The sequence below is a fragment of the Mixophyes fleayi genome, chromosome 3 (genome assembly GCF_038048845.1).
Source record: "Mixophyes fleayi isolate aMixFle1 chromosome 3, aMixFle1.hap1, whole genome shotgun sequence".
Lineage (NCBI taxonomy): Eukaryota > Metazoa > Chordata > Amphibia > Anura > Limnodynastidae > Mixophyes > Mixophyes fleayi.
In genome coordinates this window covers 224293835-224365923 of record NC_134404.1, presented here as the reverse complement: position 1 = coordinate 224365923, position 72089 = coordinate 224293835, and the positions used below count along the sequence as shown (strand labels likewise).

At 39.4% G+C, this 72089-nt stretch overlaps 2 long non-coding RNA genes across 2 annotated transcripts; one reads left to right on the top strand and one right to left on the bottom strand.

Moving 5' to 3' along the window:
- Window positions 1-24509: 24509 nt before the first annotated feature.
- On the bottom strand, window positions 24510-51045 carry LOC142142892 (uncharacterized). Its single transcript, XR_012689380.1, has 4 exons — window positions 50947-51045; window positions 48823-48865; window positions 33826-33927; window positions 24510-24611 (listed from the first exon to the last, which is right to left on the bottom strand). It is a non-coding gene; the product is annotated as an uncharacterized LOC142142892 (long non-coding RNA).
- Window positions 50969-51459, top strand: LOC142142893 (uncharacterized). The gene is made up of 2 exons (XR_012689381.1): window positions 50969-51062; window positions 51151-51459. It is a non-coding gene; the product is annotated as an uncharacterized LOC142142893 (long non-coding RNA).
- The last annotated feature ends 20630 nt before the right edge of the window (window positions 51460-72089 follow it).

Here is a 72089-nt window from a genome sequence, read left to right as displayed (position 1 = left end):
GAGAGGAGAGGAAAGGTGAGCAGGAGGCCTAAATAGGCCATAACCCTCAGAGAGGAGAGCCCCTGATAGGGCTATCAAAGAAATAACACAAAAAGAAAACGCATTGCCATTTTAAAGGTATAAATCTAAGTGTCGGGCTGTTAAGTGACGTCAATAAGAGAGGAGGCATTATGGCAGGTACTAATCATATGTTCTAACCCTAACCAACTGGAGAATTGCAGGTGCTATGAGCAAAGGCTAAGCAATGCGAACTACTAATGCGAAAAGCGTGAATACCAAACCTAAAGTAAAACAATAAGGAAAAAAGACAATACTGTTATTATTAAAATAATGAATTGTTAATCCTGATTTCCCTTTAGTTGATCTAGTTTGGGCTCCTCGGGAATGGAGACCGCAAGCCCAAACAATCCTGCTCTCACCAGGGACGCCTTGATAGTCTGGGACCGATTGTGTGAAGGCCCTGAGGGTTTTTCTCGACCCACGGAAAATGTCTCAATACAAGCAGCATCAAAACAGATTCCTGACTTAAACCTGTCGGGATGGGTATCTAGGGGGATTCTGACTTTAGGCCAATTGTTTAATTCAGGTATACTTTCCTCCTTTTCTCAGTTGAGTGAACAATATCATTTGCCGAAGAGCGACTTTTATAAATTTCTTCAGCTTAGACACTGGCTGTCAGAGCCCTCATTCAGAGGTATAGTCATAGGTTCCCCCCATGGCTATATATCAAATAAACCTGACAAAGAGTAACAACAAAGCTAGCATAACTACCTGGTATAATATTTTAACTATGCAAGTCGTTATCACCAAATCAAAAATTCAACTCCAATGCGAGGTAGATCTCCAGGTAGTATTCACGGAGGAGGAATGGGAACGTATTTTTCGAAACTCTTTCACAATGTCTAAATGCCTTAATCATACTGAAATGTTGGTGAAGCTTCTGAATAGATTGTACGTGACCCTTGAGAAACTGCACAAAATTTGGCCCTCAGTACCCCCGACATGTTGGCGTAATTGCACTGAGAGAGGGGATATATTCCATATTTTTTGGGCATGCCCAGTCCTACAACCCCTGTGGTTAGAGGTTTTCCAGTTGTTGGTAAGGGTTTTTAGATATCCTACAACTCCTTCCACAGAGCTTGCTTTGTTGCATCATTATCCCCCCTCCGTTCCCTCCTGGGACAGGTACGTGATGGGCCAAGTGCTCATTGCAACCAGAGCTGCTATAGCTCAGGCCTGGAAACAACCGTCCCCCCTGTCTTTTGCTAAGGTGATATCTAAAGTGAACTTCAGCTTTGAGATGGAGACCCTAGGAGTTCCGTATTCCACGGCAGCTACTTCCCCATTAGTGAAATGGCGTAGCTGGCATAATTACATCACAGACAGAGGTGGGGCCCCATCCCAGTCCCCCCATAGGCTGGTTATCTCCGACTCAGTGTCTCGTTCATTGATCTAAGAAATATTTGCTTTTGGGCCTAGGTACAAGGATGGAATGAACTAGTCTCCATATTGTAAAGTTAAAGTGACTTATGTTTAGAGTGCAAATCTTTAGTTTTACTAGTCAACTGACTATAATTATATTTAAATACTACAAAGTGATAAATGTCTAGATTGCTGGTGTTTTATGACATATTGTTGTGTTTCGTCCCCACTATGTACCCCTTTCCCCTTTTATGTCCTACCCTTTCCCTATTTCTTTTTTTTGTATCCTTTGCAATTATCTTAGAAAATTCAATAAACTTTACTTCAGTTAAAAAAATAAAAAAAATAATAATGAATTGTACTATTAAAAAAAGGGACAGACAACTATTAAGACAGAAAACCAGAAATTGGTAAATATTTAGTTATCGCTCTCAATTTAAAAACACATATGTATGGCCCAATATATGGGACTCTCATTGTTTAGAGTAGGACCACCCTATTAGCAAGATCCCTGTGGAGTGGTGGGTGGCTTCAACATACATTAGCAAATGTGTACAACTAAGACTTTTGCATTTTTATCTACAGTAGAAATAGCAGATCTGTTGCTGGCTATAGCAGTGCGCTGGGGGTATTTGTCTGTGTTTATTCCGTTTAGGATAACACCACCCTTTCATGCACCTGATATAGCCTATAAATTGATTTGAGCAACTTCCATTTTCTTTAAATATTTAGTTATGCTTAAGAGGCTGTTGGTAGAAGACTGAAAAGTCCCTAGCTCTGCCTCTGAGAAGTTGCTTGGTCAGGTCATTGATAACAAGTGTCCCTTGATCTAGACATAAAGGATGTTAGAAAATGTATAGTTTGCTTAATATCAGAGTGTCGATAAACTGTTTGCAATGTTCCAGGTGAAGTACTGGTATTTTTTGTTTATTGTTCTGTACTGTTTTACCCTGTATGGTCCACTGTCTGTTTTTGTACGGCGCTGTGGAAATCTTGTGGCACTTTATAAATAATGAATAATAATAATAATAATAATAATAATAATAATAATAATAACAGTGCCAGTATTCATTTAGTATTTTCCTTGGGAATGGACCATGGTCCACCAGTATAATAAATTAAAAGTACCCTCTGTTTTAGAAAAATACACGCTCCCATGTTTTCCTTGTATCAAACATAATTCTGGAGCCTGCTGATGGAAAGCCTAGTAAATTTAAAGAACAACTTAAGGCAAAACTTAAAATGGGTGGAGTTCACTTTGTTAACAGTACATTCTGTACCTCACCTGCCAGTTCCTTGAAGCTTCCAATGGTTTCAAACTGGACCCACTTTCTTCATTCAAACAAGCATTGGAAGCATTGGAGACCCAGTAATTTGGGCACATTGTAAATTCAATGGTAAGTAAAACAGAGGATTTATTGGTAACATTGTGAAATCCATATAAAACTAAAGAGTTTTTGGGACTGGAATTTGGAATTTGAGTTTACTCCTACTGAAGTCTCTCTTCCACATTACTTTATTAAGCAGCTACAGCTAAAAAGAACTCATTTGATGCTTTATAAATACTGATATCTTTAAGAACAATTATTCTTCATGCTTATAAATCAAACGGGAATAATATGTTAAATTCAAACCTCTGTGGCATTTTATGTTGAATTCAAGTCATTGTGTACATTATTTGTAAGGTCAGAAATAGATCTTTCTACCCGTTTGAGACAATATTATTTTTATTTTGAAGGCATTTGACACATATCAGTGTCATCTGAATTAGGCCTGTTTAGTATCATCCTAAACCATTCTCCAGTATGAGTCAATTATTGAAAGGGTACCACCTCCCTTTTCACACAAGTATAAACATTTGCATTAGTATGCATTAGTATTTGTAAAGAATTCCCTGCAGATATTCTATCCTGGGTGTCTGGGCCAAATGCTTTATCCCCATTTTACATCCAGCATATATATTGTTTTACATATATCTTATATTCTTCAGGTGCTATAACTGATTGAAGTGTTGAAGTGTTGGAGCAATAATTTAATTTTAATGTGTGGCTTAGATGTTAAAAATTCACATTAAAAAAATGTGACTTAGTTGGCAGTAAAAATAAACTCCTATCTCTAAAATATTTTTCCTAATTTGACCAATTATTTCATTCACTAAAGAAAAATTCCAATATATTTGTGTATTTAAAATAGAAGTTATAGATATTCGTGCACTGAAATTGCAATGAACGATAGAGAAAAAATATTCATAAAAGTACATTTTACATAGCGTTTTTTGCAGCAGATTTCCTTTATTTGGTCATTTTATTCTATTCATGCTAGACTCTCTGGGACTAGATGACTTCCAAATTCCCCCTGCCTATTCTGAATTAGATGGAATTCCACCCATAGGAGCCAGTCAGTCCCTGGAACAATTACTCATTCTTAGGAGGCATAACTGGAATACTGTTTCTGATGCAAAGGAAGGTCTGATAACATCTAGCAGCCCCAGCAGTTCTTTTGTGTCAGAGACCCAAGTGGGATGTTCCTTCCTCAGCATCAAAGACCAGAAGGGAAGTGGGCTTTGGAACACAATGCTGCTCACGTTGGTTTTCATCTACTTACTTACAACGTGTGGCTGTTACTGTTTAGTGATGTATTTTATGTATGTAACTGCGAGTGTGTTATACCATAGATTTCCTCTATTTGTTTCAATAGGAAGACAAGACAACGGGCTGACTAGACTTTCAGTCTACTATCATTAAATGACATCAAACATACATCTCCCAACCCAATCTGAAAGGAATTACCTTGAATTACCTTTCTCGTGACATTTACTCATTTTATCATTTTGTAAGACAAAACCTGAAAAGTTTACCATCATCTAACTTGGAGATTAATTAAAGTCACAGAGTTTTGGGTACAAACATATGAAATTAATACATTTTTAGCTACTAATGTCTAAATGACAGCTTTCTAATTTGTTAATGGATCCAATAATGTTGAAAATACTAGTATGTGTCTTTAACACTATGGAAGAAGTTATATTATTATCCCATCAGTAGGGAATAAGCAATTAATAAATCTTCTGGGTGCCTGTAATTTTTATTTCCTCTGATATGATTTTGGGATTTGAATGTCCTATATTCCATTGAACAGCTGGGACTGTTTGACAAGAAATCTCAGATATCGGGTTATACATAATGGGCCTGTCATTAAGGAGAGCAAAGCAAAAAAAGTACTAAATATTCTTATGGACAAATCATGTTACAATAAAGGGGTGCAAATTAGTTCATTATTTTGCACATAAGTTTAATATTGGCTGATTTTTCATGTAGCACACAAATACTTGATACCTTTAGTTTTACACTGAAAGTTAAAGTTGATCTGGGATATGCCCTATCCCAAATATAAATCTGTCCCCACATTTTAAATTTACCTCCCCCTCCAATGGAACATGCTTTTTCCCAGGTGAAAAGTTACTCCTTTTTTATGCTTTGCTCTCCTTAATAACTCAGGTCCAATGTTTCCTTTGTACAGATTACTGCATTACCACAAATCCCAGGGGCACGAATTAAAGCATATTATAAAAGGGAATATGTAGTTTGTCTTAAAAGTGCCAACCCAAATAATCCTGTAGAGGGTATCGTCTAAAAATACATAGTTCTTTATTTGCCTAACTGACAAAGATTGTTTCTTTACTAATTAACTTGAGTTCTATAAACCCTTATCTTGTTTCAAGCACCATTTAAAAAAGGCAAAGTAAAAATGAGAAAATCTATGTTGATAACAACTGCAGCTTCCCCATGTTTAATGAAGCAACTGTGCAAACTGATAACAAATATACCTTCTTAAATCTGTGCTTTCAAGTTAAAAATTCATTTTCATGATAACATTTTTTTAAATAACTTTTGTTGTGTAATAAAATGTAGCAAAACACTTTATTAAGCTGATACATGTGAACCTGCTGCAGGCAGTATAAAACACATGGGCAATATTTATATTTATATGGATACAGATGATGCAGTTAGAAAACATTACTTACACCAGGATTTATTGAGCTCAAAATCCAGATGAAATGTTTCATCCCTATTGTTTGGGAAAAGGAGATCAAATGAAAACATTTTGTACTGTAGACATTTTAATATACTGTATTATTGCTACATAACATGTTTGCCCTTAAGGCTTCACTGTGTACACATAAGGCTGCTTTGTTCCAGCATTGTATTAATACCTGGCGAATAAAAGAAATACTTTCCACTGATACATGACTAGACATCATTGGGAAATATCAAGCATTAACTCCTTACCACCAAGGATGTCCTGAAAGAGTAGGTGACCGAATAATTATTAATAATAGTCTGCTGTTGAAAGATTAAAGTGCCCACAAGCTCCATATATATTTCATAGTAGTAAAATAAAATTTCTACGTTAATATCTCTGTATTTAAAGAGTTATCCAGAACATAATCATGAGATATGTATCAGACCTGACAACCTGTGTAAACTGTGTGACTAGCTGTCTGGTGCATGCTGAGAAAATATAGGGTTAAATTACTGTGCCACATTCTGCAGAAGGTATAGGTAAGAGTGTGCACATAGCACAACACATGGTACGGGGAAAAATATATACTTGTGTGCTATGATGAAAAGATTATACAGGTATGCAATCTTTACCCAAAAGTGAATTTTTAGAGAGTCTAAAAAGCAGAAAGAATATAAGGTCAATAATTGCTGCTGCCATACAGACAGACATGATCACTAAGCTTTTCCTCCTACAGTCAATGTGACATGCACCAATAAACCATTAATGAGGAGGGGGATGCCAGAGGCAGTGATAGGAAAATACCGCACAATCAATAATATATTCAAAACACAAATGTTTATTAAGTGTGGCACGAACAAAAAGTAAATACTGTGCATATAAGACAAAACTGTCATATACAGCCCAATGTCCTGGCCATAAGTTACATCCCCATTCCCTACTACATAACCTCATGGTGCCATCAGTGGCATCATAATGCCATATGTATGCTAATAAAGCCCCCATGTGCCCTTAAAATGCAGTATATGCCCACCATATGGCCTCATAGGCCCCCATGTAAACTCATAATGCCACCATATAATCCTTTGAAGGGTTCCATAGGCCCAGTGCTTAAGATAGTCACCCTTTTCAATGCTGCTCTTGATGCTTGGCTCCTCATCACATGTGCTGCCATAGAACATCACTGACATTGGTTAGAGGCTGAAGCAGTGGTTTACAAAGTTCCATGATCGTGCAGTAATGCGATGTGTCATATGTTGGGACGTTGTCAATGGAATGACATGTATATAGTTACAGTGTTCTTTGTACCTCTCATGTGCTCTCCACATGGGAAACTATTGCAACTGACTACAGACAGGATGATACATTTTCTCAACACAGAAGAGATACAGGGGACCAAGGACAGACTTTTATGCAATCCATACCTAAAACAATTATTATTTATATTATACAAGGAATTAAAAATATTACAATTACATTAGGCTCCTTCTTCAAATATTATGTTGAATTATGATGTTGCATTTAGCAAGCTAACAATTAAAAAAGCTAATTCATGGTTGCAGTTGTTTAAAAAAAAAATAATCTTAAATTCATAGATTCATGTAATATTTATAGTTTAATTTTACAACCATGCCTTCTTCAAGTATAGCTCACGTTTGAAAACTTTTTTTCCTTTTAGATTCTCATGTTTCTCCATTTTTACTATTTTACTTGTTAATTAACAAGAACAGCTTTTATACATATCTATGCTAATGTGTATATTTTTGTGTTATTTTTGAGTTTTGATGCACCAATTGCTATCAACTCAAATATTTATTAGGATTATCAGTGTATAGAGATTTATGGAATATAACCTTTTTTAGCAATTTCAAAAATGTTCTACAACTGCCGGAAAAGGTATTAATATACACTGGAGCCAGAGCTGTCTTAGCTTGGTGCATGATGAGGCCTGTCTAGGACTGACTACCATTTACTATCAACAATGATTGTTTCCTGTGCAGAAGTCAGCTGTTTCCACACAATGGCCACGGTTTCAAGACTCCTGGCGCCTAACCAAGGTCAGAGCTCTTCTATTGTGTTCCCTGTCTTATGGAAATGTTCACGGAATTAACAAACTTTTACAATAGTATTTGCCTTCTATGGCTCCACCAAATGGTTTTTATGAGACAGTGAAAAGACTGCACCACTGGCTAAACAATATTATTCTGACAAGTTGAAATATAGAAAAATATTAGATTGCAAATAGTTTTGTGTCACAATGCGTCCTGTCTGTTTGACTACATAACTCATGTAGGAGGCTCCATGTGACTTATTTCAGAAGTAAAAGTTAGAAACGTCTGTTTAATTCTTGACTTTTAATGCTTATAAACAAAGAACATTAATGACTAGAGTGGACTAGCAAAACATATTGTTTGTAGTTACAGCAGAAGTCTGCTGTATATTTTCAACACTTAAAATTAATTGTTTTTTGAATAGTGGTTATTTTATATATGTATACATTTATATATACAAAGATGATTTAGGCTACATACAAACTTTAGTTAAAATTCTAGTGGTAAGATATGTTTCTTAGACAAGTTAAGCACATGGAAACAGTTATGAAATAAAAATCATTGCACAAAGTGAGACAGTACATATTTGGAAGATAGGCGTAAATATGGGACCTTTTACACCTGCATTTAAAATGATTTGCACTACAGTGCATTTTTTGGAATGCTTTTTGTACCGTTTCATTGCGTCTAATGTCTGCCATTGCAGTTGTAAACTTACAATCATCTCACTTTGTAAACGGAATGATATCTGGTCAAGAAACTTTTACATATGGGTTTCTACATTCGTTAGGCTTGAACAAGGTAACAAATTAATGATTTACTACAGACGTATGTTTAAAAAAATGCAGATTGAACACGTTTATAAACACATCTAATCGCATATGGAACACATAAAACGCATAAACGTGGTTTGTATGCATTTTACTTGTGTTTTAATATGGAATAAAATGCATTGCAAATGGCAGTCTTTTATATAGCTTTAGTTACTTATACTTTGAAAGTACAAACCATGGTTTATTTTTAAAAAATTAGATGATCTTGTTAGCAAGAGGAAATGCGTAGGAAAGTTAGAGTACTTTATCTACATTTGTAGTTCACATGTCAGAATTTCCAGGAATACACCTTCCACTGAATATTGGAGATGGTTACAGCCTACATCAGCTCATTTACTCCATTAGATAAGCCTCTTGGAAATCTGTGAGGGGTATGAAACAATGGTGTAGTGATAAGCTGACAACACAAATTTAGCTAGTTTATCTATAATGGACAGATGACGGACAGGCTGGGCTTTAAGTAGGGGGATTGCACATGGATCACAACACAGGTGCAGAAACATACACATACACATATGACTATGGGGGATTAGATGCCCAAGTATAAGCCTGCGTAAACCTGAGGTTACGCTAGCTTTTGAGAAATCATAGGGTCTTTAGTGGCTCTACAGTGTTGGTTTCAGTGTAACTAAGTCTGAGAGAACATATAAGTAACTGTTAATAGATGCACACTCCTTCTCTTTTTCCTTCTTATAATGGTGATACACATTGCCATTCATTTGTTTGTCTTGTTATATAAGAAAGGTCAGTTTAGCATATTGGCGGACACAGAAAGCCAAGGTGCATAAGATGAAGCTGTATTATATCCTAATGAATTAAATAGGATGGGGCGACATGGTGTGCAATGGTCGAACAAATAGCTCAGAAATACCCAGGATGGCTGACCAAATCTGCTCATGGGAAACCAGCATGAGCTAAACGTAGCACATTGTGCTTAACATAGAGATATACTGTACTATGTGTGCAGAAGACTACAGAAGCATTTTTGCATATAAGGAGTCATGAATAGTTTTAAGTACATGTACACGGTGTAATTTCACATTTCACTTAGAATCAGTCACACTGCACAAATACAAAACTTGTGCTGGTGTTTTGAGATGCATGTATATGACAGTGGCACTTGGATAGGAGGATCAGGGGCATGCATATGCAGGTACACTAGAGTAAAAGCATACATGTACAGGTGCAGTACTGCCTTTTGAGATACATTTTACTTTGGGTTAGATGTATATTTAAAATACATTTCTTACCAAACATAAATTCTGTACCTACACAAGACGGGGCAGTCTCCAGTTGATGATGACACATATTTGATCAGAACACATCTATACACAATGGGAGGAGTAGGGGGGAGAGGCATAATAAGGTCATTTTATTGTTTACCAATAAACATTGTCTAATGTGATTATTGTGGTTCCAACGTACAAAGATATTTAATTGCAAAATATAGCAGGATTTACAGCAAGCCATCGCAACGCATACAATTTATTACAATAAAGCAGGACAGTATAATCACAATTATGCACAGATAACACTATGAGAGGTCTTCATTGGTCCAGGGTTCAGGTCAGGCCAGTATAATGCAAATCATAGGTCAGTCCAAAGGATTCCTCTGATATGGTGTGGCTAGCTCACTCCAACAGCTGAGCACATTTTGTGCCTAAGGGAACTGACCTATTCAAGTTTGTACCAACCTATTTGCATTCCAAACACAATATCATTTTGAGCATTAATCGTTCATCTTCCATAACTAGCGATTGCAGGAAACGATCGCTTCGCCGACAGTAGCGTATTCCTCATGGTAATGTGTAGATGAAAATGACACTAAACATGATTCACTTCCTATATCCTGAGCCTTAGATACCTTTAATATATTATCATTTATGTATAAATAATCTCTACTGCATTTTACTAATAAATAAATGTGGATTGGAACCTTAATAAATGTATATTATTTACAAGTTTCAGTGCAAATGTAAATGTGTGTGTTATTATTCCGTTCGATTGCATCATAACAAGTGGCATACTAATCACAATCGCACGGTAAAGCAATATTAATTAATTTGGTTTATTTCATCCAATTATTTCACTTTCACAGGCACATTTGCGCAACTAGGGCCTGATTCATTAAGGATCTTAAATTAAGAAGTTTCTTATTTAAGTCTCCTGGACAAAACCATGTTACAATGCAAGGGGTAAAAAATTAGTTTTCTGTTTTGCACATAAGTTAAATACTGTCTGTTTTTTCATGTAGCACACAAATATCAATGATAAATTTCAGTGTACGAATAAGCTATCAAGTATTTGTCTGCTACATGGTTTATGACTGGCATATGCAGCGTCGGACTGGCCTGCCGGTGAGCCGGACAATCCACCGGTAGGCCCCGACGCTGGTTAGCTATCCCCCCCTACGCTGGGTCCGTTAGCCACGCCTCCCACTGGGTCCGTTGTTCCAAATAGGTGACAGCAGGGCCGCCAGCACCTCTCTGCGCATGCGCGCACCAGAAGATGAGACAGCGCGACTTCAAGCAAACACTCTCTATCACAGCTTACCCCAATTCAGAGAGAGCAAGGAAGGAATCGGAAGGCGACCATCTCCCCTCAAATGTAATTTCACATTGTATTCCTTGTTGTGGCCGTCTGGACTTGATACACTGCCTGCTGCCACGGACATTTATTGACTTTTTATCTCACACTTGTGGAGAACTTACATATGCTAAACATCTGGGACATTACTCACAGGCTATTTACTATTTCACCATTTGCTGGACATTTCTGGAAAATCCACTATGCCCATCTGGTTGTGTCAGTCCCTGCCCCACTAGTACTGGGACTATAAGGACATTGCCTACAATATTTGAGGTTTATCCTCTGCTATTACACCTGTGTATTTTATTTACCACCCATTTGTTTTGATATATACCCAATTAGGTTTGTTGTTTTTTGGTCTGGCCAGAACCATGTATGCTGACTGTATGTTAATAAACTGACTACATTGACACCAAACATTCACAGCGCCGAGGAATTCTTCATATTTACCCTTATTATTAGGGATAGGGGTTCCCTATTTCCCTCTGGCAGCTCCGCCTGCAATAGAAGTGCTGCACTACACTCTATCTCTATTTGGCCCGCTGTCTTCAGCCTGGCTGTCACTGTGACAGCCAGGCAGCAAAGAAGGGACTAGAGGACAGCGGGCAGAGTGTGAAGGAGGGCAGAGCACAGCATGGCAGAGTGTAAAGGGGGGGGGGTCCAAAGCACCATGGCACAGGGTGATGAAGGGGGGCCAAAGCAGCATGACACAGGGTGATGATGGGGGGCCAGGAGAAGGGAGGAGCAAAAGCAGCATGGAGGGCGCAGTTTGATCATAAGGAGGCACAGCATGGTGAGCATGGTGATGAAGGGGCACTGTAATGTGTGTATGATGGCACAGCGGGCTTGTGGAAATGTAATGTGTGTGTGGTAGCTGGTGGCTAACTAATGGGTGCTATTTTGTTTGTGGAGTGATGCGGAAATTTAATTTTATAGTGGGGACTATTAATTTAAGATGAGGTGGTTTGGGGACTATTAATTGAATGTGGGGCTGAGTTTGAGGAGCATGAGGTCTATTTATTATATGTGAATATGAATTATTTAATGGCAGTGACGTTTGCGGGAAATAGGTATATTTATTATACATAAATGCTATTAATTTATTGCTGGGGTTGTCTGAAGGGAGGGAAATAGGTTAATTTATTATACATAAATGCTATTAATTTATTGCTGGGGTTGTCTGAAGGGAGGGAAATAGGTTAATTTATTATACATAAATGCTATTAATTTATTGCTGGGGTTGTCTGAAGAGAGGGAAATAGGTTAATTTATTAAATGGGAATGCTATTACTTTAATGTTGGGGCTTTAGGAAGGCTTAAGTATTAATTGTGGGTCCTATTGATTTAAGATCGGGACTGGTTGGAATTTTCTAAATGTACCCATTTTTTTCCAGATAGGGCCCCCAAAATTCCAGGATCCAGACAAGCCGCAACTAAAGAAACCAGCAGCCACAGGTGGTGACAAGAACAGGTAGGACAGTCTGTCAAATGTTCTGAGTCTAGTGGGAAAATCCTGTTTTGTTTTTTTTGGTGACTGTTCTGCCCAATCTATGGGGCAGGTCAAGACTGTGTACTCTTTATGTACACACTGCATTCTTTTTATACTACACTAGGGTGCTAGCTGTCCTTTGTGGGCTGATAACTCCCCCTCTAGTGTCTGACGGTCTTGCCTCTTTGATTGCTGGCCACACCCCTTCTGGTGGGCCCCTGGTGTTGCAGCCCCCGGTGGGCCCTTCATGCCCCAGTCCGACACTGGGCATATGTTATATACACTGAAGCCCATGTTTGTGACCATTTGTTTTGTTACAAAATACGTATTTGATATTAATCATCAATAAAACTTCTCTAAAACAGGAGAAACAACTGTCTCACATATGTAAACAAAATTGCTTAAACACGTACACAAATATATGCACTTGCACAGGTTTGTTGATAGTAGGGGTGGGTACAGTGGTGCAAATCAGATTTGCTGCCAAGCTTTCTCTCTTTGCAGAGCATAAGCCACATGATAGGGATGGATGTGGAATGATGTGGTTTGGAAGTGGCCATGATATGGCTGATGGTGCACGATCTCTGGAAATTTGTATAAATTTTATTGGCTATATAACTACACCCACATTATACAAACCACAAGGGCGTCAAGGCTCATTTTTATATTGCTGGCACACTGGTAGAACAGTCTGGGCCTCTTTATTGTGTTTGCCCCCTAGCCTAAAAGTTGCCAGCAAGATACGCTATGCACACTGGAGTAGTACTCACTCTGAATTTGTCCCTTCATTGTTGCACCAGTTCTGGACTGGTGGAGATTGGTTCTTGTCCTATACTTGGACTCATTCTGCAGTTTCCAGTTGCACTTTGCCAATGTAAGCCAAAGCTTCAAACAAAAACCTTATTTCTCATTTCCCTCATGATTGGTTTTTCTCATGTATAGCCTAAATTAAACAGTATTTTAGAATTTAGAAAAAAAAAATATTTTTTATTTGATGACCAGTTTCAGTTTTCACATTGCATATATATTTTTTATTGCATATATATTTTTTAAGTACTATGTAATATATTCTATTCTGTGTTGTGTCTTTGGTTGTCAGTGGTTCTAAAGTGGTAGGAGGTTAGACTTTTATTGTTATGTTTCTACCATTGTAAAGTATGTCTCTTCTATACTAAGGCGCAAGGCTAGATTGTGCATGCGCCTCATTAGAGCAGAGAGTAGGTTTGTGCCTTGATGTGCACAGGGCAGACCACCTAGATGTACTAGTACAAAATCAATGTGTTGTACATTATGCTTCTAGTGTATGTCATAACTGAGATCCATGATGGTTAAATGTGTTTTACCATGCATTGGTGTTAGCTATATTAGTAAACACAGTTCTGGATTTGTATTGGCAAAAGTGCTAACATGACAAAAATCATAAAACTGGATGTTCTCTGAATAAAAAAAATGAGTCATCTCGAATTTTACTCTGACACAAATAATTATACAATGTACGTTTCATATTATATTTTCAAACAATGCATGTGCATTGTTCTAATAATGATAACATAATAAGCCTGCAAGATACCATGATCATTTTAAGTCAATATTAAGTATAAAAATGATACATACTGTAATCTTCTAAAATGGTCAGCAACTTAACCTTTTAAAGGAAATACAGGCAGTGATGCAAATAGTAACAACGCAAAAGAAGACATTTGTAATTAAAGAGTATTTTAAATGTTTTGTAAGAATAATTCCTCATTTATAAACAAGAAAATCATATCGGAGGCATGATTGCAGATAATTATACCTCATCAATGGAAATGGATTACGAAAAATTGCAGGGTCTCTGTTTATAATCCAAGCCTTTCCTGCAACAGAACACTGTAATGGACGATGCTGTGTGTCTGTGTTTGCTCATGTATTTAAAAGTTAGAGGAGTCTGGTTCTAGTTGTATTATATCATCATGTTGTCAATAATATTCCAAATTACATTTATTACTTGTTGAAACAAAAACCAGTGTTAACCCACGATATGTAGAATATTATTATTGAACTGTTCTTGTATACACATAAACTATTATTACTTTCTTAGTTGTGCCCTTTAGTTAGTTCTGCTATATCCATTGTGATTGTTTATTGTATTTATGAGGATATTAAGCCTCTGTGTAATTTTGCACTAGGAACCATATTTAGAGTTAGGAGTAAATCCAGCTATAGTGTGCAATTTTGCAACAAGAGTGGTGTGGCATGTCTCCAAAAAAAAGGGGGCACCGTCTAGCAGCTGCCTATCAATGTTCTCATTCTTTTTTTTGTCCTTACAGCCATCGCACCTCTTTCCTCTGATCGCCTCCCCTCCCCTCTATGCTCTCATCCCCTCTCTGATTGCCTCCCACCACTGATCACCTCCCCCCTCTGATCGCCTCCCCTCCCCTCTATGCTCTCCTCCCCTCTCTGATCACCTCCCTCCTCTGATCGCTTCCCCTCCCCTCTATGCTATCCTCCCCTCTCTGATCACCTCCCCTGTCCTCTATGCTCTCCTCCTCTCTCTGATTGCCTCCCCCCACTGATCACCTCCCCCCTCTGATCGCCTCCCCACCCCCCTATACTCTCCTCCATTCTCTGATCGCCTTCTTCATCTGATCGCCTCCCCTCCCCTCTTTTCTCTCCTCCCCTCTCTGATCGCCTCCCCTGTCCTCTATGCTCTCCTCCTCTCTCTGATTGCCTCCCCCCGTCTGATCGCCTCCCCTCCCCTCTATGCTCTCCTCCACTCTCTGATCACCTCCCCGTCTGATTGCCTCCCCTCCCCTCTATGCTCTCCTCTTCTCTCTGATTGCCTCCCCCCCTCTGATCGCCTCCCCTCCCCTCTATGCTCTCCTCCACTCTCTGATCACCTCCCCATCTGATTGCCTCCCCTCCCCTCTATGCTCTTCTTCTCTCTCTGATTGCCTCCCCCCCTCTGATCGCCTCCCCTCCCCTCTATGCTCTCCTCCACTCTCTGATCACCTCCCCCTCTGATCGCCTCTCCACCCCTCTATGCTCTCCTCCACTCTCTGATCACCTCCGCCTCTGATCACCTCCCCTCCCTCTCTCCTCCATGAATGAAGACAAATAGTTACATGCCCCCATAAATCCTAATCCAGCCCTACAACTAATTTAATTATTTAATGTCACCTATGCATATTTATTTGGGCCTGAATGGCCTACATTAATGTTCAGTAGTTAAAATAGCACTTTTATAGAAATTACTATACTGTCAGTGAAATCAATATGTTATATTTATCAGACTGGTGATATTATATGTCACTGTGTTACTGCAGATTGTTATACAATGTAGAATAATAAACAAAGATGATTATACTGTCAGATAACCTTCTCAAGCTATTATTGTTCTGCTTATTCAGTCATGGTTGTGGTATGTATTTATGATGACGCTACCAGAAAACTTGGATACTCTTTAGCCCCTGGGCAAGTGAATTCACACTGAATGCCTTCAGCAAGATGGATATCTTAATATATAAAAGAGAAAATTTGTCCTACTGTCCTTCTGTCTGTCTTTCTATACAAATCCACATTTTTCAAGCGAAGATCATGAAATTTTGCATACGAGTGTATTAAAACATGACGGAGGCAACTAAAAAAATTTAAAATTGAAATTCATTACAGGGTGGGGGCAAGACACCCCTAACACTCCTAAGGGTGGGGGTGGCGAGGGGGGTAACACCTAAAAATCATCGAAAACGACCATAACTCTGGAATGTTTGGAACAATTTACACCAAACCTGGTACACATATGACTTACAGTCTGACAACAAATATTGTGGGGGCAAGACACCCCTAGCACTCCTAAGGGTGGGGGTGGCGAGGGGGGTAACACCTAAAAATTATCGAAAACGACCATAACTCTGGAATGTCTAGAACAATTTACAGCAAACCTGGTACATATATGACTTACAGTCTGACAACAAATATTGTGGGGGCAAGACACCCCTAGCACTCCTAAGGGTGGGGGTGGCGAGGGGGGCAACACATAAAAATCATCGAAAACGACCATAACTCTGGAATGTCTGGAACAATTTACACCAAACCTGGTACACATATGACTTACAGTCTGACAACAAATATTGTGGGGGCAAGACACCCCTAGCACTCCTAAGGGTGGGGGTGGCGAGGGGGGTAACACCTAAAAATCATCGAAAACGACCATAACTCTGGAATGTTTGGAACGATTTACACCAAACCTGGTACACATATGACTTACAGTCTGACAACAAATATTGTGGGGGCAAGACACCCCTAGCACTCCTAAGGGTGGGGGTGGCAAGGGGGGTAACACCTAAAAATCAACGAAAACGACCATAACTCTGGAATGTCTGGAACAATTTACACCAAACCTGGTACACATATGACTTACAGTCTGACAACAAATATTGTGGGGGCAAGACACCCCTAGCACTCCTAAGGGTGGGGGTGGCGAAGGGGGTAACACCTAAAAATCATCGAAAAAGACCATAACTCTGGAATGTCTGGAACAATTTACACCAAACCTGGTACACATATGACTTACAGTCTGACAACTAATATTGTGGGGGCAAGACACCCCTAGCACTCCTAAGGGTGGGGGTGGCAAGGGGGGTAACACCTAAAAATCATCAAAAACTACCATAACTCTGGAATGTCTGGAGCAATGTCTTGGAAGAAGTTCCAAAAAAAGGGTAAATATATTTTTTCTGGATGCACCCGGAAGAACAGGTAAGACATTTCTCATCAAGTTGTTACTTGCTAAAATTCGAGTACATTCCAAGATAGCTATTGCTGTGGCCTGTTCTGGAATTGCTGCAACTTTGCTCCCTGGTGGAAGAACAGCACATTCAGCTTTCAAGTTGCCGCTTAATCTGGCCCGAAGTGAAACTCCCGTCTGCAATATCACTAAACGAACAGAAAAAGCTCAGATTCTGCAGGAATGTCAGGTCATTGTATGGGATGAATGCACCATGTCACACAAAAATGCTTTACAGGCCCTCAATCAAACACTTCAATTTTTAAGAGGCAATGATTTACTAATGGGTGGAGTCACTGTTGTATTGGCTGGAGATTTTCGACAAACATTGCCGGTCATTCCAAAAGGAACAATGGCGAATGAAATTAATGCATGCCTTAAATAATCACATCTTTGGAGGCATGTTCGCACTTTGCGACTAACCACAAATATGAGAGTTTCTCTGCATGGCAACACAATGGACGGTCAGTTTGCTGATCATTTGTTAAATATTACGAATGGTTTAATGCCGCTTCATCCAGTAACTAAAATAATTGTGTAAACAACATCAACTTAAAGATTCAAGAAGAGTTGCCTGGAAAAGCCATATTATACAAATCAATAGATACCGTTGTTGAAGAAAATGAGGCTGTGCACTATCCTACTGAATTTTTAAACTCTTTACAACCTCCCGGAATGCCACCGCATAACCTGGTACTGAACATTGGATCACCCATTATGCTTCTCAGAAATTTAAATCCTCCAAGACTTTGTAACGGTACAAGATTAGTAGTCCAAAAGCTCCATTCTCATGTCATTGAAGCAACTATTTTGACAGGCTGTGCAAAAGGTGACAATGCTTTCATTCCACGCATACCTCTCATTCCATCTGATATGCCATTTCAATTTAAGCGTCTACAATTTTCAGTTCGTTTAGCTTTTGCCATGTCTATCAATAAGGCCCAAGGACAATCTTTACATGTAGCTGGAGTCAACTTGGAATCACCTTGCTTTTCTCATGGACAATTTTACGTTGTCTGCTCAAGAGTTGGATCACCAAGAAATATTGTATGTATTTGCCCCAAATGAAGAAACGAGAAATATAGTTTATCAAGCTGTTTTGAAGTAATTGTTTATCGGTTCGTTCCATCATATACAGTTCAAATACAGTTTGACATTTTCACTTTTCACCTTCTACTGGTCCAATTTTAACATGATATTTACATGTATGTTTAATATTTAGATTGATTTTTGTAAATAAACATTCTTTAAATCCCGGGCAACGCCGAGTATTCTGCTAGTTTGTTATATAATTCAATTTTTCATGACAGGAGAAGATCTGAGAAGGATAATGCATTGCTGTCCCTAACATTACTGCAGATAAAGCAAAAAGGATCATGGAATGTTCCCAGCAGACTTTAGAGACTCCCTTCTAAATGTAAACATTCAGTTCAACTAAATACGTAAAACAAATCCCCAAGGTATTTCTGCTTTCATATGCAATTAAAATGCTAACATCTATATTTGTTACTGGATGTTTAAGTGTGCATGAGAGCAGACATCCTTCTACCATTGTGAATGAACAGTTCACAATGTATTACTCTCTCATAACATTATGTTGGATTATATATGGAATATTTAAATGGATTGAGAAAAAAAGTTATAGATATATCAGGGGGTGGGGAATGGTGGTGGTGGTGGGGGGGACGCATACACGTGTGTATCAGGCTGATACTTTATTTTAACTACACAGGAGGGGCTTACTGTCTTGCTAGGCATGGTGAGATTTTCAGTCACTTGTGCAGCGTCAGCCTAGTGCAGTAGGCTTTGTTATAACTTTGTAATGGATTGTTTGGAGGTGGAGCCAAATAGAGGTTGTGAGAGTTCATTGCCTGTGGATCCTCACTCTCTAAGTCAGTGCTTCTTAAACCTGGTCTTCATAGCCCACTCTCCTATTTGGAGTTTAATAAAGTGTGTGGCATAGTGTAATAGTCTATCTTTGTGGACACTTTTGTTCAGCTAATATAGCACCCTATCTAAAGTAATCAATTAAATAAACTCAGCAGCATAGTATTTCTAGCAGGCACCTTAATTGTCAAATAACCACTCAGATGGGGGGTTGACATGGTGTGAAAACGTGAAGACTTGTGTCTTCTCTGTACTAGGTCGGGTGTTTTAATTAGCCAATTGATTATTGCACTCTATTGCATTTGATTATTACAAAATAAAATATGTCCACAAAGGACTATTCCATTAATAAGTGACTAAATAATTCTACAGCATCCAATTATTATGCAAACACCACTCTAATTTCTTTAATGAATGATAACTAACTGAGGGCCAGTCCTCTGTACAGACAAACTGGTAAACCAAGCACATGTATGAGGTTCTGTCATTTGCTTGCACATATGCAAACTGCTTTCTATTTAAAGCCCAGCTTTAGATCACCTTGGGACTAAGAGTAAAATCCTGTTTGTATGTCTCTGAAATAGGTCTGTAGCATGAGTCCTAAATATGCCAATATGGTTTGTGTTTTTGTGCCTCAACATAGGCAACACATGCATTAAACTAATCATACCTGCAGTCAACCCTGAGTGTCCCATTATAGACCCAAATTATTATATAAAGACAAAACTGTTAACTTTTAGCAACTCATATTACTACAGGCTTGTAAACCTCCCCTGTAATAACTGTCAACACAAATTTCCAATACAAATTTCCAAAAGGGTACAGTTTTTACTTCTTAGTAATTTTCTCTGTATTGTTACCAATGTATTCTATCCTGCCCTTCTTTGAAACTATGCCCAATCGGTGCTTAAAATAAATAAAGCATATCAATATCAATTCAGTTTCCATTCCGCAAAAGCTCAAATAGCATAACTGTTGTAATGAAAATTATGGAGATGTAATTAATTAAAAAAAATAAAAATTAAATAATTAAAAAATTTCTTGGCGGCATAAAAAACTAAAATACCTTGGGGTTTATATTATGGCCTAATATAAATCTTTATATGCTGAAAACTTCCCCTCCATAATTAAAACAATTAAACTAGATCTATTTATATGGCAAAAATTAATTATTTCATGGTTGGGTCGAATAGTTGTCCTTAAGATGAATATCCTTCCCCACTTGCTTTATATTTTCCAAACCCTTCCGGTGCAGGTACCTAGCTCTATTATATCTCAACTACGTTGTGGCTTTTCTCAATTTGTGTGACTGCATAAACCAACACAAACTAGTTTCATTACTTTACGTAGAACATAAGTTAGTGGTGGCAGAGATTTCCCAGACATCCGCTTATATTATATGGCTACTCACATGACCCAGGTTGTGGCATGGTTTGTAGGACCCCGGGGTCCCCGATGGATTGATCAAGAGACGTACTGCTGCCATGTATCATGCCTAGGTTCAACTCTAGGGATCCCAATGGTCGCAAGATCTCTCCTGTTGAAATCTCATCCTATTACTCTCTTCACATGTCAAATTTGGCATTATTGCAAATTTCACTTCAAGCTTACTTCCACTATACAAGCAAACCAATGTATTTCTTTACAGTTGCTACGAGAAAAATTTAACTTCCCTAATGTAAGCCCATTTGCATTTCTCCAAGTAAAACACTACGTTGACTCTCTCCCTAAAATTGATATAACAAGACCTTTAACTCCCCTGGAATCTTTATGTGTACATTTGCCCTTAAAAAATGGGATTATTTCCACACTTTATGGCCTCCTGGGGGTAAATGTATCAAGATGAGAGTTTTCCGGCGGGTTTGAAAAACCAATCAGATTCTAGCTATAATTTATTTAGTACATTCTGCAAAATGATAGCTAGAATCTGATTGGTTGCTATAGGCAACATCTCCACTTTTCAAACCCGCTGGAAAACTCTCAACTTGATACATTTACCCCCTGGTCTCCTACAAACAAACTAATTCCCCCATTCATGAGCTCAGGTGGGAAGCTGACCACCTGATGAAGATGCTTGGGTAACAATTAGAAAGAGACTCTCTAAAACATCCATTTCATCTTTAGTCAAGGAAAATGCATACAAAATTTATTATCGTTGGTACCTGGTCCCCACTAGACTAAAAAGAATATATGGTTCCACCTCTGATCTATGCTGGAGAGGTTGTAGAGAGCAGGGGTCCGTTCTCCACGCCTGGTGGTCTTGCCCACGTATTACCTTTTTTTGGGATGATGTTGCCACTTTGCTTAGTAATGTTACTTCCATCCAGGTTTCTAAGTGTCCTTGGTCATTTCTTCTAGGCTACCCTATCAAGGTTTTAGATAAATACGCAGATTAATTGTCCGTTCAAATCCTCAATGCTGCTAGATGTCTAGTTGTCCATCTGTAATAACAACTAATTAATACAATTTGGTACCTGGCATCTATGGAAAAAAAATCTAGATATCTAAATAAGAAAACTCATATATTCTCTCAAATCTGGGGTGATTAGTTCATTTGCAATGATTCCTCTGGAATCACACACTCAACTGATCTTCCCCAAAGTATGTCTGCCCCTTTTCTATAAATAATATTTTGTAGATAATATTCTACATTATCTTTCAACCCCTGGGATTCCAGGTTTCGACCTCACTACTTCCCTCCCCCTCTAACCCCCCCTCTTTTTCCCTTTATTCAAAACGTCACATTATCAGATGTCGTATATGGGTGTATTCTCAGTTTTATGTTACTATTGTTACTACATTTGTGAATCTTAGACTCTCGCTGTAATTATACTTGGTCATCTCAACTTGCCATTATCATTAGTTATTATATATCTATTGTACCACTTGCAGAAACTTGAAGGCTTATGTAAATACACAGTGATGATGGTTATTAACACTAGCTAGACACTTTTACTATCTGAGATTTGACCTTTAAAAATATTACAGTTTTCTTCTCCTCATGTCTATATTATATGGTTTAATGGGTGTATTCTACAATTAAATCCCTACAACTTTAATGTATTAATAATAATAATAATAATAATATGTAATGTACATTTGTAAATAACAATAGTGAGTAATTATTAATTTATAATAATAGTAAAAATAATATGTATTATAACGAGATTTGTATTTAAATTTTAACCAATCATATATACATATTTTAGTATCAAAACAAATGTTAAAAAAAAAATGGTATCTTTTATCCTTGTTGATTGTAATTACTTCTTGTGACGAACTTTAATAAATAAAGTATTTAAAAAAAAATAATTATGGAGATGTAGGCAATATGTGTAGTAAGAGCAGGGTGCCAGGCTACTTGGGCAGCACAGTGGCTAGCACTTATGCCTCACAGTGCTGAGTTCATGACCGACCATGGCCTTATCTGTGTGGAGTTTGTATGTTCTCTCTGTGTTTGCGTGGTTATCCTCTGGGTGCTCCAGTTTCCTCCCACACTCCGAAAACATACTAGTAGGTTAATTGGCTGCTATCAAAATTGACCCTAGTCTCTCTCGCTCTCTCTCTCTCTCTCTGTCTGTGTGTCTGTGTGTGTGTTAGGGAATTTAGACTGTAAGCTCCAATGGGGTAGGTACTGATGTTCTCTGTACAGCGCTGCGGAATAAGTGGCGCTATATAAATAAATGGTGACGATGATGATGAAATATAGTTTAAGCATGCTTAGCATCCCCTCTCACCAGTACCTTTTAAAGGCAATGGCAGTCATTACGAGAACAAGGCAAAAAAATGAGTAAGTTTGATCCTGGACAAACCATGTTACAATGCAAGGGGTACCAACTAATTTTTAGCACTCCCCAGTGCTTTGCGCTCAGAATGGATTCAAAGCAGTCCACATATGATCAGAATGAGCAACCAGGTTCTGTTACCAGTCGTGATGTTAGTGTTCAGAGTTGTCATCTGGCCAAGGCGATGTCAAACAACAGAGTGTTTCCAAATTAGTGCAAAAAACAAAAACCCAAATTTTTTTTACTGTATTGAAGCGAAAAAGAAGTGTAACTGAGCAAAAGTTAAGTGCCGATAAAAAAAAAATTGCAAGCATGCCATTCTACACACGCAGTGGCAAAGAGAGAATGAGGCCTTCACCTTTGGCTATTAGTGGCAGATCCCAAAAAGTTACTGAGCCTACAATTGGTGCACAACTACTGTTACGTGTCAAAGCCGAGCTGCAAGATAACAGTAAGGCATTACAGGATAATGTTTGCTCTGAATCAGAAATGACACCAATCCCTGTGGAGAGTCCATCCAACAGTGGGATGTCTAATCGTGACCATTCTGTTAGTGTACCCATAAAGAAGGGCCATTTCAGCAGTTCTGCTGATGTGTGCCTGAACAGCCCGAGTGTAGCCGGTGATACACCAAGTGAGGATGACACTTTGGAAATAGAAGAGGATGAGGGGGAGATTTGTGGAGGTGACGAGGGCGCTAATGAGGATGTTGATGATAATGATGCAGACAGATACCAAATTGCCTTTCTCAATTTCTATTTATATTCTAGATTATACAACGGCTGAATAGTTTTCTATTTTACTCCTAGTGGAGAGGGGATCTGATGCAGACCGATACCAAACTGCCTTTGTCCATTTCTTTCTATATTCGAATTTCTAGTTCTACAGTCTATGCAGGCTGTTTTTTTTTCTATTTTACTACAAGTGGATGGGAGGGGGGGTCTGATGCAGACAGATACCAAGCTGCCTTTGTCCATTTCTTTGTATATTCGAATTTCTAGTTCCACAGTCTGTGCAGGCTGTTTTTTTATATTCAACTACAAGTGGAGGGCGGGGGGGGGGGCATAGATAGCCACCAAACTACTGTGGTCCATTTAATTTTACTTTCTAGTACCACAGTCTGTGCAGGCTGCTTTTTTTATATTCAACTACAAGTGGAGGGCGGGGGGGGGGGGGCATAGATAGCCACCAAACTACCGTGGTCCATTTAATTTTAATTTCTAGTTCCACAGTCTGTGCAGGCTGCTTTTTTTAATATTCAACTACAAGTGGAGGGTGTAATATACACCCAAAGACGATGGCTACATTGCCAATAATCAAAGATGGAGGAGGTAGACAACCATGTTTGTCTGTATAATTTGCAGACAAGTTTTCGAATTGAGGACGGCCTACCAGGGATTAAACTGTTTTTTTCATAATTTATTAGCTTTAGAATTACCTCACTTATCTAAGAAACTGGTGGAGCACTAAATTAGGCTATTTTAGACCAAAAAAATTGTATTTTTTTCAAAAATAGCAAAACAAAACCAAACAAAACCAAAACCAAAACCAAAACACGCAAGGGCGGTTTTGCAAAACCAAAACCAAAACCAAAACACGAAGGTAATCAAGATCCAAAACCGAATCCAAAACCAAAACACGGGGGTCAGTGACCATCTCTAATTATAACTCAAATTTTCGGATCGACTGACTTAAGGAGAGATCACAATCTCAGTTGGATTCCACCATCAATATTGCACATTCCACAGCCTGGAGTGGGTAAGATTTCTATAAAGGAGAGAGAACAAGTTTAAATTGCAGAACAGTGATTCGGTAGGTAGCTCTAGCAGGCGGAGTTAAAAGCCGCTTGCAGGACTTCATGAGTCAGATGTACTAAGTATTATCTGTATCTCCAGGTTGTTATACTGACGGCTGTATCATATGAATGATCGTGACTGAAAATGGAAAAGTGATTTACATAATAGTGTGGTGTATATCATACAACGAATGTGTGAAATTCAATAGATACAATCGTGTCTTGTACTGTGGGCTAATCCAGTGATCTCTCATTATCAAAAAATCCGAATTATGCAATGAATTATTGTCTATGAGTTAATTTTACTTGATGTTTTGAGGAAATTGTGAGTTATGACTGTGGCACAAGGAAAATACTTTAATTGTGGCAGAGAACACATTTAAGCTGAATTTGTGCTCTGTTGTTTTTCCTATATATTGAGGGCACAGCCAGAGCTTCAAATCATTAACCACTTCTGCAGATTGATATTTTGACACATAGATGGGGGATTGGGCTCCTCCTGTATATGACAGTAGGTCCAAAAATTGTAGGTCCACAATTTGTTTGTGATTTTTGTCTGTAAAATGAAAAGAAGTCTATTTCAATAAGTGCAGAAAGAAACTCCATACACAGCCCCACAAAAATATACAATATATACAGTAGACTAAGTACATAAAAAGTAATTCCCAGCCAATGTAGTGCAGAACAATGAAAATGGGACTGATCATAAAGGTATATACCAACTTGTCACTTTTTAATCTATGATTTTTTACTTTAAGGTAACATGATTTATTTTTTACAAAATAATAAACAGTTTGAAATTTCAGGTTATAGAACCTAAAGTTATGTATACTCAAGGAAAAATTATAATGATCCCTATTGCCACCAATCTTTTCAGAATAAGTTTCATGTGCTCATTTCTATGTAGCTGTGCTGATGGTACAATGTAATATGTCAACAAGCTCTTGATAACAATACAGGAACATACACTAAAACGGATGATAAGAGGAAGAGCTCACCGGTTCCCATTAAAACATTTGGAATGGGGCTTGGCAATGTACGTCTATCCCCTCCAGAGGCACACGCTCTGCACTTCTGCAGAAAGGGTCTGGCACATGCGCAGTGAAACACTGCTTGGGCTTTCAACCCAGAAACTTGATCGCCAAAGGAATGAATGACCTCAGCCCATGCTCAATAGGGCCTCCATAGTGGATGGACCAACTGTCTGAGAGTTGTAATATTGCTCAATATACAGGACCACCGAGACCAACCTCAGGCCTCGGTATGTCTACTTGTTGAGGAACTCACCCTTCAACCCCTCCCACCTCAAGGCTGCACACACAGCCTTGTCAAAAGTGGTTGCTATGCGCACAGCCTTGGAAAGGCATGACTGCATGGACCAGTAGGAAGCTATTGGTACACTACGGATATATTTACCCACATACAATCCACCTCAGATGAGGCCTTGAATTTATCCACCATCATTGTCACTGCCAGGCCAACAAGACCGTTAAACCTCTCAGCGCCCCTGCTTCTATATAAAATAGAGGTTACAGTTACTGTATTAATATACTGTATGTTGATGCCTGTTTAACACTTTATAGGTGCATTTTTCATTAATGCTCTAAATTTGTCACAAATGTAAACTAATGAATGAGTGATGTAATTACTATTAAAGTAATTTTATTGTTTTCAAATAAGCATTGCCCAATCAATTGTATGTGTTTCCAAAGCACAAAGTGATTTATTTTAGCAGATGTAAATAGTCAACAATTCAATACATTATTATATTATGATAAAGTACAGTACAGCCAATACCAAAAGATAAGTACATACCAATGCTATCGCATGCGCTCGCTGCGCACCCACGGGACCCGGTGGACAGTATATCTGTTAGAATACTGTGTCAGAGTTGACTGAGAACCAGGGGGTGTGCAGCGATGATCATATACAGTACAGTGTTACACTTGAACAATAGAGATGACGTAGATCGTTTCTATAGGTCCAGACGTTGGGTGGGTCCAGGGTAAACAGATCATAGGTTGATTCAATCTAAGGAATCCAAAGGTGGGGGTCGTCTCTCCAGGGGGTCTGCTCCTTTCATAGCCAGCATCATACAAAGGATTATTCCCTAATATCAATAACTAAAGTATGCAATGTGCGATCTCTTCGCCGACTGCACCGGACAGCTGATGATGAATAGGGTTTCAGTATGATACCAGACATGCCACCTTTCCCACAACCTGAACCATATATATCACTGAAGCGTACGTATAATCATTTTATATATATATATATATATATATATATATATATATATGTATATATATATATACTACTAATAAACCAAATATTATCTGCTCATAAATTACAGTGTAACGGTACCAACATGAATACGAATTATATAGATAACTAAATGTTGTAATGCGAGTGTGTGCGTGCGTATTTTACTGTGCGATCGCATCACGCCACGTGTTACGTGGCGTACGCTTCGCAATCGCACGGCAAACCAATATTAAACCAATATACTTTCGTTCATCCAATTATACGACTTCGACATTACTTTGCTATAAATGACTCACAGTACAAAAATTGTGAGTGCATTCTGAATAACTGTGATACTTTCAGCTGTACCAAGTGTTCAAAGTAGAAATTTAGAAGTGGCGCTATGGAAAATGTTATTGAATGGAATTTGATAGTTGTACAATCAAAGCAGTAGGAGAAGTGGCATTATGGCTTATCACTATTTACTGGCCCACTTTGACCACTGGGTGTACCTCTATGTTATGTAAAAAGTAATGTAATGGAATAATATAAAACGGTAGTGTTTAAACATCAGCAGTAAGCAAATTAGGAGCAGTCATCCATAACTACAGTATAATATTGTCATTAAGATCATTCATTTTGATACAACATTTTGATACAACAATTTAACTTGTTCTTTAGAACTGACGTAGGTTTAGTAAAATAACTTTGTATCTGCAAAATGTTCCCTTTTATCTGATGTCTAAATAGAGTAGGATCAAACTGGTTTTGATTTGTGAGGTTCAAGACTTATAAAAAAAAAACAATTATGTAAATACTAGAAATTAAGAACCTTGTTGGACTTTCAAGAATTTTGATCTTAAACCTTATGTAATGATAATTCAAATTCTTCTAAAAATTACATATAAATTTATTTTATATTATTATTTTTATTACTGTGTAAATAACATGCGAATTGTCATCTTTTTTTACATTAAATAGCATACTTTCTACTGTACATTTTCACTTTAACAGTGAAAACGGCTAAGGAACCCTGAAACTGAAGCAATTGATTAGAGTGCTGGCAGCAGTAACTTACCATTGAAACCCTCTTATTCGCAGTTTTTTCCCTGGCTTTTCACAGTGCGATTAGTTTTAGCGAGTCAGTGGCATGTTCAAGGAAACACAAAGGCTCTGCTTTGCTCGCTAAGTACACAATTACTAAGACCAGGACACACATAGCCTGTAAATTGCTGCAGTCCAAGACGGACCAACTTAACAAAGGACATTGGTTAACCTTGACCGTTCAGGACGATGCGGCCATATGCCCATTCGTCCTGTACACCCAATTGACGGAGGAGACAATCCCCCCTTTCCAAATTTTAATTCAATGAGCTTTTAAAACGCGCCCTAGTTCATGTTGGTCTAAACCCCTCCATACAAGGCACCCACTCTTTCAGGATTGGGGCAACTACTGCTGTGGACGAAAAATACCTCAGATTACTGGCCGACTCATGGCATCTCCCTTTCGGTAACCCAGGGCTCAGCTGTTTGTGACTTTTAGCGTGTGCATGAAGGAATTTTTTCCCATTTTGATTTAGGATAAAGGCCTGATTGGCTATTGGCCTCCAGGGCCTTCGGTTTTTTTGCCCTTCATATGGGTTATCGTTTCTCCCCCCCCATCCATTTGCTCACTTGCATTGTGGTGGCAACTACCCATATTATTCTGCCCTGCTGGTGGAAGAGTTAAGGCAACCATCTGTTTTGGAAGGGTTCTGCTTGGTCCACTGCCCTCTTTTACTGCAGGGGCATGCTTAAATTGTATGCTCTCTGCTGTTGTGGCAGGGGCATATAAAATGTATAAGGGTGGATTCCCTCAGCGCGACCTACTGTTCTGGTAGGGGCTCGCTCACATTAATAGCATTTCTGAGCATGGCCCTTAATGAGATGTATTTTTTTTATCACAGGTATGCCCGACCAGAGGATCCACATATGGGTAATGGGCCTCTCCTATGTGTTCTGGGCCTCCAAACATAATCTAGCCCTCGATTGGTAATCTTTACCCTGCCCCATGGACATCAGGTGGGTGGGGAAAAGTGGTCTTAGATGACCTTATTGCAAACAGAAATGGCTGAATCAATTCCCCCCTGACATACTGGTGTTACATATCAGGGGTAATGATTGAGGCAAGGGTAAGTACTTGGCCTTGCTTATTCCTAACAGGGAAGATGTAAGTGCCATACATACATGGTGGCCTACAATGAAAGTGTGCTGGTCGAACATGATTCCCAGGCTCTCATGGAGGGTCCCCATATCTGCTCCCATCTTGTGGATGCTCCTAAGGGTGGGTCATAGTCTCACTTGAAGGGATAGTGATCTTATCCCCACAGATTACTATAGAGCAGACACACCTGTTCAGGCCCCACGGTGTACACCTTACTGCAGACAGGCTATGTTTATTTATCCATCAGTAATATGAGCATATGGTGCCGTTAATGGTGGTGGGCTGTGAATCCGTTAAAGGATCCCAGCGGTGGGTAGGAGAGCAGTGCAGCCGCATGTCACTGTCCCTTTCGAAGTAACATGACTCTTGGTCCTTTTGTGCAGAGGACTCATTGACCTGCTTTTTGTGGGCACATCAAAGTCCAAAAGGGAAGTATTCACACTGGCACCTGATTTAGCGCCAGCCAATGGTGAAGGGTGATTCCTTGGAACCAGAGCCGGATTTAGACCTCATAGGGCCCTAGGCAAGATACTTATTATTGCCATCATGCCCCCTCATGCCCTTCTGATACTTATTATTGCCATCATGCCCCCTCGTGCCCCTCTGATACTTATTATTGCCATCATGCCCCCTCATGCCCTTCTGATACTTATTATTGCCATCATGCCCCTCTGATACTTATTATTGCCATCATGCCCCCTCATGCCCCTCTAATACTTATTATTATTGCCATCATGCCCCTCTGCTACTTATTATTATTGCCATCATGCCCCCATATACATATTATTGCCATCATGCCCCCCATATACAGATTATTGACATCATGCCCCTCATATACATATCATTGCCATCATGCCCCCCATATACATATTATTGCCATCATGCCCCCATATACATATTATTGCCATCATGCCCCCATATACATATTATTGCCATCATGCCCCTCATATACTCCCTTAATACCTCTGACATTGCCCCTCCTTTAGTTAACTTACCTTCTATTCTGCTTGTTTACTTCTCCGTTCGATGGCGCGCTGCCGCTACTCCTCCTCTCTGCTCAGTCAGTGCTCCTCGCCACTTCTTACTGAAAATCACGTCGGAAGTGATGTCATCACGCCCGACGTCATTTTCAGTAAGAGAGGAGAGGAGACTCCCGACGAGCGGTCAGCTGACTTCTTTTTTTTTTTTTTTTCCACTTCTTTCTTTTCGGCATTATGCCGGCGGACAGAGGGGGATGGCAGGCAGAGGGGAGCGCCCCTCTGCCTTGCCTGCCCCGCTCACCGTCGGCTCTGACAGGGCCCTCTAGGTACCGCTGGGCCCAAGGCAGTCGCCTAGGGTGCCTAGCGGGAAATCCGGCCCTGCTTGGAACGGTGGTAATGCCAATTTGGCAGTGCACTGAATTGGTTCAAAGATCAGTTGTCTAGCATGCGCCCTTGTCAGTAGAAATTGCCAAATAAGAGACTTTTTTCTATAGGCTTCTTAAGCAGTAGCTGTCTTATTTTCAGCATAAAACAGCATACCACAAAAATGTAAAACCTTCCATAGCTTCCTGACAATCCTTATCCGTTGTCCGTGTGCTAGTCAGTGTCAGAAGCCCCGCCCACCAGATCCCACAATCCTTTAAATATAAACACACTCACACATACACACACACACACACACACACACACACACACACACAAACACCACAGCAAGCACACCCATGTCGTGCACCTGTGTGTCTGTGTGCTGTGGGAAAGACTGAGTGGGATTCTAACTCTTTTTGCAGTCTGTACCTGCAAACTCTTTGAAATTTTACCTCTCCCTATGCATATACAGTCATGGCCAAAAGTTTTGAGAATGATACAAATATTCTTTTTCACAAAGTCTGCTGCCTCAGTTTTTATGATGGCAATTTGCATATACCCCAGAATGTTATGAAGAGTGATCAGATGAATTGCAATTAATTTCAAAGTCTCTTTGTCCTGACAATGAACTTTATCTAAAAAAGCAACATTTCCACAGCATTTCACCCCTGCCACAAAAATACCAGATGACATTAGGTCAGTGATTTTCTCGTTAACACAGGTGAGAGTGTTGACAAGGACAAGGCTGGAGATCACTCTGTCATGCTGTTTGAGTTAGAATAACAGACTGGAAGATGAGTGGTGCTTGAAATCATTGTTCTTCCTCTGTTAACAATGGTTACTTGCAAGGAAACATGTGCAGTCATCATTGCTTTGCACAAAAACAGCTTCACAGGCAAGGATATTGCTGCTAGTTAGATTGCACCTAAATCAACCATTTATCGAATCATCAAGAACTTCAAGGAGAGAGGTTCAATAGTTGTGAAGAAGGCTTCAGGGTGACCAAGAACGTCCAGCAAGTGCCAGGACCGTTTCCTAAAGTTGATTCAGCTGCGGGATCAGGGCACCACCAGTGCAGAGCTTGCTCAGGAATGGCAGCAGGCAGATGTGAGTGCTTTTGCTGTGCTTTTGGAGGATGGCCTGGTGTCAAGAAGGCCAGCAAAGAAGCCACATCTCTCCAGGAAAAATATTAGGGACAGACTAATATTATGTAAAAGGTACAGGAACTGGACTGCTGAGGATTAGGGTAAAGTCATTTTCTCTGATGAATCTCCTTTCAGATTGTTTGGGACATCTTGAAAAACATTTGTCCGGAGAAGGAAAGGTGAGTGCTACCATCAGTCCTGTGTCATGCCAACAGTGAAGCACCCTGAGACCATTCATGTGTGGGGTTGCTTCTCATCCAAGGGAGTGGGCTTATTCACAGTTTTGCCTGAGAACACAGCCATGAATAAAGCATGGTACCAAAACATCCTCCAAGAGCACCTTTTCCCAACCATCCAAGAACAGTTTGGTGACGAACAATGCCTTTTCCAGCATGATGAAGCACCTTGCCATAAAGCAAAAGTGATAACTAAATGGCTGGGGGCTGAAACAATGGGAATTTTGGGTCCATGGCTAGGAAAATCCCCAGACCTTAATCCCATTGAGAACTTGTGGTCAATCCTCAAGAGGCGGGTGGACAAACAAAAACTCCCAAATTCTGACAAACTCCAAGCATTGATTAGGCAAGAATGGGCGGCCATCAGTCAGTATGTGGCCCAGAAGTTGATTGACAGCAAGCCAGGACGAATTGCAAAAAGAAGGGTTAACACTGCAAATATTGACTCTTTGCATAAACTTAATATAATTGTCAATAAAATCCTTTGACACTTATGAAATGCTTGTAATTTTACTTCAGTATACCACAGCAACATCTGACAAAAAGGTCTAAAAACACTGAAGCAGCAAACTTTGTGAGAACCAATACTTGTGTCATTCTCAAAACTTTTGGCCATGTGTGGTTATTTTAGTTTAATAAGTGTAATACGCATAACATACAAAGGTGACTTGAAAGACATTAACACTGTAATTTCCGTTTGCTTTGATGACACCATTTCCTTAAGGTACGAACATTTATTATTTGGTCATCCATCCCTACATTTGGCATTACTCTTTGCTGATTTTTCAGTATTTTTGTGCAATATTATTTGATAACATTTTGTGGCAAATTTGTTGCCTCTAAGGGCTAGATTTACTAAGCTGCGGGTTTGAAAAAGTGGGGATGTTGCCTATAGCAACCAATCAGATTCTAGCTGTCATTCATTTAGTGCTTTCTACAAAATGACAGCTAGAATCTAATTGGTTGCTATAGGCAACATCCCCACTTTTTCAAACCCGCAGCTTAGTAAATCTAGCCCTAAGTATGTTAGCCTTTTTACTTGATCATTTAAAAGTGTGTGAAAATGTATAAGACTGTTTTCACCGTTATCTGTACCGGTGTATATTCCACCTGTGCACACAAACTGACTATTTACATGTTATTTACATCTTATATTATACCCAGCATTACATAGTGCGCCTTAAGAATTATTCCTGGGTTGTATCTGGCTATTGGGATAGTCTGGGAATTCCCTCCCTACATACACCAATTGGCAGCATTTTTCCATTCACACAAGAGACATGGCAGCACAGATAATACTTTTTGCCGTTTTCCCATTATGTATTGAAAATTCCCTATTAATGAATTTCTTGATATTTGTCACAAGCTCTATAGTTTTATTTTTCATTTTAGCATCAATGTTTTTCACTGCAGTCGTGTGACTTCTCTTTTTCATTGGCCGCTTGATGTCTGGGAAACCACAGTTTTTCCATTAAAAATTAAACGTATAATTATAAGAAATAGTAAATCTTTTTCATTATGTTTTAAATATAGTAACTGATGTTCAGCAGAAGTTAAGCTTTGTCTGTTTACCTGCTGTGTAACTAAAGGTTCCAGCAAATAAAGAAGTAGAGCTGGACTGCACATAAAGAGGAGACAGCATAGTGCTACATAGAACAAGCCTGTGTACAATACAATTGCGTAATAATAATAATAATAATAATAATCATATTACAGAATAATGTACAGTAACTGCACTCAAAATTATTTCCACCACAACAGGCATTTCCATTGTCATGTGACCAATATACTTGTTCCAATACTCTAAAGTTATTCCTTAATTTTAGTGTGCATTAGGTAATGTTCCAAACTTGCTCTTATTAGTTCAATGACATTTAAATAAGAGGTGAGTTTTGTGCAGGAAGCCTTGAAATGGACTTTGTGGCGATTGGTATGATTTACAAAAGTGTGTGCCGTTTTGTTTTTTTAAAAACCACATCTGGAAAATCATTGAACCACAATAGAAAACTCACATCCGTGAAAATGTTGTCTAAGTAGGTTTCCCAACATTATATGCACTGCTGTGCCAGAAGCTCTTTTTTCTCTTGATGCTATTGGTTATCAGGTGATAGTGCCTGGGAAAAGAAATAGACAGTATTATGTAAATAATGGGCCTTATTCATTAAGGCACGCAATATGAACGTATTCACCCGAACGGCATACTCCCCTCAGAGGTAAGCAACTAAATATCTCTACGAACGTCCATATTCAGCTAGAAGCAGATCTGAAGAAATGTCTCTTTTTGAATACGGGTGTAGATACGTTCTGTATATACACCACTTGCCGTACTAAGACAGACACAATACACTGTAGAATACGCACAAAGCATATGTGGAATATAAAGTATTAAAGTAATTTTATCGTTTCCCAATAAGCATTGTCTAAGCGATTTCTTGTGTTTCCAAAGCAAAAACAATTTATTTAGCAGGTGCAAAAGCATTAGCAGTTCAATACATAATTATAATACAGTACAGCTGATACCAAAGATACATATATACCGCCCGCGCCCGCCTGCGCTAGCTGGGCTCCGCTGTAACCAGCTACAGTACTTCACTCCAGAATACTGTGGTCAGAGATGACTGGGCTAGTACCAGCAAAGTTGTATTATGTACACTCAGTGTTACAGAGAAAACAATGCAGATTATGTGGCTTGCTTCTATTGGTCCAGGCTTCAGGAAGGTCCAGTGTACTGCGGGTCATAGGCCAGTTCAAACCAAAATATCCAAAGGTGGGGGACAGCTCTCCAGGGGATGCACTCTGATTTTCCCGCCAAGGATCCAGTTTCAACTAGTCTATTTGCATTATACAGTCAGTATCACTTTAAACATTTATTCCCTAACATTGCTAACTAGAGTATGCAATGTGCGATCTCTTCGGCGAATGAACCAGACAAACGCTGATGAATAGGGGATTAGAATGATACTAAAAATGACATACTTCCTGCAACCTGAACCTTAAATATCACTAAAGTGTACATATAATATATATATATAACTATAAACTAAATACCATCTGCTCATAAATCACTGTGGAATGGAACCCTTATAAATATGAAATATATAAAAAAAAATTAATGTCAGAGTGTGAATGTATGCATGCGTATTTTACTGTGTGTTCGCACCGTGCCACGTGTTACGTGCGTACTGATCGCAATCGCATGGTAAAAACAATATTACCCAATATACTTTCGTTCATCCAATTATATGACTTCGACAAAAGTCCTAGCACAGAAAATAATATTCAATTATAGTCCCTTGTTAATAATATAGTAAAAAAAATAGTGTTTTCTTTGGCCAAATGTGGTCAGTTAGAATTATATTTCCAAGTAGAGTTCTTATCCTTACTAACATTAAATTAATTGATCCATCCGAAGGTGAAATTTTTAAAAATCTTTATTTTTATTTTAATTACTCAGATGAGATTCAGCCGCTCTCACTCTCCACCTCCTGTGGAATTAGATCTATCACTTACAATCACTGTCAAGTAAAGAAAAAGAATGAATCACAATGTAACAGTCACCATCACAGTCAGTTGCTGCTGCACAGCTTTGAGTCCAAGACCAGGCTTCCAGTTTCAGTACATGTGTGCAAGTCAAGAAGTTGGCTGATGCTCGCGCTGATTGATAATCGATTGGCCATTAATAATAAGCAGTAAGACTACTTTTAATGCTGCCAGCCAATATCGCTGATGACATTGCTTTGGTAAATTGCAGCGCAATTCTTCATTAAAAAGGTGTCTTGATAAATAGACGTCTTAAGAAGACATTTAATCCTCATGTAGGCCAGTCTGTAGAGTCCACAAAGGCGATCCAGGAGGTGAGCGTTGGAGAGTCAACCTAAATTGTGTATGTAATAAGTGAATGACTGGTAGAGCATTTTAGAAGCATGAGTTGGAAAAGTTTAATAAGCAATAGTAGAAAGGAATAAGGAGCAAAAGCAGGGAATTCCTAAATAAGTGTGTATTAAGCCAATCACCCAAGAGCAGAATCAGCCTTGTACATCAGGGCATGCCCAAAACAACATGAATAAATGATTCTGCAGCAGAATTACATCTAGTATAGTACAGGTACCTCTATAACTCCAGTTTAACAGACAGGTCAAAACATTCTTTATGGCGGGGGTGATAATATACAAATGGTGACACATAATTGAAATAATTAATTTCAATGTACTGTTCTGCATAGATTATACCTAGTGGTAACTGGGGGTTCAACCTACTACTATGATGTACACACTGGGGTTAGAATATTTTCTTTGTCTGTTTTACCCAGTTTATTTATTAGTTTACTAGGTTTGTCCCCAATTGTAAAGCGCTATATAAATAAATGATGATGATGATGATGATGATGATGTGTAGAGGGTAAAATTTGACCACTTTGTCCTTACATCTAATAACAATATTAGGAAGGGGACTGGAATTCATTTTAGAGTCCACCAGTCAGATTAGGTCCTACTTGGGAAAACAAAGTCTAAAAAATTAGACTTTGGAAGCAGATTGTGATGTGTAAAAGGTTATGAAGGAACACTCAGGCATTAAGCAGAAATTTCAACTGGATATGATGTACCAACAACATGTAAACACTAGCTGAAAGCAGAGAACAGCAGATTTATTAGACTTTACATGCTTTGACCCAATAACGGACTGATTAGAAATTAGTTATCTCAGATTCTCAAGTTATTACTATATCATCAGGATGCATTTGTGGATGAACTTTTTATTTAAACTGAAAAATTGGGAGAATTTTAGAAATGTCACCCCTATTCAGCAGAATAACGAGAAGTGTAGACATGTTGAGCAGTTTTAGAAGTGGAGGCATTGAAAATGGTTCTGAACAGTTAGTCAATAGAACTTGAATTTACACATAAACAATAATGCCTAAATTTGTATATGAAATATCTTGTAATACCAAGTCATGGAAAGCTAAGTTCTTAGCATTGTGATACACTGCAAACAATACCAATGGACACTGAGCACCATAAAACATCTGACAAACTTATAAAACAATTTAACCAGACAGTTAAGGGAGAGACCAAATGATGTATTGACACTTTAAGGCTACTCAGTTTCTGCAAACAATCTCTTAAGTGACTATATATATATATATATATGTATATATATATATATATATATATATATATATATATATATGTATATATGTATATATATATATATATATATATATATATATATATATTTACAAATATTGTGGCAAGAGCCCGCTACTGCTGAAGCACACGCGAGCAACTTTTTCCTTTTTATGCAGTTTTATTGTCAGGATGGTAAAGGTATTTGACACCATACAAATTTCACACTGATTCTGGAGACCGTAGACACCAACTAGACAAAGACCAGCTCTCTAAAGACAAGTCAGCTTCCCTAGCATTGGTCTCACTGAACAGTGATACAAGCAAGCTTTTATACATGACGCTCCTCCCACAGCCCTAGCTTTATGGGCAGGTATTCAAATACATGTACTTTAATATGGAGTTGGTCCCCCTTTTGCAGCAATATCAGCTTCCACTCTTCTTGGAAGGCTTTCCACGAGATGTTAGAGTGTTTCTGGGAGAATTTGTGCCCATTCATTCTGTAGAGCATTTATGAGGTCAAGCACTGATGTTGGACGAGAAGTCCTGGCTCGCAATCTCCGTTCCAGTTCATCCTAAAGGTGTTTGATAGGGTTGAGATCAGGGCATTGTGCAGGCCCATCAAGTTCTTCCACACTGAACTCATCAAACCATGTCTCTGTAGTACTTGCTTTGTGCACTGGGGCACAGTCATGTTGGAATAGAAAAGGCCCTTCACCAAACTGTTGCCACAGAGTTGGAAGCATAACATTGTCCAAAATGACTTTGTAAGCTGAAGTATTAAGATTGCCTTTCACTGGAGATAAGGAGCCTAGCCCAAACCCTGAAAAAAAGCCCGGTACCATTATCCCTCCTCCACCAAACTTCACAGTTGGCAAAATGTAGTCTGGAAGGTAACGCTCTCCTGGCCTCCGCCAAACCCAGACTCGCCCATCTGACTGCCAAACAGAGAAGCGTGATTCGTCACTCCACAGAACACGTTTCCACTGCTCCACAGTCCAGTGTCAGTGAGCTTTACACCACTCCATCCGAAGCTTAGCATTGGTCTTGGTGATGGGAGGTTTGCATGCAGCTGCTCGGCCATAGAAACCCATTTCATTAAGCTCCTGCCGCACAGTTTTTGTGTTTACATTAATGCTAGTGAAAGTTCTGAACTCTTCAGCTATGGAATCAGCAGAGCGTTGACGACTTTTATGCACCATGCGACCTTAGCAGTCGTTGACCCCGCTCTGTGATTTTACATGGTCTTACGCTTCATTGCTTAGTTGCTGCTGTTCCTACTTTCTAGTAATATCATTTACATTTGATCGTGGAATATCCAGCAGGGATGAAATTTCACACACTGTCTTATTGCAAAGGTTGCATCCTATCACAGTACCACGCTTGAAGTCACTGAGCTCTTCAGAATGACCCATTTTGTATCACAAATGTTTGCAAATGGAGATTGCATTGCTAGGTGCTTGATTTTATACATCTCTGGCAACAGGTCTGATTGAAACACCTCAATTAAATAACTCACAGGTACTTTTGTCCATATAGTTATATATATATATATATATATATATATATATATATATATATATCTATAATATAAATGTCTAGTGGCGTGTGTTAGTCTGTCTGTGTGTGTGTGGAAAAAATAAAACCAAGCTGCAGCGCCACCTGCTGGGCGGAGTTATACACTGACCTACTAAATTCTTAGTGTGTGTGGAAAAAAAAAATTCAGAAATTTGGTATGCTAAGATGTTTTTAATTTGTTAATTGTTAAAAGTGTTTATAAAGATTTAAAAAAATATATATATATATATTTCTTGAAGGAGAAGTGACAGTTGGGAGTGGTTGGTGGTTGCCGGGGGTGACAGTGGGGAGTGGTTGGTGGGGTTGATGCCTGGGCTATGGCCCAAATGCATGACAAGAACCTTTTTAACACCTTGAGTAGCTTGATTTGACTAGAATGCATGAGTATCATGCACGGGTTAACTTGTATATATATATATATATATATATATATATATATATATATATATATATATATATATATATATATATATACACACTATATGACATATACATGTTGCCGTGAGAATAGGAATACCTACAGAAGTAACAGTCCATGGGCTTTGGGACCTCATTATGACCCCAGCACTTGATGCAGGATCAGGAATACTTGTTCTTTTTCTTGCTACTGTTTATGCACCTGCTTTTAGAAACTTACCTGCTCCACTTTCCTGCTCCCGATTGCAGCCTCCTGCACTGTCAACATCTGGATGGGTGGAGCAGCTCACTGCGGTCTAATACATTGCCTGTGTCAGAGCAGCAGTTTTCCTGCCTCAGCATCTGGCTCTCCTTCTGTCCTGCTTTTGCATGTTTCCCAGCCTTCCTGTGTATGACGTCTTGCTTGTCTGACTCTGCTTCTGGATATTCCTTCTGCTGAGTGTGCTCCAGTTTATCAGACCCGGCTATCCATACTGACGACGGCTTTAGATTGCCCTGTGTGTGCTGTGTTACTTTGGCTTAATAGATCTGGCTTACCTATATTGGCCATGTCTTGATTGCCTCGCTGTACTACAGTGACCGCTAACTTAAGTCCGTACTTCGTTTGCCACTACCATTCATCTATCACCTATCACGTCAGTGGGCTAACCTAAGGGCTGCAACCTGCGAGCCTCCGCAAGCAAAATCCATCCTGCCTTGCAGCGGTTCTTCGTGAAAACTAGGGAGTTTGTTAGACTCTGCACCTTAGGAAGGCCAGCGCTAACCCTGACTGATAGAAATCTCCTGTGAGCATAACACCAGCTTTACCTATTTAGCAGTTATAGCAGCAGTGGTGTTTTCATCATGGGTGTAGGGTGTGCACTGCGCATGTGCCCATTGGTCAAGGGGGCCACGTGACTTGTGGACCTATGATTTATGGGTCCACGTTGCACCGTGGCATGCTGTCCCATTCTCTCCTTGTTGCTTCTCTTACCTCATACAGGGCCCTGCATGTGATTCAGTAGCTCCCTGTCATTGATAAGCTCGGATTCTGGTACTGCAGTGATCTATCACCTTACAGCACGTTCCTAGCTTATCAATGGCTTGGAGCTGTTGCATGTGCAGGGACATCCTGTGTGAGGTAATAGAAGCAGCAGGGAGAGGAAGGGACAACGCTAACTGTATACTGCTGTCTGAGTGAGCTAAGTGAAGGGGTTGTGGGAGGATAATGAAATGGGTAATGAAAAAAATGGGTCTGGGATGATGAAACGTATAGCCTAAAAATACTGGCAGTGTGATTAATTCCAATCATAGTCAATACAGCAGTGGCACTACTTTTGCACCCAGTCGCACTAAATTCATAAAATGCCCTTGTTTAGTAGGCTAACTTGTGCATTTCAATACCTACTAAGATCCCGGGGCATGGCACTGGGAAACAGGGGCATTTAACAATTCCACTTTATATGAGTAAACAATTTTTGTCGTGCCAAATCTCAGCTCTAACCAATGAGACTTGGCAGTCAACTTTTGCTGTGAATTATTATGTTAACACTGTACTTCTTTAAATGATAGACGTCACAATGTTTTTCTATAAAAACACAAACCAATGTAATTTATTTTTTCATGATGCTGTGTTTATTGTAGAGAACTTGTGAGTATTGTACTGACTCATCTTGCATGTGTGGTTTTCAAATTGTGTACCATATCATACTTGCCATCCAGTTTATTGCTTTGAACTAATGAAGGCCCAATCCAGATAACTCCAGATTTTAAGGCTACTGTTACACCCTTGAGTAACACATTTAGTCATCTGTTAAGATGCCAAGAACATAAAGTTCCTTCTGCAAGCAAGTGGTAAATCCTTTCAGGTCTGGGCACAAGTTAACCATAGGCAAAGGCGTGTAAGGTCAGACTTGATGCCAAGTTTGTGTATATTTTAATATATTTTCTATGGGCTTTTTCCAATTACATAATCATATTACATTAAATACAAAGTTACTTACGTCTGTTTATTTGTGTCTTTTTTTTTCTTTAGCTACTTCTTCATGAACCTGAACAATACATTTTAAAGGATTTCATTTATAATAATATGCAAGCTCCTGTTTGCCTGGTGAATGGTGGTGGAGCTCACCAGGCATATCAGTAAACAGTTACCAGTGTTGAACTGAATAACCACCAGACCCTTTTGATGAAAAGAAAATTCTCTCAACTTTATTGCATCACGTACTTGCCAGTGCTACTAAAGAGCACAAATAGCTTTGCATGCCAAGCATTTCAAACCACTGACATTGGACAGATGACACAGCAGTGAGAGCTGAAGATGAGAGTGGTTATCTAGCTGTAAAAATGTTTATTATAAAAAAATTCTTTAAATTCACAAAGGCAAGTCCATTAGTAAAAATTAGGTAAGGGCCTCCATACACCGCCCAGTGGTGAATAACACATACACATTTGATACCTATGGTAGTTACGCACTTGCTCAAAGGTAAACTTATCCTTATAATGATAACTCCATGTTATATGAAGTATATGTAAATGGTGACAGACAATTTGTATAACATTTAGAATTATCTGCTTTCCTGTAAATTTGACAGAAAATCAATCTGATCTTTACCTAATAGATGTAATAGTGATATGGAATAAAAGATAACTATGTTGTTTAGTCTTTCACTGACTTTCCATTGCAGCTTTATTGAACAGTAAAGTGTAAATATTTCCTCCTCTCTATTTAATTAACTGTTTTACCCTCCTAAACCCATTTGAGCAAGTTGTTGCATCCTCTTGTATCATCTCCTTATTATCAGGCAGAGTATCTCATATGTTCACGTTATACATGGAACAAACTATTTACAATAATACTTGAATTCTAATACAATATACATCTAAGCATACATGTAAGGTACTCTCAATGCAGAGCCTAGGTGTCCATTTTGTCGAAGTCGTATAATTGGATGAACGAAAATATATTGGTTGATTTTGTTTTATTGGTCGATTGCACTCAGTATGCCACGCTACACGTGGCATATTGCGATCGCACAGTAAAATACGCACGTACACACTCGCATTACAACATTTAGTTATTTATGTAATTCATATTCATATTGGTTCCGTTACACTGTAATTTATGAGCAGATAGTATTTGGTTTATTATTAGTTTAGGTAATATGATTATATGTACATTTTAGTGTTATTTAAGGTTCAGGTTATAAGAAAGGTGTCATGTCTAGAATCATAGTAAACCCCTTTTCACCAGCAGCTGTCCGGTGCATTCGGCGAAGAGATCGCACATTGCATACTCTAGTTATTGATGTTAGGGAATAAACCTTTAATATGATACTAACCCTTAAATGCTAATGAACTCATTGTAACTGGAGCACATCCCCTGGAGAGATGACCCCCCCACCTTTGGATTCCTTAGATTGAACCAGCCTATGACCTGTTTACCCTGGACCCATCTGATGTCTGGACCTATAGAAGCAAGCCACGTCATCTCTATTGTTCACTCTTTAACACTGACTGTATATATAATCATAGCTGCACCAGCCTCAGTCTACTCTGATCACAGCATTCAAGGGTGAATTACTGGCTACTGGTGCCCGTGGTTAGCGCACCGGTATGTATTTATCTTTTGGTATTGGCTGTAATGTACTTTATTATATTACAATCATGTATTGAATTGTTAACTTTTTACATCTGCTAAAATAAATCACTTTGTGCGTTAGAAACACAATACAATCGCTTGGGCAATGCTAATTTGAAAACGATACAATTACTTTAATAATTTTTAAACAGAATTTCAGGTAACAGAATACATGTATAATCTTTGACTGTTTTTCATTTCTGAGTTCAGTGTTGGGTCTTAAACACATTTATGGCCTGATTCATGTGAGGACACAACCTTACACATCTCGCATTTTAAAAACGAGCACGGAACTTGAGCGTAGTGCCAACCTGTTCAAATCCAAGGGGATCGCAAGATATATTTCATTCTGAATCTGGGTGGACGCACGCTCTGCCTAGACTTGCTGTATGTAGACAGACAGAACAGGTTGCAGTATACGAACAAACATATATTCACTAAAATGTCACTTCAAAACACATAATAAAAACTGAATTATAAAATAAATGAACAACTCTTAACATTTTTTATTTACATTAAATAAATAAATCATGATGCTTTTAATGTGTAAAGTACAAACAATGGGCCTAATTGATTAAGGAAAGTAGAGCAAAAAAAATGACTAACTTTTCACCTTGGCAAAACCATGTTGCATTGGAGGGGGAGCTAACTTTAAAATGTGGGGGTAAGATTTATGGTTAGGGTAGGGCATGTCCTAGATCATCTTTAAATTTTAGTGTAAACATAAAGCTATCAAATATTTGTGTGCTACATGAAAAAACAGCCAGTATTTAACTTATGTGCAAAATAATAATCTAATATGTACCCCTTGAATTGTAACATGGTTTTGTCCCGGAGAAAACGTAATCAATTTTTTTACTTACTTTCCTTAGTGAATCAGGCCCAAGCTATTCATATAGTCAATCTTCCTTGCATACACATTTTCTTTGCTAACTAGCGGCACACATATGTGTAGTTTTTAATACTCGCGTTTCAGTAATCACTATCAGTCGGCACTTACACCTGCCCTTAACCAGTGCAAATGGTACAGCTAAAAATCGGTACTTTAGAGGAACACAGGACTTGAATCGTCCATATCCAAGTCAGCATGCCCTTACTGTTCATTGGCATAAGATCCGTTTCTTAGCATGCTCAGAGTTATCTCTTATGGCTTGCAAAGTGACTTACATTCAAACACGAATCATGCCATATTTTTTCTCTTTGATCACCTTTTAAGATGTTTGATCTATCAATGTCTTGCAAGAGTGAGACAGGTGCGTTAATCTATTTAGCTGGGTCAAATAGCCAAATAATTTGTGTGAACTGAAAGGTGCAAAGGAAAATAAATATATATTTGTGTAATGCATTTATATTGATGACAAGTAGATGAAGATTTTGATATTTTTTTTACAATTCTTAACAGTTGTTTTTTAAATTGGTTGAAATACCTAGAAATGCACTTTTTTATATAAAGTATATTAACTGTGCAAAATGCAACACACCACAATCTCTGAGGGTAAAAATGCACAAAATACGATGTCCTGCAAAACTAAATGGTTTTATTTGCTTGCAGGTACATAACTTGTAGATGCATTCAGGTGCCTAGCCCACACTCAGCAAGGCAGGCTAGGAAACTCCCAGCTCCATTCATTACTAGATAGAACATTTTAAACCTTTCAGTAGCTAACAATTTCACATGTAATATTTCTGGGCATTGCAAAGAATTCAGCACATTTGCATGAAAAAAAGGCAAGCGTGTAATTTGTACTGTGGTAGGAATCTTTGCACTTTTAGAAGTTACATGTTTAAGTCTCATTTTCTTTGTATATGGGTTATTTTTTACTAATACAGCTACATTTTATTTTCAGCTACATTCTACAGACTAAAATACACCTTGAATCTGTCTGAAGTACCCCTAGTTTCTCAACTCCAGTAGCTAAGTAATCCCAACAGTTCACGTTTTAAGGATTTCCCTCTATGGGAACAGATGAGATAATTATTGACCCAAACAAATAGATTAACCCACCTGTGCATGGTTAAGTTAATTAATTCCTCAAAATATGATTTGTTGGGGGTACTTGAGGAGTTGAGAAACTCTGCCCTAAGGCATAACACTTCAGCATTTCACCATACAAAATGCCAATCAAGTTTCAAAATCCTTCTATTAGGCATTAAGGACATCTACAAGGCTGTCATTTAGGTTAATGAATGAGGATCCCTGTGATGGACCCCCTCATACAGTTATCTGGTGGGTGTACTATGTAGAAAAATGGGCAATCAGAAGATGGACAACTTCTTTAGCTTAAGTAACAACTCTTTGGTTAAACAGCCATTAGTGGATTACGCCCCATAGTTGAGATGATTAACGGTACCAGCCTGAGGAGGGATCGACAGTAGGTGGCGGGATCAGATTATTTAAAATTGCATTCTCCATAAGGAGAATAAGGCATGTGGAAAGTTTGAGTTGCTACCCTACCCCAGCCTTACCTTAGCCCTGGTTTGAGTACAATAAGTGTCTAAGTCGAGTCCAATTTTAAATATATTGGCAAGGCCTTGACCTTGCCTAGTAGGTGACCAGAGGTAGTAGGTGACCAGAGGTATACTGGGCTGAACACTTTCAGTAGAGACAGAGAGTGAGCTACAGTCAAGACACACGCATGCCAGAGTTGTAAGTGGGAGACATCAATTACATTTATGCTGGGACCAGGCCAAAGACTGTAGAGACAGCCCATTTAGTAAGCTAGACTGGAATGTCAGTAAGCTAATGAGAGTGTGAGAGGGTAAGGTATAAAAGAGTGATCTGGAGACTGACCTGATGTAGAGCGTTCCAGGGAACTGCTAAAGTGGGCAGTGTTGAGATCAAGAGTAAGAGTGACCATCCCCAATACATGGAGTTTCAGTTCTTGTGTAAAAATTGAGAGAGACACTGTTGATTATTTATTTGCAAAGGGTGTGCTGTTTTGCAGTGTCAGACTGGACCATAAAGAGCTCATTGGGGAATGCAATGGTAGGAGTTCATCAAAGCCACACGCTTCTAAAGGTCTGTGGCCAGTCACCAGAGGGTGTGTGTCTGGTTGCCAAAGAGGCATCAGTCACACTATTTATACCCTCACAAATCAGAGCCAGATGAGTAGTGGGTCTAAGTTTTAATAAGAGAAAATTATTTCTGATCATACATGTGTCAGAGAATTGCAGGAACACTGTATTATCAAAAACCTAATTTGTTTTCTTTATAAGGAGATCAGACTATGAAATCAAACTTCCTTATACAACTTAATAGGAGGCATAACTTTGCACCACTTAAACAATGGGGTAAAATTATGACATTGTAACATCAATGTTCTCTTAACTACCAGAACGCAGAAAACAAAATAGTGTTGGATCACTGTTGGAGGGATGTAGATGAGAAGAGAATGTTATTCCATTTGGTGGCACTGCTCAAAACATCAGTAAACTATTAAGGTCTAGTGCTCCAAAGGGGTAAAATGGGGCGCAAGTGGTTATGATGCTGTCTGAATTTCTTAAAAGAGATGTCTAGACCCTGTAATAAGCAGCACTTTTTATAGTAATTAAGGAAGCAGAAAAGAGTGTGAGAGAGGAATCAGAATCCAGGGGCCTGTGGAGGGAAAAAAATGGGAGGTTGGGGTTTTGGAGAAAAATGAAGGTTCAGTATGGGTTGTGGTCTGAATGGTGGGTATTTTAGATTGGAGTAAGTGTGATCTTATATGATGTAGAGTTTACAATCATGTATTGTGATTTTAATTTAAGGGTAGGTGCACTTAAGAGAGTGGGGAGGAGAAATGGAAGAGACGCGAGGGAGTCAATGTGTAGGGTTCTAATAGTTATTAAAAGGATACTGTATGCTCCTTATAAATTGTCAGTCTCTCCTGGGGAGACCAGTAAATTATGGATGAATCAGTTCTGATAAAGTGGTAATCTCCAGCTGTGTGGCCCTGTTAGATTGACCGTGTACTGATCTTTCTTGTTAATCATCTGTGGAGCATCCATGTTTAATCATGTAAATGAATAAATGGTGATAGTGTGTTACTAGAAAACAATTTATTGTCAAAAGACAATGGAGCCTCACATGTCAAGGTAGATAGTTGTGTGTAACAAATTGGCTGGTCTAACAGTGTTAGTAGAATTGTGGGAGAACAAAGTGTCCACCTTCTCATAGTCCTCCCAGTTCCTCCGATACTACATGGATAGTACAATTGCCCAAAGGTGTCAGAAAGGCTCCCAGTGTCCGGTGTGAGATTAGTCCCGGTGAATAGTGCTATTTAACAGCTCCTGTATGTGTTCCCCAGCACACACTACCCATCAGTGTTCTCTCCAACCAGTGCAGTATTTCGCTCAGGGCTCCTATTTATTTTTCCCTCTAGTTACCTCCTCCTGTCTCTTTCCAGACAGTAGTGGGGTAGGGGGAGGGTCCATCATGCAGTGGGGTCTACCTGAGATTTCCTTGGTACCCTGGTGAGCCAGTCCGCCCCTGCTTTTGGGAACTTTTTTCCATTTCTTAGCTGTTTTGAAGTGGTTGTTTACTCACCAAATAATTCTACCTTTGAATCTGCTCAGCTATTTCTACCCAAATCTGTGTGCATTGTAGTCCCCACATGTACTTGAGATGCTAGTTTGCGACTTTATTTGTAAAGGCTTTGCACCCAGATTGTCTCCTATTTATTTAATTGTGGTCATCATTGTTAGTGTTCGCTTCCTATCAGCAGCTATATGGCTTACTAACTTGACAAATGACTGTCAGCAGCCATCTTATATCTAGTTTATGAGTATACTGTTGGTTCGCATGTATACATTTCATAAAATTTTCAGTTTTTACAGTCACAGTTCAACCAGCAGCATTGAATACATGGTCCAGCAGTACAGGACTGATGCTTGTAGGTTGTTTGTAACAAGTAGCCATGGCTCATGGAGCGAGCAAATACTACAGTGCCCCACCAGTCCTGTACTACAGCTTCCCCCTGTACAAATGGTGACAGTGGCTTGGCCTACATACAAAGCGGGCATGGTCAATGGGTTGGACATGGCTATCTCTTTGGACAGCAAAGGTGCATAACTTAACAAGAATGATGCAAAAATGGTCAGCTGGACAGGATGCTACCTAACAACAGCTGTGATCTATCTCTCTCTACTGGCATCTTTCCATCACTGTTCAAGCACGCAGTGATTACTCCTATTCTAAAAAAAACTAAATTCTGACCCAAACTCTCTCTCAAATTACAGCCCTATCTCTCAGCTTCCCTGCCCCTCCAAACTTCTTGAGAGAATTGCCTACACTCACCTCACACGTTTCCTTTCTGCAAAAAACCTATTGGATCCTCTTCAATCAGGCTTTCGCTCGCAACACTCCACAGAGACTGCGCTGACCAAGGTTGTCAATGATCTGATCACAGCTAAAACTAAAGGTCATTACTCTCTTCTAATTCTCCTGGATCCCTCTGCCGCATTCGACACTGTTGACCACTCTCTCCTCATACAGACGGTATTAGCTTCTCTGAATTTCCCTAGGTTAATGTAAACACCGTTCTTTAATCTCACCTGGATTTTGGCAAGCAAGATATTTTTAGTTAATGATTGAGGTGATTCCTAGAATTCTATTTTTAGTTAAGGCAATATAATTTACCTCAAAACTCTACTAATCTGTAATGAAAAGTAGAATATATTATTCCAACAAACATAGCAAATTATTTACTAACATAAATGACCAGTAACCCATACCAGTCAATCAGAAATTAGTTTTGATTGGGCTAGTGCCATTTAAACTAATGAAAGCAAATCTCAGATTGTTTGCCAGGGGCTATTGTACTTTTCACTTTTGTACCTTGTTTTTCAGTGAAATATGTTTGAAAAATAGTACATAAGGTGTAATTTGTAAGTAAACAGCATCATTTTATCACTAATAGCATATTATGACATTAATATTATATTAAGCAGATATTAATGTTATATATTTTCCATATATATTTTAGATTAACTATATAAATGCCAATTTATTTGATAACTATGCTAGTTATGCTTGCATAGAAACCAGTCCCTATGTAAATGGAATTGGATTTTTTTTGTCACGTTGCTCACTGATCATTTATTGCACTGATTAAATTCCATTGTAGATGTTGCCGCAGAAAACCCATGTGACCCCCATGCCAGGAAGGCTAGATAAAGCACATGTAGCCTTGTCTGAAGCCTGCGGACATTTCAGGAACAATAAAACTGTATGTACACTGAATACATTTGCCAATAATTCTTATCATGAATACAACAAGCAATTAAATACATACCTAGTTTCTTTGTATTTTCCATGGCCTGTTTCCAAATAAATGGCTGTGGATAATTAGATAGGGAAAGAGAGAGCGTCATCAGTGTACTGTTTGTACTGACTGGAGGCATAACAGACATTCAGCACGAGACAGATCTGTTACAAGAGTGGAAGTGACCTAAATTGTTCTGGATATATCTGGTGGAGAATTTCCAGATCCTCTACAAAATAGCATTACTTGAAATTCCTTGAGGGTCATTTACATAGTGCACCCTAAACAAATTGCACACACCTTAATTCTGCACTGGTGCACCTAGATGGTTTGGCCCATGCACATTAAAGAGCACCCCTAACAGTGGATGATACTGAATCTCCACCAGATCTGATCTGTTACAGTTCAAGTCTTTTGTGCTTTATAAAAGGCCATGCCACAAAGCAAGAAATACCCATAAACATCTTTTATGGTTTAATCCCGCTTCCTAAACAAATCTCATTTCTCCAAAAAACAAGGTGCAGTGGTGTGCCTTCTCTGTGCTTAACTAGGGATGCCTTCATTCCACAAACTCTTCCCCAAACAGCTGTTCCTCCAATATGGGACCATCTTGCTCTATAACCCTATAATCCCAGTGGATATCCACATGCTAATCATGGCACACAACGGGTCCAAAGATGCTTTTGCACTGCTGAGCAACGGTTTTACATGCGTTCAAGATGGAAACCTAGGAGCTGTAGCTTTGGAATGTAATCTGGTCTTATCTTGCATATTTTTCACCATAATAATACATTTTTTGTATGTACAAATGTACAAATATCCATTGCATGTAAACAAATATATATTAACATAAATAAATGTTGTGATGTTGTTTAACTATTCCTTGATTGGAACAAGTTTGTTTAACTATTCTTTGATTGGAGGTAGTTTGCACCTTAATGACCCGAACAATTTTTGTGATTTTTGCCGTTAAAGAGATAGGGATTTCATTTGGTAGCATACAGGATTAAATCTCTTCTCATTTCATAGCCATTGTAGAGGGAAAAATTGGCAAAATCACAAGAAAGACAGTTTTCCTAATTACTTCCCATAGTTAAATTTACACAATTAGCATAACCCAGAAAATTCTCCTTTATTTGTGTGTGTGGCGAGGTTTCCTTCCAGCGGCCAAATAATTGTCTACAACCAAAAAATTATGTTTTCAATATTTGTTTCTCTGTCACTTTGTCTCATTGTCGCTATGTAGTCTAATAGGTTACTTTTTCAAAACTAAAAAGCTATGTAAGATTTACCAGCTTTACCTTGAGAGCTGTGGAAAATCTTCACCAACCAACTGTAAAAAGATATATATAATGTAACCATTTTAGAGCATTTTTGAGATTATGTACGTGCTTAGTTGCAGCACGCAAGTAAAGAGGAAATAAAATTATACCATAATATTTAAACTAAAACATGATGCCAGGCAGGACCCAAGTTAGCATTAGGCTCAATAGGCCAAGGACTTGCATAGCTGAGGCCTCAAGAAGGCAGTCGGACTGGAGGGCATAGACACATTCAAACATTAAGAAGGTATATTGTTAGTGAAGATGCCAGAGCCATCAAATTAGTTGATACTATCAGTGAAATTCTTTTTTTTTTTTTTTTTTTGCATGACTCTGGTCTTCAAGGCACCTGAAAGATTGGAGATTCAAGCAGCAATATCAAGGTTATGGCAGGATTTTAGCAGGGATATCCATGCGTGGAGCTCTCTTTTGAAATATTACCATCATTGCCTTAAATTTTGACTCCCTTTAACCTGATTTATGACTGCTTCAGTCCCCTAAGATGCCATTTTTAAAAGTGGATAATAATCCGATAGCCAGGTCAATAAAAAATGTATCACTATTGCTTTTTTTTTTCAGTAATTTTTATTCGGGTGGACCACATGTTTCTAATAACTATATGCTTACAGGCTGCATTCTATTAGCTAATCAGCTAGTAAGTAGAATTGAGGGATAAAATAAGCCCGAGGGAGATTAAAAGCTGAGGTTTGTGTTCATAACTATTTGGCTCATTAAGGGTTAACAAAGCAGGGAAGGTGTGGTGATGCCATGTTAGAGTCATAGGGGGCAGGGGCAAGGGAGCAGGTTATAAACAAGCAGGAAAGAGTCTTACAGCTCTGTTGGTTTCTGTAAAGCATCCCTCCCTCCCATTCCCGACTCCTGGATCCGGTATTCGTTAGCTGATTGCGGTGTGCAACCTTCTTGCTGATGTGCCCTGTGATAAGAGTGGTAGTTCCCGAGTCTTTTATAGATAGATTTACTTTCCTGAGTCTATTATAGATAGATTTATTTTATTTGTTTTCTCTGAACTTTTCAGGTGCTATATTTATTAGTGTGAACAACTGTTCGAGAACGGAAGGTTGTATCTTATTGCAGCTGGTCTCACATCTCCGTGGAAGCTCATGACCATGCTTATTTTTTTCTGGACATAACATTAAGGTTCAAAGACAGGGCAAACACAAATAACCTTGGAACAAAAATGGATCAGAATTCAGGTCAAGAGAAGGAAAGCAATACTAAATAAAGAAAAAGTAAACAAGTAAAGAAGCATTTAGCAAAACAACAGTAGCAAGTTTTTAAATGTGGCTATTAAAATTACAAAAATAAAAATTGTTGTTTGCTCTTATTTGTTGTTTATGTGGACTTTTGACTAATCGTACAACATTACACAAAATGTTGATGTTTTATAAATGCTGAATAGTAATATTAATGATAAAAGTAATGTTATGGAAAATTATTAAATAAATCAAACATGAAACATATTATTGGCAGTTTTTATCAAAACATATATATATAATTTTATAAAATTGTATGTCAAACATAATAATATTTAAATAAATGTTATAATTTTCAAGATATATTTCAAAGCTTGTTTCAGAATTTCCCAGCTATCTCATGTTGTGGCAGCTTACCTCATTCTCTAGCAGAAAGCAGAAAATCAACGTAGGGAATCTCATCAATTCAGATTTAAACAGAGTGAAAATAAAGGTATAGGAACAATTCCATTACTTAAACTTAGCTAATGTTGAAAAGAAGAGATAATGTAGAGGTCTTCCCCATAAAGTAAACTTTTGCTGAAGCTAATTGATATATATTTAGTCATGACATAATTGATGGTATAATTGTAAAGAAAATAAACTTGTATTTCCATGTAGATTGCAATTTTTAATTTAAGCACAAGCTATTTTCTGATGAAAGGGTCAATTTAAGACTTTACTTAAGCTTCTCTGTGGCCTTTTCAACCCACTTTGAGGTTATGTTTTTTAAGTGTGCTGGAATCTACCACTCACATGACTGTGATAATCTCTTATAATTTGCAGCTCGCAGCGGGATATTCCTTTCATTTTGAGGATTTCCAGATTAGTCCCATTTTTTTAATTAGTTTGAAACGTCAGGAATAATATTTCTCAAAATTACTAACTAATTCTGTTGATGTGAAAAGTACAATAGATCAAACTCTACTGCTTAACATACTGAGAGAACTGGAAAATCCTGGGTCACACAGTGTGATGCTAATAAACACTTATCACTTAGACCCTTATAAACCACAATGCTCTACAGCGAGCTCAACATTTAATGGAGAAATTAAGCCTCAAAATGAATAATAACAAACAATGATATAGTGCTCTCCTTCTAGTTATTTGTCCTTGGGATAAAGCCAGAGAGTGCCGTCAACCACAATACAAAGAGAGGTGAATCCAAGACCTCAAATAACCCGACCATTTTTAATACAAATTTTATTATGGGTCAATAGGTATTATTACAGATAGGGAAGGGAAAAAACTTGTTTGGGATGACAGAAGTACTCTGATTTGATTTAGGATTAACAAAAAGTAATCATTCCCTTGAAAACCTCAACAGTGGTAAATCCCTTAGCTATACCTTAGAGACAACACAATATCTGTTACAATAGTTATAGTTAGTTAGCGCCCCATTCCTTTCTTTAATATAATTATCTTCCAAATAGTGAAATTACTAAATATAAGTGTAAAGATGGTACCGTTCACCCGGCCAGGACTTGCAAAATCACTGTGTTAAGGCACATCTTACACAACTGTATAGTTATGGCTGGTGTCTGGCTTTGATGTCTAAGATGCACATGCAATGTTTAGCACACTGTAGAAGTCCAGTTTTGGAACCCGCACATTGCTCCCTGTGGTCCTGAAGTGCTCACAGTAGGTCACTCTCTCTCAGGTCACTCCCTCTGACAGCTGAGCAGCACATGACAGTATTTTTATTTCATGCTCTGTGAAGGTTTGATTTCAGCAGTTGTACGTGATTGCAATGACTTTACAAAGCCGGTTAACACCTACTATGCCACCCAGAAAGAATAACTCAACCACTGGTCATCAATATTACCAAATTTTGAATTTTGTCAACTTGAAATATAGAGCCCGGAGACCAGATAACAATTAAGGGGTTAATGTAAATTCATAGGACATTATAGTAAACTAACAAGAATCATTTTAAACATGGCAAAAAAGCATAAATATCAAAGACAAATTTACGAAACACAAAATAACTGCTGCTCGAAACAATAGTAGCTTTGGACCTGCAGTGTGCCTCAACTTGCTCAAATTTACCTGGATTTTGGCCAAGACACAAGAGATTATGGAACAACAGATTATGGAGGTGCATTTACAGAGATGCAGAATTTTGCAGACATGAAGAGAGGAGTTGGGTGAAGTGAAGACATTCCTATCACAGTAAGGAGTAGCACTAGTGTGTCTCATTTTGCAGAGCAGTGCAGAAACTCGATTTCCCTTTTGCAGTGCAGGATAATTGAAATAAAATTATGGGGTGGAAAAGACAAATTTGTTGGTGTGTTCCTTGCTATGGTCCACAAAAGGCCTTGAATTCTTTACCATCTCAGAGCTAGCGGCCTTCTGCTTTCATCCTATATTTGGGACACATTTCATGCCTCCGTGTGGCACTTCAGGAGAGCGCTCCCAGCAAAGTAATAAAAAGGTTCACACACACAAACTTGCCACATGTAATAAACAGTCCTGAGATCCCCTTACACCCGTGATTAATATCACTCATACGTTATGCTAAAATAAGAATTATTTACAAGTTTTTTTGAATGAAATGGGTAGGTGTAACTTTTTCAGTCCTGCACAGATTTTTGGAGATTTTTCTTCCTCTCTGCACACTTGGTGCACAATTCTGGTTTGTGGAGGTATCTCTTGAGAATGGAGAGTAGGCATGCACCTAGAAGTGACCGGGTGGACCATTTAAGGTCACCAAGGCATTTTGCAGTACACTTCAGATATACTTTATAGGTTAGCTCAAATCATTTTTTTCTTACTATTGGGTCTATTTAACCTACAAAATAATGCATAACAAAATAGAAAATATGTTGGAAAAAGCAATAGTTTAAATATAGCGTTTGACAAAAACCTAGTTTAATTAGATCAATTCATTAATTCTGCAAGAAAGGTGAAGCACAAGTCTTTTGGGTCCAACGCCAGCATCAGTAAATTCAAATCTGTCTCACTGTGCCATCATTATCCTGTTTTAATGCCTTCTCGTCCTCTGTTACACTAGTAGTAATGTATCCTCTGCCACCAATCAAAGGGCCTGAGTAATTAAGGAAAGTAAGGCAGAAAAGGAGTAAATGTTCTCCAGGACAAACCCTGTTACAATGCAAGGAGTGCAAATTAGTTTACTATTTTGCACATAAGTTAAATGCTGGCTGTTGTTTCCCAGCACACAAATACCTGAAAGCTTTATTTTTACACTGAAATTTAAAGTTCATCTAGAACATGCCCTACCCCAAATATAAATCTGTCCCCACATTTTAAATTTACTTTCCCCTCCAATGCAACATGGCTTTGCCCAGGTGCAAAGTTACTCCTTTTTATGCTTTACTCTCCTTAATGACTCAGGCCCATCTATAGAAGTTGGAGCCGGCTAGGACTACAGTTCTAAGAGTCCCCGGTGGGTGGGACGTGGGGGAGAGAGAGATGGGGGGAGGCAGAGGGGGGGGGGGAGAGGAAAGAGAGAGAGAAATTACCTGGAGGGATAGAAGTAAAATTATTGAGACTCATCTAAGACGAACTGTATAAGTTAGGAATATTTGTGATGAGGATGCAATTGAGGGAGACAGATCTGTAATGTTATATGTATGTGATGAGACATAACTGAGGGGTAACACCAGTGAAGAGGAATTTCTGTGAGGAAACAACATCTGTGAGGATACACTTACGTCAGCAATCGGGCAAATATAAAGTTTTGTGTGTACTATTGAGCCCACTTGACAGCACTTTACAGTGTGGGTACCAGGGCCGCCATCAGGGGGGTATGGGGGGTACTGTTGTACCAGGCCCGGGCTCACCAGGGGGCCCGGTACAACAGCGCAGCACAGACTTACCTGGGGCCCCGCTGGTCTCCGCTCCGCTACTCTGTCTTCTGGCTGTCACAGGCAGAGCACATGATCGCAGGGGGAATGATTCCTCCACTCCTGCGATCGCATCCTGGTGCCTGGCTGTCACGGTGACAGCCAGGCTGAAGACAGAGAAGCGGAGACCAGCGGGGCCCCAGGTAAGTATGTGTTGCTGTTGTTCATGAGGGGGGCGCTCATCGGGGGGGTCCCGGGGGACACGGGGGGCCCGTACTGGGCCCCATGATTTCTGAAGGCGGCCCTGGTGGGTACTGCCAGCATAACTGAGTCCTTTTTGATCTGCATGCTACATATCCACCCCATAAACAAACTGAAAATAATTTCAAATACCAATTGAAATAAAATTCTTAACAAATAATCCGTAAACTCAGTAGCCTCCACAAATTATCCATCCACCTGCTAAAAAGCTAACTTTCCACCATCTCATCACCCCAAAAAATATTTAATCACAAAGCAAAAAGGGGAATATAATATGACTGTAGAAGAGACATAGGATCCTAAATAGCTTGTCTGAAACCATCCCCTTCTGAAGACCTAATGTGACTGGCTGGACAAACTGTAAAGTCAATTTGGTGTTAGATGACACCTAACATACCTTTCATTTCCATTCCCAATGTAAAAATAGGCTGCCTGAACCTGCCAAGAACCCGTATTATAGTAGGTGATGGTAATATGACATTGTGCTTATTGTAGTCATAAACAACAACAGATCTTACCAGAAATATTCTGCACATTATTAGCATTACTAAATGAAGTCCAGGCCCCAGAAGCAAGCCTAGAATCTGATTAAACAATATGTGTTTAATAAATACAACTTTAACAACATAAAAGGTAAAGGAATAATGTTACACATTACTTATAGATTAAATAATACTATACATATATCACACAAAGTAACCTAAAGAAGGATTTATTCTATATAGATATCCTAAGAGAGTTTCATCATATGTTGATGTCAGATACAGTGAAATCCCTCAGCTGCTTATAGGCTAACACAGATCTTGTTGCTATGTTATTCCAACAACATATTATTTTAGCTATCTAGTCCCTTCTCATGAAAAGGAAGCAAGAATGCATTTGTTTTCTCAAAACAACTACTTACGCACACATTTCATTTTTTTGCAAATATTTAAAAGAGTATGATTTCCCTTAATAAGTATTATATGATATGATAGTATTCAGACTACTCGTTATTTCAGAAATTGTGTTAGTTTTATATTTTTGTATCTGTCTCCTCCTCTTTGCTGCAGTCCTCTAATGCTGCTGGCATTCTACACAAAGAAAACAGCCAATGGGCTGTGGAAGTCAAATAATTGAATGAAGTTGTTCTAAATTAACAAATATCAATTGTAATAGTTTTCCAGGTGATTACGATTAGTAGACTACGTCATAACTGGGTTAATAATGCAATCGCACTGGAAAACAACACACACGCACTTATATAAACACTAATGTTTGTAAATAGTACACATGTAATGTGAAGAGAGGCCATTAAGCCAAACGCATTTAAAAATAATATGTTTGGTCCCAGCATGTACTTACCACTTTAGGGATAAATCTTCAGAGTGAACAGCCAATGGGATCTAGTGGGAGTGTCTGGCACTTCCATATTAGTAGCTGTGTCAGAGTGTAACTTCCTCTTTTCCCTGGATCCGGATACCTGGCTGATCAGCTCCTGCATTTTCTCTTTCTTAACATATTGTTTTCGTATCCTCTCATTTTCTCTGTCTCAATTTCTCTCACCCATACTCATCCTTTTATCTTTTCAAATTATCAGCTATTGTTTCTTATATTCCCTTCATCCCTTTTCTGCTTTTTATCTTCCCCCCTCTTCTCTCTTCTTACTCTCTCAGTTTCCCCTTATTTCCTTCTACATATCATTTCTCCCCTTCCCCCTTTTTCTCGGCAGCCATGCCTCGCCCCAAAAGGATCCTTTCTGCCTCTGTTTACATTTCTGATTCTGCCCCGTCTGGTAGTTTTGGCCACAGCCCTACCCCTTATGTCGCCTTCCCCCCTTAAAGGCATAGTGGTCTCACCGCCCCCCCTGGTGCCTCTGTTTCCAGTCCGTCACAGGGACGCACATCCCTCACCGGCCGGAGGTCACATGACCCGGGTGCGCCGAGGAACTACTTCAGACCTCGCGTGCCAGAATGGGGGTCCAGGGGGTGCTCTGCCAGGGTTCATGCTAGTAGGGTGCAGGACAGGTGATCCCCTTTCCCTGATCCTGGCTGACCCCCTTTTTCTCCCGCTCAGCCCTCCACATATCGTGGTTTAGGTCCCATAATATTAGATCCCCCCTCCTTCCCATCCTCAGGCGTGGCAACAACCATTTAACACCCCTCAAGCAGGAAACAGGATTAATATTCCTTCCCTCATGCCCCCGTTAATATGTCTGGTGAGTTCACCTGTGCCTTTGCTGCCACCACTTTAAGACCCCCACCCAGGGCCGGACTGAGACTAATAATCAGCCCTGGCATTTAAAGTACACAGGCCCACCTCAGTTCCAGCAGGAAAGAACATATGTGCTGCCGCGCAGCGGCGGTGCCGAACAGGGCGTGACCTCATTGTGTTTTTGTGTGGCCAACATGTTGCATTGATACATACATTATAATAATACATTAAATGTATCATTTTAGACAAATACTCAGACACTACTTTGCCTTCACAAGCAGTACATTGTGAAGCGGGACATACCTCCCAACTGTCCTTGCTGTCGGACCAAATCCTGACTAAGGGAGACAGTCACCCAAATTCAGGACTGCCCCACAAGATTCAGGACAGTTGGCCTACTGTCCTGCTCTCTCTTACCTGTCTTGGTCACTTTCACCACTTGTAGCAGCTGGTTTCTTTAGCTCAGTTCATTCTTGTCTTGATCCTGGAATATTGGATGCCCTATTTTGAAAAAAAAAATGGGAACATGAGATTTAGAAAACTCCAACCAGCCCTGGTGTTAAAACAATAGCACTCACATTTTATAATTAGGCCTCCCTCCAGTCCCCACAATAATAATATTCACATATAATAAGTAGACCTATTTCCCTCCAACCAGCCCCAACATTAAATTAACAGTAATAAATTAAATAGCATTAAAGTTTAATAAATATAGCCTTTTTCCACAACCATCCCCGACAATAAATAATTCATATTTACATTTAATAAATAGCCCTCCTCCCCAAAATAAGCCCCATATCCATGTGATAGCCCTAAACCACCCCAGCATTAAATTAAAGGTTCCTTCACCTCACCTTAAATAATTAGCCCCCACCTACACTCCACCATTAAATAGCATACCTCCCATACTATATTAAGATGCTCCCTCCCCTCACATATTACATTAAAATACTGCGTGCGCGCACACACACGCTATATTTAAAATACTGCACGCGTGCACACACGCGCACAATATGAACATGGCCAAACTCACACTATAGCAACATACACACACTATTTGAACAACGAGGATACATCAAGGAATCAACATAAAGATCATCCAATGGACATTCAACATGCTGTATATAACACAGACAGGCAGATCACTGATCAATACACAACTAGCCTTGAGAAAGTCACGTGATCATGACAAAACGCATTTGACGACACGCCCACATCCAGAATACTGATGTGCGCTCCAAGCTGGAACGCACGCCATACCAGCAAACACCTGAACACAGCAGCTGTGCAACGGAAGAGTCCACCTCACGGCGCGCAACACAAGAACAACTTACACCAACCGCAAGTATCTGGAGCTACCTCTGTAGCAGACGGAGAATCAGTGACTGCTGCCTATGCGAGCAATCACATAGAACAGCACCACGTGACAGGTGCCGTCCCATGTGATTGCTTACATGGGTGGCAGTCACTGATTCTCCGTCTGCCGGGCAGTGCGCAGAGTGTTGCTGCTTGCGGCATGCGGACCGGCCCATCGGCCCTTCTGGCATTTGCCAGAAGGGCCAGATGGCCAGTCCGGCCCTGCCCCCACCTCACATTAACCCTTCCCCGCTACTTTTCTCTGGTATCTCTCCTGCCCAGGGTACACCTGGGGCATTATCTCATATAGTGGCACAGATAGTTCCTCAGACGCGGTCAAGTTGAGTCACGCTCACAACAAAGTTCAGCCCCTTTCCCCTCAAATACGCTCGGGGATAGTAGTTCTGACAAAGCAGAGGCCTGACCTTTCCCCACCCCCCACGGCTCTGCAACATCATAATGGTCATTACCATATCCCCCTACGTGGTACAGGTTGGTGCCTCAAGAGGAACATACATGGCTGGCTCCATACCCTTCCACCTCAGGGCAATACTTACACGCATATTCAAGACCTTTTTGTCTGCGCATCTTAGTACGGGATCGCAGTTCTTTCCATATCAGTCACAATACATTAGGACGCTAACTGTCATCCTACAATTGCTTTTTTACCTCATCTTACTATTCCACCCTCCAATGCACAGTTCCCCGATTTCGTACCCCCCAATACTAGCTCTCGGGATCTACCTGTTCCAATTACTAATAGCTATTTTCATCCAGTACCACAGGTCCTTATCACGTCGCTGTTGCAGCAACAACCTTTGACAGGCGAGAGCGTTCAAGTATCTACATGTCAACCTAGTGATCCCACGCGACCGTCCACAGGCGATCCCGTCCTGATTCCTGTTGCACAAGCGATCTCTGGCATGGCTGATGAGTATGAAGGTTCCAGCATTTGCAGCACACACACTCCTAGCCCTCCTATTTCCACGGCCAGCGATAAGTCAACATCTTCAACAGACCAGGGTCATTGTAAATTAATTCAAATTATGAACACACATTTCGGGGGTATTAAGGACAAAAGAAAGGCTATGTTAGAGCATTCTAGTCCTATGCCGTCAGGGATCCGATGTTGAGGTGCGAAAACAGGGCTCTGCTGATTGGTATACAACCTAGCGTCAGGGACAAAATTAAATGGAGTTTCTATGCAGATATGTTTGACCTAACTGTGGAAGCCAAAAAAAAATTAGAGACGGCATGTGCGAAAGGTGGTGTTGGCGAGGAAACATATAGGAATTTTTCAAATTGGCTGACAGGGTACTGCATGTTCTCTGCATGTTACCTTGAAACGAGACCTGACGCCATCACATATGTGTGGAAATACTTGCATAATAAATGAGATGTATATGTGTGATCGCCTAGGGACGTAAGGCACATAATATAAGCAGTTTAGGGAAAAAATTCACAGCCAACCTTCCGTCCCGTTAGCCCTCAATGTAGAAATCTGGATGACGTTGAATCGGGCTCAAATAACCCCAGGCTATAGACTCCCCTCAGTGAAGTTTCCTACAATGGGGAGACGAGGTGCTTACCATTTGTGAAAAAATAGATGTTTTGCCTTCAACAATTCCTCCTGTGGTATAGGAGATGCATGTAAATACAGGCACACTTGTTCAAGCTGCTGCAGAACACATCCAGTCAGAAATTGTCAAAGAATATCGCGGCCCCCAGCAGAGGACGTGGTGGCACAGGAGGTGCTAACTAAGGCCAATTCTTCTATTAAATTACCAACCCTATACAAGTGACTATGCCTCTACCCTAATGCATCTAGGACCTCCTTCCTTCGCGAGCGCTTTTGTATCAGTTTAGTCTCTCCATCGATGGTGGGATGGCCGCAGCCACCGGGAAAACCTTCATTCTGCATATTTGCAACCAGACATCTTGGTGGAAAAGATTCAAAAGGAGTTAGGCCTGTGGCGCATCGTGGGACAATTTTCCTATCCACCCATACCCAATTTGGTCATTTCCCCGGTCAGTATAGTTCTGAAGAAAACTGCCAGTAAATATCGCACTTATCACACCCCGCGCACAAGTCGGTAAATGATGCTGTTGATCCCCAAATCTGTTCGGTGACATACCAATCTTTTGAAGAAGCATTGACCTTAGTATGAGAGTCATTCAAATTCATTGCGTTCAGTATGTGTGCCTTGATAAATCAGGCCCAAAAAGTCTAACACATATATCCATACGTATTCTCTTCTACAATATTATAGGTTTCAATACAGATTATTCATAACTTCATACCCATCCCCAATCTTCCTAATTAATACCTGATTCTCATCCAGAGGACACTTCACTCTTTCTCCTCTTTACCTATATACCCATTTATACTCCACCCATTGCAAATACAGTTTTATTCAATTCAGTTTTATTCCATCTAAACCAGACACTTGTGAATTTCTTTGAAGTATTTCTAGTACTGTGCATAAAACTCTCATGATCAACAGTTTCATTGACTAGCTTGACCCATTCCTGGAAAACTGGGCCTGAGAAAGTCATTCACACTCTAGCAATATAAACTTTGGCAAAGAAAATGAGTCTGATCACATATTGTCTTAAGCTGGGTACACACTACAGAAATTTCAACCAACTTTTTATGCCGAGCGATTTTACATGCGATCGATGTTCCGATCGCTCGGTCCATGGACTGCATACACACTAGCCTTGTTTAGGACGATAAAGGGAAGAGCGGATGTCCGTTTAGCGACTTTTTACAGCCATGTTGTCGTGAGCAATGACTGTAATTTCGTACTCACTGTTATGGATCGGTCGGAAGTTTATACACACTACACAACGGAAACGAGATTGGAACAAATATATTTAACGGTACGACCAACCAAATGAGGCGACAGTCGTCCATTTGGGCAGACTTTCGACCATCGTGTCACTGCACACACTGACCCGACTTTTGAACGAGCGGTCATATGTCGACTGATTTAGATTGGATGAAAACTGTGTAGTGTGTACCCAGTTTTAGCAATTGATTCAGTATTGTAGATAATGTTAAACCAAAGATATCTAGTTTAGGGTTCTTTGGACACAAGGAAATACCAGTATTGAGTAGATATATAATTATTGCAATCCCCATGACATTGATACCAGCTATTTAATCTAAAGGTTCGGGAAAACTTGGATTTGAATTATTGCTATAATACAGAGAATCTTTACAGTCACACTGCAGGATATGGACTGCAGCACCTACTTGGATCCACCCATGCCATGAACCCCTATGTTCTCTTACCTCTCCTGCGGCTGTGACATGACATTCTATTCTTTGACCCTCCACCTGCTCCCACCCTGACCATGACTTCTGCTCTCAAGGGTCTCTTGTGCAGTACTTGATGAGCCACCTATGACCTCAAGTGCCATGGGGCTGGCGAAGCTTGATTGTCCTGGGGCTTGACATGGCGGAGGCTGTCTCAGTGCTGTTGATGCTCATTACCAACTGGGTCCCAGTGTCAGTACCTGGATCCTGTCTCCATCTGACTGCCTCAAACTGCCTGCTTCCACTCGCTTCCTCTGTGCTCCTCTGGTAGTGTCCCTGGTCAATTTCCTCTGCAGGTGTCAAAGCTGCATGTTGCTCTGCTGGCTACAATTGTGCCTCTGATGCATCTGGACCTCTGCTGCATCTGGATCCTCTGCATCATCTTAGCCTTTACATCATCTACCCCTCTCCATCAAGGCAAGCGCTGGTACTTCCTGTAACTTGTGGTGCTCCCACTTGGACAGGTGCCACCAACTGGACTTATTATCCCCTCAAGGCCTTTCACTCCCCTCCCTCTAACCTACATGTCTTGCTCCTCCAACCCCTCCCTGGCATATAACACTCCCAGCTTGCAATTCTGATACTGGCATGACCAATTTCATCAATAATCTTCATCCCCAATCTCACAGGTTCCTCATGTGTAAACACCCCCCTCCCTCCTAGATTATAGGACTGAAAAAGCAGGGACCTCTGTTCCCTGTGATCTTTATACATAACTTGAGTATGCAGAAGAAGGCTGCTTCACCACTACTCTCTATCTAATGTCTATTTCTGCTCTCGCCTGGTCTAATTTGTTCTTTTTGTTTAACTTGTGGGAACCCACGAAGTCTGCCTCTTATTTACATGTTGCTGCACCTCTCTTCTCTTCTATGTTTATTCTGTATCATGTGTTTCTCATTCTGCAATTGTAAAGTGCTTTGAGTTCTACTGGGAGAAATGTGCAATATAAATAAAATTATTAATAAAGAGCAAAAGTATTATTAATATTATTATTATGATTATCAAGACTAGGTTTTTAATTTCACTAAGTCATGCTCCTGAGTGGAGCTAAACTTACATTAGCTGGGCGCCAATTACACGTTTCTTTGAGAAATAGCCTATGGCATCTTTACATTTTGAATGACTACATAGTTAATCCCTGCTGCCTTGCCAGTGCCAGTTGAGAAGATCTGGGTAAGCAATACAATGCCATTTAGGAGTTACAATGTGAGTCATACTTACCTCTATGGCAGGCATGTTCTAGGTTTACATGTGGCCATACATATGTGCTAGATTTGTTTGGGTATCAGCATCTTAAGGCTTTTTACAGCTATCATTTATAAATCCTATCTTCTTTGACATAAGAGACCTGGGGCTGAGTTGAACAAATTCCAGTTTGCCTAGTGTCAATTGTGCAAATTTGCACAGCATGCCAACAAAGAGAACCGACGCATATATGGCACTGCAGACTTGCGCGTATCTGGCAATTGTACATCCGTCTGAAGAGAGGGTTTACAGGGGAGTGAAGGGGTGTTTGAACGCAGTCCAAGTACAGTAAGTGCGTGTTCAAGTCAATGGTGCTCATGTAGACCAGAAGAAACATGCATATATTCCTGTAAGGAAGCATGTCTTTTGCACCTGCTATATACTGAATTAAGCAGGTGCAAATACACAGTGATGATGATAACTTGGCGCAAACCAGGCGTATATGCTGCAGAGGTGGAGCTGGACACAACTCAAGATGAGTATGGCTCCGCATACGGGCGGAAATAGACTATTTTGCAATCAACTCTACATTAGCCCCAAAGTCTTATTTTTCCCTGACACTGTAGTAGCAAGATGGGTGCCAATACAGCTAGATTTTTTATTATGTGATTAAACTTTTCAAAAATCAGCATGTTTAAAGTGTTTTGCATGACACAACACTCTTATGAAATAACCTCATAGATCTTGTACTTAATAAATTATGTAATGAATTTATGCTGCACCTTCTAGTTTTAATACAAGCGGAACAAGCCTTTGAAGTCAGTTATATAATGATGGCATTCTTAGAAGATATTTTAATGAGTATTCATCAACCTCATACTGCCATAACCCATTCACTTTTTTAGTTTAAATGCCTTTGAAACCATTCGTAATAGATTTCTAAGTAGACAGGTGATATATGATAATTTCAATGTGATGGTAAGATACAGATTTCTGTATGTGCTGAGATATAATTTCACTGAAATATTACCAATGCTTTAAAGAAATAATTGAGACAAAATAAAAATGGCTGTGAATTTAGTAGAGTGTTTAACTGTGGAACTCGTATGCACATAGTAGTTAATTCAGTCCATGGGTCGATTCATTGTTATGGCTCCTGTGTTTCCTGTTCTGGTGTGAGTTCATGCTCAGTGACGTTCTGGTTTACTGAATGCAGTCAAGTTCGGAAGTAGTGTGTCTACGCCTCTACGTTCTGTTCTGAGATAGTATGATATAAATTGCTACATTTGCAGAGATCTAAATAAAGATCCATAGAACAAGTACTGACGAGGTTGACAAAGGAGGAGCAGCTGTGAGACAAATGATGGATAGTTTCTAAAAAAGTCACCAATAAATCTGATAAAGTAACTAGAACTGTTTTCTACATTTATTTCTAAACTATTTCCAAGTGAAAAGTCTTTACCATTACTCCCTTGGAGTGAAAGATAGTGACTCCAGGTAAGTATGAGGCTTAACATGATCTTGGGGCACAGCTATGAGGCACAATATAAATTGGGAGCACACTATTAGGGATAAAATGTTAGTCCCATTACCATTAATATTATCAAGATATTTGTGTGGTAAAATAAAAAATAATTAAATATATGTGTGCAAATACGGTACACAGTGGTCAAAGGGGAAATTTAGAGGTGACGGTATGGAAAATGTAAGTGAATGGAATTTCATAGTTTTACAATCAAACCAGTAGAAGAGGTGGCAGTATGGAAATCTATACATATATATATATATATATATATATATATATATATATATATATTTATATATATACACTGTAGCAAAGAGGTCTATTTGCCACACTACTCATGCATATGGACAGGTGAAGTCCCGGGAAGTCCACAGGGGAAGGTTACATACAGAGTTAATTCTGTACACAGACTGACTCCTAGCCAACACACACAGATTGCTTAATGAGGTAATTTGATTAAGGGGAGGAGGCTTGTGTATGTAAAACCTGAGTTGGACAACCTGATGCTGGAAGAGCTGGCCAGTCCGTAGAGAGAAAGACTGTGTTTGGTTTAGCGTTAGAGTCACCAGGAGGTGTAAACAACTTGACAATTCTTACTGGTGTCATCCTGATGAAGTATTGTTCTTTATTGTGACACAAACAATAAAGCATTGTTTAATTTGAAGCTGTCTATGTCTGATGTCTGCAGGATGTTAGTGCCAAAAGTACTACAAGTGATGTCAGAAGTGCAGCGCACCAATACAAAAAGCTTGTGGGAGTACAGACACACTGCAATAGACTGCACTGCCTAAGTAAATGGCTGTGTGATGTCTCTAAGGCAACAGACAGCGCACAGTCCAGCCTACAGAGGTGCAGGCACAAATTATTGGACTTGGTACTCACTCCACCCCTGCCTCCATGCGGCCCCATGACATCATGGGGGGCCATCAGCCTACTGGGAAAACTCCCGGTGTGGTCTATGGCCATTCGGCTCATGGTGTTAAGATGTCTACAATGAGTTGTTTATCTTTATGGCTCCACCTTAAACTGTTGCTCCACATTCCATTCAAAGAATTCCGAACAATAACCATCCCGGCAGGCTACAATGACGTCACTTTGAAGGGCGACACTATTATTTGTGCTGTTAGGTGGTATACTTGTGCTTTACAAAGCCTTGTACACTGTACAGCCGGCGCCTCCTTAAATTACCACCTTAACAGCACGAGTAATAGTGACGTCATTGTAGCCTGCCAGGATTTTTATTGTTTGGGAATTCTTTGAAGTCTCTTTTCTAACAGTCTGTATTAACAGTCTGTCGCTAATGACAACTTCGATGTGCTCATGTTGGGGTATGTCTTGTCGGCATTTAGATCGTCGCAGAAAGGTACACAACCCGTCTGATAATGCTTCTGCCTTGCTGTAGCTACACACACTTTCCCCACCAACAGCTACCATTGTTATTCTGCTACCTTATGTACCAATTCTTCTCCACGCCCTTAGACATTAAGTTCATTTGGGGAGAGCCAGCTTTACTTTTTGTTTCATGTCATTATACGTAATTTGCTTACATTATGATATCCTCAATGTACTGCACTGGGTCCTGACTTCACTCGACATGTCGACCTGTGAAGAACCACCACCCTGAACAACGGAGCTCCCGTACCGCAAGTTCTTCACACCTGCCAAAGAGAAATAGGTGAAAATCTGAAAATGTGTGGACTGGGTGTGTATGGGAGGAGCTGGTGTAGGTAACTTAGCCACACCACATTGCTACTTTCCTGGTTGCGCAAGCCCGGGCATGAAGACTACAAGTTTCTGCCACAGATATGCTTCTCTCATGGACACCTTACTCGAGGGCTAGCCAATAGCAAACACTGCACCGGACCATGTTACTCACTGTGAACTGGACCGGCACTCGTTGATTGAAGACCGCCACATCTCACTGCATCACCTGCAACTAACACAAAACAATCCTTCCCACAGTGTACTACACTTCTAACCCGTATAGTGTATACCGCCCATACTATTCTGCCAAGGCGCAATGACCATAATACCAACTGTGTGGTCATTATGCTGAAAAACTAACTACAGACTAGGTGTAGTGCACTACCCTAACTACTTCTATAGCACCCTCAATACACAACTGGCCAAAAGAGTCACAAACCTCAGAATACAATAAAAAATATTCAGTAATTGGAGCCTGACTGAGGTTCTTAAGGAATGAGGGTAAACCAAAAGTCTACCTTTAATGGGTGCCTGATTAATAAGTGCTATGAACACAGGGCATAGGGAAATAGGGAATTGTATGAGACGTTAAACAATGAAGAGTTCTTAGCCAATGGCACAGGTTTCCATGGATAAATAGGGAAGTTTGGTGGGAAAATTACTTAGGGTGTGATCTCAGTATAGGACGAATACCCACAACACTATGGTGCCACAGTCCTAGTGCCTGACAATGATGACCACAGACCTAATATCTGAATTGACTGAAGACCACAGGTCCTTGGCCTGACTTCTCTTGTGGCCACAGGCTTAAAGCCTCAATAATGTGTGCCCTTACCTGCATCTAGCAGCTTTCATTGCCAATAGGATCAGTAATAGCTCTTTTGCCATCTCCCTACTGCTGCTTCAGCATCCTTACCTCCGGATCCTTCTCTGGAAATCTTCTGGTTTGATCTGTCAAGGCATATAAAGTAATCAATTTTACTGATTTTTTTTTTCCCTAAAAACCAGCAGGTTTGCCTATTCACATCAATACATACAGAAATGAAGGGCCAGTTAGATACCATTCTTCAAGCTATCAAGGAAGCTGGCACATCCCTGGCAGTCATTCTGAATCATCTGGTCCCTGCGTCAATAAGGCCTGTCTCCACTGGGGAACAGTGGGGAACACCTGCCTCTGCACCCGTGCTCAGGTTACATGGGGACCTGTAGCAACTCTGTCTCTGACAGCTTCTTCTGCCTTGACTCACTGGCCACTGCTGTCCACAGCAATCTGCCATCTTCTGTCATGGAACGCCGTCACTTCTTCTCCAAAGCTTTTCTTACTTCTGTTTCTGCTGATGGACTGAGCCGTACCACATTCAATGGCTAACTATAACTGTGGCTCATTGTTGCGACCTCTTATTGTTCCAAAGCAAATCTTGTCAGATTCTCTTGGTCCATGGCTGGAATAGGACACCAGCGCTGGAAGCTTACCTTTTCGTTGTTGAGCAGGTATGTGATCTTCTTTCTCTCCTAGGTGCCTCTTCACAGTACATCGCTGCATAATATGTTAGCACTTTGTAAATAAAGGAAAATAATACAAATAAATAGAAAGCCACTTGCCTCCGCTCCATCCCTCTGAACAGAATTTCATTTTAAAGCCTCAGAATGCTGACTCGTATGCAAGGAATTCTAGGGCCTCAAATCTCATTCTTTATTATTATTTACAGTGGTTACATGCAGGAATTTCATTAAGCTCCCTGCTGACCACAGGGGAGCCTGGCCCTGGCTACTCTGGTAACTATGCCCAACTTTCCTTCATTTTATTTTTTCCGTTGTAAAATGTGAAAATAAAGGGCCTGATGCTGAGTTGGACATGCTCCCAATTAAGTTGCATAATTACAAAAATTTGCACTACGCGTGTCACAGAGAGCACATGTATATGCATGCATGCAGAGTTGTGTGCATCTGACGCTTGCACCTGCTTACGAATGGATTGGTGGAAATGGGGGAGAAAAGCGGCTGTCTAATGTAGAACGAGTACAGCAAGAGCGTTTTCATGCAAATTCGACTTGAACAAGCCAGCACTGAGATGCGTATATGCGTGTCAGGGGCGATATCTTCTTTACCAGCAGTGTAAATACACGCTGATTATAATGATGATCGCGACTACTAGCTAGCTGCTTTTGATTGGCTGATTGCAAAGCTGACAATTGCTTTCTTCATTTATAGTGTCTATATTATAGGATTTTGAAAAAAAAAATGTTTTTGCTACTTTTATTCCTATACTTCAGGCTACACAGCAGACTACAATATATCAGTCATCACAATCATCTGCCATTTACATCTGCCCTGTAGCAGGTGTAAAAGATACGTGTGAAAACAAGTGTACCTATGATAACAAAATAATTTGAATTAGACACATTTGTGTGAATATGCCCTTACTGTACATGGTCTATTTTAGCTTAATGCATCTTACAATGCAGACCACTATGCATATGAGTGTAAAGTCATTATTTTTCTGGACAGCTTTTTTGAGCATAAAGTACGCCTAACATACATCCAACTCAACATCAGACCCAAAGCCTCCATGTCCCATGTGCGTTTTAAGGGTAAGAAAGAATCGTCCTTTGTATTAAAAGTTTACTGAGTACCATTTCTGTCCGTTCTCTACAGCATAACACAAGCTTAAAACAATACTTTCTAAAAAAAAATCTACGATTAAAATTGTATTTAAAAAATATTTTTTATTCTCTGCAGGTCACTTAAGATTCAAAAGGACTAAGACTAAGAATTAGGAATTATTAATAAAAAATAAATAGCAACAATGCATTTCTTCTTTGCACAAATGTTACATTACATATGTTAAGTTGTAGTGTAACTTGCTGCCCAGTCTGATTATTTCAAAACAATGTCAGTGGGTTTTTATAACAATTACCTGTTATGCAGTATCTGGTACATTGTTATAGGGACATGCCGGCTTTAGCTGTAAGCTCTCGTGGATTTATTGTGTCGCGGATGAAAATAAAGCAGGGAAGTCTGCTATTAGAATTAGGCTGAGCTCCCTGCACGAGGATGCACAGTTTGAGCTTACATGTGACTGAAAGAACATCCTCTTCCAGACGCTGCACATGTCTGCAAATTAGTAGGGCAGCAGAACAACTGTTGTGGCTGTTCTCAAACCAGGCAAATAATGGATTTTGTGTTTTGTTCTTGTTTTTATTATGATTATGTTTATGTAGTTTCAGAGCTGGCAGAGTTTGGGTCTCATTTTATACATTTAATGGATACATTTTGCACCTATATGTTACACCCCAATGATAAAGCACATTTCTAGGTGCACTCCAAGCAATGTAATAATAAGTGTCACACACACAAAACTGACACATGTAATAAAGGTATAGTCACCTTTCTGTAGCAGGCACACTGACTGACGCAATGCTGCTATGTTAAATCTAAACTGTGTGCATTCCAATATATTATTGCTCGCATATTGTACCATGTTTTTCCAGTATTCAAAAACAAACCTTCTCTCGGATCTTTTCCGAGCCCTAAAGACCCACGGATAGTGGTAGCATCTGGTGCTACAGTTATATGAACTTAACGCTGCAAGTGTATGGTAAGTTCAAGTAGTAATATCTAACTACATCAGGGTCCATTCTTGTAAGTGAGTCCTAAACGTAATGTATGACCATGTGTACCCTCTCGGGCAGGTTTCATAGTATTACATTTGGAGCAATGTCCTGGTGAGACAGGGAGCAAAGTGTTAACAGACTATTTATGCTGTATACCAGCATGCAGCTCCAACTGGGAATGTCCTCACCAGACCTTTTGGTAAAGACAGGCAAGTAATTTACATGTTTCAGTAATTATTTGGCCAATGGAGTCTATGATCGTCTAATTGATATAGTATTATCTTGGCACATTAAGTGATGTGGCAGCTCACATTCACACAAAAGAGCAAATATTCAGAGAAGTGCAAATTGCAGAGCAATTTATGCCCAAATGTTTTATATAACATACTTTTTTATACAACATACTTCTTTTATACCTCAATCATAGGAAAGAGTGATCGGGAGGTTTGATATGCATACCCTCCAAGTGGCAAGCAATGGATAAAGGCAATAATAGCATGACTTTTCTTTCCCCAATGTCCAATGCTGGCACTGAAACTTTCTGCAATTAAACCATCATATACTATGAATGTTGCTCTGTAATAATATTGCTACCACTACATTACACTTAGGATGTACTTTTGGTTTTACACCAGTACACAAGACAGAAATTCAGAAGCATCTTTAGCTCATTATAATTTTTAATGTATGTTATTTAATGGGGCACTTTCCATTTATTTCGTGAATGTCAAGAATAAATTAAATACAAAGGGGCTGATGCAGAATGAGTACTGTAGCAGTTTACATGACGTAACTTGATTTTGCTCTGTGCATGCTCAGAAAACCAATGTGCGCTTGCAAGCTTAGGCACATCTGACAATTACGACCTATTATGACTTGGGTGGTAGTATGGGTTGTCTATATAGGGTTTTATTTAAGACCTTTCAAGTTACTACTATAAACATATTACTCTGGCTTGAAATGAATGTTATTTTTATTTTCCCACTGTCACCACAGAGTTTTGCAGATTTATACAATAAACGTGGCTGGTTTCCTTCCACAAGTAATTGTTTTTGGGTTGTTTTAATAGAAACTTGTCACTGATTATTATAAGCTTTTTTATAGCCGACAGAATGTATTTTTGTGACAACATATTTTCTTTTTAGTGATGTTTTATCTACCATGAAGCTATTGTTTTTTTCAATTCCATTACTTTTTTTTAAATAATGTCCTATGTATTTATTAATGTTTTGGTGAATTTTTTTGTGATGTGTAAGCTTATTTGAGATACCAGATGCTGAGGCTACACCTCGTGTTATGAACACTGTACAGAGAGTAAATGATTTGTTCTATCATTGCCACAAAAATATAAACTAATACAAGACATCAACAATTTTATTTTGGATTGATATTTTGACACCATAATGTATAGATCCTGATTGAAAATGTGGCAGAAATAAATAGGAAACAAAAATGGACTCAACATGCATTTCACTATGAAGCATATATTTTTCTAGAGAACCAAATATATTAGCAATATTTATTATGAACAACTTGTACTCTGCTTTCACCTATACCCTATAAATGGAACAAGACCAGCAGAATGTGAGCACAAATTACATTTTATTTGTGAAATAAAAATATATATGTTTATTTCTATTTTTAAATGTTTTTCTCCCAGGGCCAATGTTAGATGTGGTCCTCCGCACCTGTCTCTATGTAACCTGAGCACTGGTGCAGAGGCAGGTGTTCAGAAGGATGGAGTGGAGGCAAGTGG